The 57,431-nt window shown below is 39.2% G+C and overlaps 3 protein-coding genes across 3 annotated transcripts in view; all 3 read left to right on the top strand.

The window, feature by feature from the left end:
* The window catches only part of LOC145484738 (uncharacterized), a 12,806-nt gene extending 9,930 nt beyond the window's left edge, over nucleotides 1-2,876 (top strand). Inside the window, exons 6-7 of the mRNA XM_081463371.1 lie at nucleotides 948-1,460; nucleotides 1,581-2,876. Coding sequence (XP_081319497.1) covers nucleotides 948-1,460; nucleotides 1,581-1,751 — 684 coding nt within the window. The 3' untranslated portion in view covers nucleotides 1,752-2,876. The remainder of the gene's footprint in view (nucleotides 1-947; nucleotides 1,461-1,580) is intronic.
* Nucleotides 2,877-19,649: 16,773 nt separating this feature from the next.
* LOC145484785 (uncharacterized) lies at nucleotides 19,650-35,344 on the top strand. Its single transcript, XM_081463421.1, has 4 exons — nucleotides 19,650-26,415; nucleotides 30,659-30,768; nucleotides 32,098-32,421; nucleotides 33,746-35,344. Exons 1-4 carry the CDS (start codon nucleotides 26,025-26,027, stop codon nucleotides 33,920-33,922), a joined length of 1,002 nt encoding a protein of 333 aa, XP_081319547.1. The 5' UTR covers nucleotides 19,650-26,024; the 3' UTR covers nucleotides 33,923-35,344.
* Nucleotides 35,345-44,914: 9,570 nt separating this feature from the next.
* On the top strand, nucleotides 44,915-57,099 carry LOC145484759 (uncharacterized). Its single transcript, XM_081463395.1, has 5 exons — nucleotides 44,915-45,515; nucleotides 46,138-46,394; nucleotides 47,127-47,213; nucleotides 55,095-55,391; nucleotides 56,360-57,099. Exons 1-5 carry the CDS (start codon nucleotides 45,125-45,127, stop codon nucleotides 56,537-56,539), a joined length of 1,212 nt encoding a protein of 403 aa, XP_081319521.1. The 5' UTR covers nucleotides 44,915-45,124; the 3' UTR covers nucleotides 56,540-57,099.
* Nucleotides 57,100-57,431: the final 332 nt, after the last annotated feature.

Raw genomic sequence — 57,431 nt, 5'->3', positions numbered from 1 at the left:
CCTCACTACTCATTGTCACTGTACATATACTAGATTTTTATTTCGGCACAATTTTTTCGAAGAACGCCTTTTAAGGCATTTTTTTAATTAATCTCTGATCGGAGACTTGAAAACGACTTAGAATTAATTTGTGGAAGACGTCGTAACAGTCGCTCCGCCCTTATTCTTAAATGTTACCTAGTTATAGTTGTTGTTTTAAGACATCGCGTAATAATCTTTAAGGTTTTTTGCATAATTTTATTGATTAATTCAATTTTATCAGGTTAAAATGATCTTTGCAAGTTTTATTGCTTGCGTACGGTTGCTTTGATCAAACCGTGACCAAGAAATAATGGTGCAAGCTTGGAAAGAAAACAGTTTCCACAGTGCTTCCATGGTAAAAAGAAAATATGCAAATTAATAAATTATGCGCAATTGTACCGTCAATTCATATGAACTGCGCAAATCCTTACATTAAATTATTAGAGAGCGTTACTTTGATATTTGATTGATGGTTCGTGAGCAAGATCAGAGAAATAAATTGTAGGAGAGTTGAATTGTAATCTGTGTTATCGTGTGTTCAAAAATAAATCAGCTGGACGGGAAGTGAGCCAGGGGTCAATTTCACAGAGTGTTGTGGTGACAGCTAATTCCCCTAGAGGTTGCCTCAACGCTGTGTGTATTTTAGTGTTTTCTTACTTGTTTACTTTTTTGCTTGCTTTCTCTTGTACCTTCCTTATTTGATTACGTTCTGCAAGGCTTGTTTGCTTGTTTGTTTGCTTTCCGGCTTGTTTTCTAGATTTGCTTCCTAGCTTGCTTCGAGTGCTTGTCTACTTTGCACGTTCGCCTGCTTTACCAACTGGATAATCGTCTTAATCCTTGATTACCTAGTGACAGTCAGGGACGAGAGGCGGCCGTAGCCTCTCTGCTCTGCGAGTGCCACTAACAAATTTCTTTGTATCATCCAGGTTATCAATGCAACTAAGATTCCAGGTCCCAAAGGACCGCCTGGATTCAATGGTACCCAGGGTCCTCCTGGAGCTCCTGGACCACCAGGATACAATGGTACTCAGGGCCTTCCTGGACCTCCTGGACCTCCAGGATACAACGGTAATCAGGGCCTTCCTGGACTACCAGGATACAATGGTACCCAGGGCCTTCCTGGAGCTCCTGGACCACCAGGATACAATGGCAACCAGGGTCCTCCTGGACCACCAGGATACAGTGGTACCCAGGGCCTTCCTGGACCTCCAGGACCACCAGGATACAATGGCAACCAGGGTCCTCCTGGACCTCCAGGACCACCAGGATACAATGGTACCCAGGGCCTTCCAGGATCTCCTGGATCACCAGGTACCCAGGGACCTCCCGGACCACCTGGCTCTAGCAATCTGACACTTTGTTCTTACGTAAAAGGATCCAGCGCTGGCAAAACCCCGGATACATATGCAACTGCAGTCGTCGAAAAAACTGAACCAAATGTAGGTTTAAAAGTAATTATAGTAAAGTCTGACTTTTTCCCTATGAAACATGAAATTATGTAATATGTTAAATAAATTCCCTTTTTATTAACTTCATCGACTATATTTTATATGTTGCAGGGTAAGAAGTTTCTTGGTGTTAACTGTGACTCGAATGACGCAAAATTTGCCACACTTTCGAGCAGCATATCTGGTGGAAAAAGAAAATACACGTGTAAATGTAAAGGTACTCTGGTTAGTGGGGACTCCCAAATGTATTGTTACATTCACTACTGGGAGTGTCCAACATAACTAATCGTGAACTGACAGAGGAAACAATTCAATCCTGGCGCGGTGGTAGCAACTTCTCTTGATAATTACCTCTTAAGTGACGAGCCACTGCAATGTGTTACACATAGTGGTAGCATTTGTAAAACCATAATTTATCCGAAACTGACAATCCCGATCATTACGTGTGTACTAATGCCTTTCTTATTAGATATACCCTGGTTCAATTTAGCTCTTGGGAGATGCTAGGTGCAATCTGGTCTTTTTCTAATACAAGCAAGGGTACCCTGGCTAAAGGGGACTCCCGTATGTATTGTTACATTCACTACTGGGATTGTCCAACCTAAAACAGAGGAGAAATATGAATCATAATGTTGGACTCGTTCATTGACAAAGACTTAAAAAGGCCAACTTGAAATCACTAGTGGCACAGTGACTACCTCTCCCACTGTGTAGGTTGCAAAATGAATACGTCATTGAATGATTGCATCTGTAACGTTTATAGAGCACTTTTCAATTGAGTGTCCAAAGTAATTAGGCAGTTACTTTGGTTTTGGTTTAACTAAGCTTTGAGATATGTTGAGTAGTCTAATTGGAAAGTAATTGGCTTGGGTTTGGTTTCAATAGCCCTTTTCACGGTTAACTTTTCTCATTTGCTTTGCAACATAATCTGGCATGCGTGTAAGGCAATTTAGGGGTTTTTGTATTTTCACCTCGACATTGCGGCCTCGCATTCACATTGGATTCCATTTTAATGCAAATGAGAAAACCTAACCGTGAAAAGGGTTATTGAAAACCGCTCTATCTGAAAATTTTCAATCTGCAACATGATACGCAACTTTTATCACATCCAGCCAATAATTACTTTACCTTGTTTAACAGACCTTCCAGGGGTTAAAAAAATATCACTTAATATCATTAAATAAAGTGAGCGAACGAGGCTAAAAATTTAAATCATATATACTAACGACTGAGATGGCCTCTGCCGTAAGCCTGGTTGTTTTCTAGCTCTCCACGCCCTATCAAAGTATTTTACTGTCCAATGAAATTTTATTGATTGGCAAATGATTAAAAATGATGATGAAGACTACAATGATGATGACGATGACCACAATGATGATGATGATGATGACGACGATAACATTACGATGACGGTGGTGGTTTTGGTGGTGGTGGTGGTGGTGGGGGGGGGGGTATTTTAATGGAATGCTTTTAAAATATTGGTTTTGGAAAACGCTTAGAGCTATGATATATAGACTTACGTAGCAATGTAATGAAGCTGTAGAAATAAACTGGTTACGACAACAACCGGTGACATGCTTTGAGTTATTGAATAACGTTAAGAGAGGAAATGAAGAACAGCGGGGAGGGCTGTTTAAAAGTTCACTAACAGATGGTTTGAAACATTTTGATTGCGAAATAGCGGTCAGTGAGTACCTCGAACTTTACACTCAATTTCTCACTCAATGCCAATGTCCAAAAGCAGATATTGTCAGATATGACTCCTGCAGTATGCATTGTGGCCCAGGCGTAGACTGTATGAAACTGTGAATTTCATGCGTAAACACGAATTGAGATGGAAAGTAAGCATGTTAATTTACTCTTCTCATGCTAAACCTAACTGGAGTTTAGTAAGTCACCATCCTTATTAGAATTTGTAAGAGCCAGTGCCCATAATTATGGACCAAACAACGGCACAAGTCGAAAAATCGATTTTGCTCATTTTTTGCCCATAGATTAGCCCTAGCTAGTAAACAAACGGACCATAGTTAGTTTCTGCTAATGCAGCTTTTTTGGGGAGAGATTTGCGAAAAACGATTTTTTTCCGATTAGGCTCAAAATCTACTTCCGGTTTTGCTGAATTTTCCGAATATTTGTTTGCTTCGCGCTCCGCAGAACAGCTACTTGAGAATCTTTCAATGGTCTTTACATTCAGCTCAGGTCTTCATGGTATGACTGAGCGAAAAATAAAATAAATCGAGGCTTCTTTTCAGCCTGAAACGAGATCGAACACGAACGGAAAATATTACGATGTGTTTCAAACGAATTATAGCACTAAAATATCGCCATATTTTTCTATGGGCTATAACTTTAAATGCCATAAAAACACTTTATACGGGTTAACTGTACACCCACCTGTTTGAAAATCAAAAAATATCTCTGGGCAAATGGTTTTAAGTCGCCCGCCTTGGCCTGTGCTTCTCATGAATTTTTCCCTGAACCGCCGTGAGAATGTAAACAATTGCGTGACTCTGGCGGTCACCCTGAATACATAATTCGTTTCCAACAAACCGCAAATGGCTATCTTAGAACATTTGGGTGAAAAAAGAAAAACATAATGGACCACTTTTAACTTTTATATTTTGAAAGTCATCGCTTTGGAAATTTCGTTAATTAAAAACGCCAATTAAAAGCAATTTACTCGGAGTTCGGGTGTTACTGCTATGTCGTTTTAGGCTGTCGTTCTTTCTCTGATCATTTTAATTGCAAGAACGAGTTCTAGAAAGAAAATCGTTCTAAGTTCATTTGTTAAGCGTAATGAAAAGTTGATATTGTTGGTTTGTAGCCTTACGTGATCTGAAGGAACGCTACAGTGATTAAATTTGCATTTGTTGATTTCGACGGATCGATTTTCGGTTAAACCTTTTTATTTGTGTCAGCACATTTAGTGCTTTTTCTCCTGCTAAAAAGTCGGAAAAAGTAAAGTAAACAAATCCTAAAAGTCATAAATAAGAGGCATCGACAGTGCGAGTGTCTCGGTAAGCTGTTAATTTGAACAATTACTGTGCTGGACGGATTGCTTTCCTGGTTACCTACGTACTATACATAGTTCATTGTGCGCGAATGTTTCTGTTTCAAACAACTGAAATGCTCAGTGCTTTTTCCTTTTTTTCTTCAGTCTTAAAACTTAAGGTTAAAGTTAGGCTAAACCCTAAACTGTTTTGGCGGCCAACCTATTTTTGGCTAATTGCTTAATCAAATTATATATATATTTCATTGAAATTCGCTCCTCTGTGACCGACTTCCGCGAACAAAACAAGATGGATGTTCGCTGTTCATTTAAGACTACAATCCTGGTCAAAAGTGTTGGGACAGTTACGGCAGATGACTTCACAGGCAGCCTCTCTTAAGACCAAAACCGCGCAAGCCCGCCTACCCCCTCCCCCTGTCAATGTTGATAAAAATCTTGAAGAAAAAAAATCCTTGACAATAGCCTCAGAATAGCCTCGTTTCAAGAGTTGTTCGCCTCCTAGAACAGTATTCTCGAACAAAAGAGACGATAAGATAGATATTCACGTCTTATTCCAATAATAGCGATTTTTCAGCAATCGCGTTTGGTTCCAACACAACTGTCTAACCACTTTCTATTGTCCCTTTTTCCTTTTTTCCCACATCCAATCTACTCTTCAGAATAGCTTCATTTTCATGCAACATTGCTAGGGGAGAGGGGGGGTCAATTGTACTTGCTTCCATTCATCTTTTGTTCTAAAACGTTAAGGACGTAGTTGAAATCGTGGGTTTCAGCGCGCAAAAATGGGAGGTGTCCCAACAACTTATGGCCAGGATTGCAGGTTTACACTAGAGGAAATTGTTCCGGATTCGTGATGAATCCAGAATGTTTTAGTGCCGGATTGATTTTGCCATTTACACAAAAGTGGACGAAATCGAAATAAAAACCCCCCGGTTTGGTCGTGTCTCCGGAGATTTTGAATCCGGAATTTAAAGTGGGAACTTTGAATCCGAAAACTTTTGAATCCGGAGAGTTTTGTCGTGTGAACGATTTCTCTCGAATCCAGATATTTTTCCGCCTGTGATCTTTTGAGTTTGCGGTGGAACGAAAATGGCGGATTACATGATCAAGTCGTAGTCGAGTCGTAGGCGCATTGATGGCCATTTGATGGCGGTCGCTGGGTGATTACCTCGTGCTGTTTCAGGTGTAGGTAATCACTTTTATAATGGGTAATGCCATACTCGTCAGAAACCGTGCCCAATTTATACTTTACTGCGCAGATGACGACCATGACACGATCGAAAACCTCGTCGGTTTTCGACCCTAAACCCTAAGTAAATACCTGGAGGAACCTGGCATGATGGACAACAGTACCGTGGTCAGCGAGTTGAAAGAAAACTTCAGACTGTCTCAACCTACCCCTAGCCTTATTTTCGGAGGCATTTTGTTTCTCGTTGTCGAGGCAACAAACTGCTTGTTAACCATTCCATCATGAATGTTCCCGGAGTTATCGTCATGTATAAACGATTAAGAATCCGAATATCCTTTCACTGTAAACCCCTACTAATCCGAATACTCTAAAATTGATGAATTCGGGAACTCCTTTATTGTAAACCTAGTCCTAGATCGACCACTGTAATGTTTATTTGTCTACCAGTGTTTTGATCTGCAAATTTCAGTTAATTGATCAAACAACCAAAGTAGAAAAGATGGATTTTTTTCCCAGTATGATTGAAACTTAAACGCAATTTCTTCCTCGGCTAATTCAATTCAAGAAATTCCGGGTTTTCTAGCTGAGTTTGAGCATATCGTGTAGGTACAAATTTTCTACACAGCTAGAAGAGCTGAGATGCCGTCACGCAGTTAGTAGTCTATAGAAATTATGGTATTTCCACTTGACTTTATTTGTCAGTCAATGATTCAGTTACCATAAATCATAGAGGATTGGTTAAGTGTATCTCTGAAACTGCTACTGTGTTGTAAGTTATCAGTGAAATCAATAAAATAAACAAGTGTTAAAATCATTTCCCGGAGTACTGTAGTAACGTTCTTTATCATGGATGTCGTGGGTGTCGCAATGCAAATGAAAAAACATATATATTTACACTAAGTTAAACAAAAAAAACAAAAACAAAAAACAACAAAAAAAAACATTTTCCATTATTTTATCCACACAACGTTTCAAAAATTGCTTTCATCGGATTGCTGGAAACGAATATTTTACTCGAGAGTGGCTATCCGCGTCACGCAATTGCTTACATTCCAACGGCGGATTTTGGGCAAAATCTATGAGAAACACAGGCCAAGGCGGACGACTTGAAACCATTTGCCCAGAGATATTTTTTGATATCCTAACAGGTGGGTGTATATTTAACCCGTAGAAAGTGTTTTTATGGTATTTAAAGTTATAGCCCATAGAAAAATATGGCGATGTTTTTAAGCAATAATTCTCTTGCGACATACTGTAAAATTTTGCGTTTCAGTTTTACCTCTTTTCGGGCTCAAAACTAACTTTGATTTATTTTATGTTTCGCTCAGTCATACTACCAAGACCTGAACTGAATATAAAATCCATTGAAAGATTCTCAAGTAGTTGTTCTGCGGAGCGCGAAGCAATCAAATATTCGGAAAATTCAGCAAAACCGGAAGTAGATTTTGAGCCCAGTCGGGTCGAAATCGTTTTTGGCGTATTTCTACCAAAAAAAGCTGTATTAGCAGAAACTAACTATGGTCCGTTTCTATTCTTACTAGGACCTATCTATGGACAAAATACAAGCGAAATCAATATTTCGACCTGTGCCATTGATAGGCGATTTAGGTCCATTATTATAGGCATTCACTCGTAAGTAGTTATGATCGTTATGGACTAACAATTAACCCAAAAGCCAAGCCTTGTTTTTGCCAATTCCGTTATAAAAAATTATTGCAGGTTGAATAATGTTATACGGCAGGCAAAACTTTTCGGTGCAACGGCGGTTGTTACAATGCCTGGAACATTCTGTATGTGATTAACTAACGGAACGTTTAGTCTGGGGAAAATTGTCCTGTGGCAAGCTTGACTATTTAGCCTAAACTATGCGTTCTATACGAATGTTGCGATCGCTACAAAAAAAATAAGGGTTCAGCAATTATTGCGATCATATGGAAACCACTCTCCTGCCACAATGATCGGTGAGGTAGACTTAGGGTGTGCCTCTTTCAGAAAATCTTAGATTGGATTCCTAAATCAGAAAACGGATTTTGCGTTTCTTTATTAAAGAGTTCCATCCAAGGTCACTCGGATCGTGGTGCATCAAAGGAACCAAAGAATTCTTGCCCAGAGTGGAATCCAATCTTAGATTTGCTTAAAGAAACGCACTCTTAGTTCTATTTCGACTGTAGCTGTCGTGGCGATCGTATAAGAAACCGGGGGTTCGCAAGGATCGCTTACTTTTTTTTCTGTAGTGATCGCAATGGTGATACAGAAACAGGCTTTAAAAGCAGTTAAATTCATGTTTCAATCAAGTTTTTATTTCTGTAGAGCTGTTTTCACTTAGTTGTAAGTAATTCACATTCCCTTCATGATTTTGCATTTCAACGCTAAGCAATTGACAAGGAATTCGCGCCGCTCTGTCATCCAATATGAGCCAGTTGTTCAAAGGGTGGATAACACTATCCACTGGACAAATCGAAATTCAGTGGACAAGTGTTGACAAAACGAACTACGCCATCTGCTAAGTAGCGTGCTACCTAGTGGATAACATTGTCCTCTCCTGAGCTATCAAGCCAACTGGGAGATGGTCACTTCGTGAGTTCGTTGTATACCCGTCGAAGGTAAAGAATACAGGAGAATATATGAAAGATCATATATTTGAACTGCGGAGAATGAAATAAAGATATAATAGATCATCGCAGCTACACACTACTTGAGCAGTTGTGAAAATATAGCCTGAAAAAATAAGTTTAGGCCTGAACGGGATACGAGCCCATGACCTCTGCGATGCCGGTGCAGTGCTCTACTGAGCTATCATGCCAACTGGAGGTGGGCTAGGGTTAGGGCTATAATAAATCACTAGGCTTTATTCAGATAAATCCTTAAAATGATTTATTCATCTATATGAACTCTAAGTGATATTCTAACTTCCAACTAATCCCCCGAAAAATCCTATGTATGGATAAATTAATTTAAACCTCATTTCAACCAGCCAGGTAAACTGCTTCATGACAGAACATATCACGAAATGAAGCTCCTCACTAACATTTAAAGTCTTCAGTTTTGACCGGATTACAGAAGCGTAGAGGACATCACACCCACTCCCCGCGAGCACAAAATATAAAATGCAAAGCAATCAACATTTGTGTTATGCAAAAGAGCCACTCCATTGCAGCAGTGAAAACGAAAATGTAATTTCTTACCGATTGAGTGTCAGCGAATTAGTCAGAAATCACTATTCTATCCCATCATCCTCAGTGTAGGGATCCCATGAGATTGCACCATCCAATCCCAGAATTCAATGTACGTCCTTTCCCGCTTAGAGTAAAAACGTGTACGAATTTAACTCTTCAAAATATTAGCAAAAATTGGAAATTTTTGCTCAACGGACACTTAGAAAGCATAAAATCTGACCTCGGCTATCACAGGGTTCACAGAAAACCACGGTTTCCTCCTGTTTTCCTTCGTTCGACGACAAACACACGGTGTTTTGTACGGCTCCACGCCGAGGGTTCAAAATGGCAGATGAGAACGAAGACAACGTTTCTCGTTAATAATAAAAATAATAATAACGAATCTTTAGACAGGATTAACCCATCAGTACTATACAGTACTGTTATCAAAGGGGTCCTGTAAGATTTAAAAATTTAAAAATTTAAAAAAGGTAATAGGTTAAAAAGGCAAAACTAGTACATTGGGAAACATATAAAAACTCGCGATTAAAAGTTACAAATAAAAATGTTCGTTGGCCTTTTGCCTAAATAAAAGCCTAGAGTTCAGAGTTCTTATGTCCGCCGGTAAACTGTTAAAAATTGAAGCCCCTAAAAACGAAAAACTCCGACGGCCAAACTCCAAGTTCATTTTCGGCAGTTCGATCGAGGAAAATCTATTTCTTGTGTTGACATTGTGACTTACCCTTGTAAAATAGTTCTTAAAAGGCGTGCATACATTTCCAATCAGACAATCAAAAACATACAGACAGACTTTTCTTTTCAAATAACTGTCAACTGATGGAATACGAATGTCAGTCTTGTTTTGCAGACCTGAGGAAATGCAGCTTAGTCCACGATGTTCGAGGTTGCCAATTAGTTGCCTGCGCGTATTTGAATAGCTTAGTGTGATTAGACTACAATAGGTAAAAACAGGCATAATCACAGCCCTGTAAATGCTTTCTGCAGCTGCACAAGTAATGGAAGAACGAATTTTCCGCAGTAGAGTGACTCTCCCGGCCGCTTTCTTGTAGGTTTTGTTGAAATAGGTTTCAAAACTCAATGTAGGATCTAAATGAACACCCAAGTACTTGTAGGTTGTTGTGCTGTTTATAGGTAATCCATTTACCGTCAGATTGAGCTGTTTACCTTGGAGACGACTCAACCTTTGTGCAGTTCCGAAGATCATCGCCTCTGACTTCCCTTTTTTGAGATTTATGATGAGTTCATTCTTGCGAAACCAGGTAGCCAGATTGTTGATGTCATCATTTAGATTCCTTTCGATAACATCAAAATTGCTTGAAGAAGTAAAGATTACCGTGTCGTCGGCATACGTGATGATTCTGGATGATTGAAGAGGTTTGTGAACATCAGCCAAATATATATTGAACAGCAGCGGCCCAAGAATGCTTCCTTGTGGAACCCCAGTAAAAACGGGATTGGGTTCTGAAAGAACACCGTTGTATTGCACAGTCTGCTTTCGTAAAAACAGGTAATCTGTGAACCACTTCAGCTCATTGTCACAAATCCCATAAAAGGGCAGTTTGTTTAGTAGGCCTGAATGACTAATGGTATCAAAAGCTTTAGACAGATCAATAAAAACTGCTCCCGATACCTTGCCATTATCAGCTTCTTTACTTATTATGTCTGTGAAGTATGTAACAGCCAGTTCAGTAGAGCGTTTAGAACGAAAACCAAATTGATTATCAGGAAGGAGGTTATTACTTTCTAGATAGGACACCAGTTGACTATACACCACTTTCTCTAGGATCTTTGATAGGATGGGAAGAAGTGATATTGGTCTGTAATTGCCTATCTCAGATGAGGAGCCAGACTTAAAGAGTGGTAATACTTTGGCTTCTTTCCATTCAGCCGGAACAGTTCTAGATCTAAGTGATAAATTGATAATGTAGGTCAGCGGCTTTGCTATCACTGAAGCAGCATCTTTCAGCAAGCCAGACGGAAAGTTATCTAAGCCAGTAGCTTTTTTCCTTTGAGATTTCTCAGCTCTTTGTAGATTTGCGATTCGTGAACCTCCTTGAACAAAAAGTTTGTTTTCACTGGCTGTAGGTAATTTTGTTGCGTAGGACGGCTCCAGATAAAGTCACGAAGCAAGAAGGAACGTGACTTTAGTAATCGAGCCACATTTGTGAAATAATTGCAGAAGGTGTTAGCAATAAGCTTTTTATCTGTTATTTTTGTTCCATTTACTAACAACGCTGAGCCTAGCTCTGAGGGTGATTTCGTGGGATACAATTCTTTAATTGCCGACCAGAACTTATGTGGGGAATCCACATTGTTGTTTAAAAGTTCTCGATGATATCTCTTCTTAGCATTCTTGATTAAGCCAGTCACCCGATTCCGTTGCCGTTTGTAAGATGACCAATCAACCTCACAGCTTGTTCTTCGAGCTTTCCTGAGCATTTTGTCTCTTAAGTTCATTTCTCTTTTAATGTACGGAGTCAGCCATGGACACAACCTTCCTTTAACCTTTTTCTCGATGAGGGGTGCATGTTTGTCAATGTATTGTTGAAGAGAATTTTTCAGGAAAGACCATGCCTTGTTTACACAGGAAGATGCGAAAACATTTCCAAAGTCTTTGGATCTTAAATCGTCACAGAATAGTTGAGGGTTATAGTTTGCATAGTTCCGACATGTAATAACCCTAGGTTGATATTTCACGTTGTGGAGTTTGCGTGCACAACCAATTAATTCGTGGTCGCTCAAACCAGCAGGGATTACTTTCGTACAACAGATGTGGTGTGGCTCATTGCTACAAATAATATCAATTAGCGTCTGAGATTCTGGCGTACTTCTCGTGGGGGTTCTAATGAGCTGATTTAAGCCAAAAGATGCCAGAATTGATTTGAGTTCTTTGTGATCCGAATTCGCCAGAAAATTGCAGTTTATATCACCTATCAAAATGCATTCTTTGTTTTCTGATGACACAGTTGACAGCATTGAATCGAATTTGCAATTAAAATCTGGACAGAGATGTTTGGACGAATCTGGAGGGCGATAAATAATTCCAATAAGAAGACCTTTGGTTTTTGGAAATAGAATTTCGAGCCATATGCACTCAATGTCTTCTTGCTCGAGATCCAGTCTCCTGTGGAAGGGTACAGCGGATGATATATAGGCGCCCACACCTCCGCCTTGTCCTGATGCTCTAGATTTGCCAATAAACGTAAAACCGTCAATTTGTGCCTGAGCCTTGTCATCAGTAGACAAATGCGTTTCGCTAACAGAAAAAATACCGATATTTTTGAAAGCATCCAAAATATGGCAGATTCTCGATTTCTTTCCTAACAAGCCTCTGATGTTTTGATGTAAAATTTTAAGGCCCTTCTTTGACAACAACTCCCTTAGTTCGGGAATGACGTATTGTTGAAAGTCCTCCGTAGTTTGTGTCTGTTCTTGTTCGCATTCTTGTCCAGTTTCGTTGTATTGACTACAAAAACAACAGGACGCCTCTTCAGTGGAACCAAAACATCTCAGATGAAAATATTTCTGACAGAGGGGACACGATATTCGGCTTTGACTTTTCTTCACGGATTTATTGCACGAGCCACATCTTACTGCTGGTCCAGGACAGGTTTCGACATCGCCGCACAGTAAGAGCAATATTTGGCAGAGTGATTCCCTCGTTGCGCGAAGCCGAATTCCATTTCTTTGGCGAGAAGACCAAAGCGACGAATAAATGAAGGTTTCATGCCGGTCTTTGATGTCTTCCTCATGGTATAGTGCACTGGGGCTATAGAAAGCCTGCTTCTTAATATAAAAAATTGCTAAAATAGACAGAGCGATGTAGCACACAACCACGTGCATCGACGCCATCTTGTGTCTTGAAGAAGACACAAGATGTCTTGTCTTGTGTGTTCGGAAGATTTGGAGGATTTAACCTCTGCTGAATCGCTTGACCCACTGGGTGAGCTGCAGAGGGAAAAAACTGTACCCAAACCACAGGTTTCAAAAGGGAGCAGTTCCAAACGAAAGGCCACGTTGCCGAACGTTTCTGCTACAAGCAAACCACGTGCTCATTCGCACACTCAACATGAGGCGGTCATGGAAGGCCTTAAAACACTCCAAGAACAACAAACAGCATCTCTAGCCACGTTAGGGACAGCGATTACCGATATGGTATCGACTGTGAAAGAATTTATGCACTCCTCTGGGAGCGGTACATCCTGAAAGAGGAAAAGAGATGAGCTCACCGAATCAGACTGCTGATGAGCACGAGATTGATGACGAGATCGAGTCAGTTGACGTGGACGAGGTGTACGAAAAGCTTGTCAGTGAGGGCAAGACGCCAGAAAAACCAGCAGAAGATGAGGACAATGTTCTCGCTGCACTGTCAAAGATTTGTGACTCGGAAGGAGCTGTGAGTGATCCAGTTAGTTCACAGTTAGCAAATCTTGTTGACATAACGGTCAAAACGATGTTGTCCGAGGACAACGCTAAAGAAAAGCTGGGAAAATACAACAGACCTCAGAATTGTGAAAACTTAGTAAGTACAAGAGTCGACCCTGAAATTTGGGCTAAAATGAGATCCAGCTCAAAATCAAGAGATTTAAAAATGCAAAAGATCGAAACTAGCATGCTCAAGAGCATGCATCCGATCATTAGTTTGACCGACAAACTCTCGGCTTTGAAAAGTAAACCTCAAAATATCAGCAAAGAAGATGTATCATGTTTCCTCCGGTCTGTTCATGAAGCCAACCTTACCAGACGGGAGCTGATCAGACCAGATCTTAATGAACACTATAAACAACTTTGCAGCTCTCAAACTCCAATATCAAAATTTGTATTTGGAGATGACCTGCCCAAAGCAGTCAAGGAAATAAGCGAAACCAACAAGGTCAGCCAGCGAGTATCTTATTCAAAGCATGGCACATTTTCCAAACATGGATCTAATAATTTTAAGAGACAAGGATCATATCCGAATCGTCAAAATCATTTTTTGTTCCAAGGCCAAGGACAACGGAGGAAACCACCTTCAAAATTCAAAGCACACAAAGGAGTCCGTGTGGAACACACAACGTAGCTCCTGATCAATTGGGAAGCCAGGCGAGCATTCCACTCTATACATTCAATCCATGCACGGCAGGTAGATTGAAAAATGTTCCTTCCAAATGGTAAACCATCACCTCAGATCAAAGGATCCTCAGTTCTATTAGAGGGGTCACAATTGACTTTAATGAGCAACCCACTCAGTTTTTTATACCCAGCCAGTACAATTTCAATCCATTGGAGGTAGATATCATTGATTAACAAATTGAATGTTTTCTTGAAAGGGGGATTATTGACAAAACCACACACTCAACTGGAGAGTACATTTCTAATGTTTTCGTACGCCCAAAGAAAGATGGCTCTCATCGCCTTATTCTGAATCTCAAACAACTGAATCAATCAGCAGAATATCACCATTTTAAAATGGAGAATCTTAAGAATGCTATCACTCTAATGACCCCAAATTGCTTTATGGCTACCATTGACTTAAAAGATGCTTATTATTCAGTGCCAGTCAACGTAAATCACCGGAAATATCTGAGATTTATTTGGAAAAACCAACTTTTCCAATATACCTGCCTTCCAAATGGTTTAAGTAGTGCACCTAGGATATTTACCTAAATACTTAAACCTGTTTATGCTACGCTAAGATCCCAAGGATTTGAAAATGTGGGTTACATTGATGACTCATACATTCAAGGAGGCACCTTTCCAGATTGTGACACTATTGTTACTGCCACCACCAACCTTTTTTGAGATCTTGGGTTCATTTTGAACCAAGAGTAATCTGTTTTTGAACCAAGACAGATAATCACTGTCCTGGGTTTTGTTTTGAATTCAGTTGCCATGACCGTTGCCTTGACACCAGGCAAGGCTACAGAATTAGTCACAAAAGCTAAACAATGCTTGGCAAACAATTACCCTCAATTAGGGAAGTGTCTAAACTGATTGGCTTAATGGTCTCCAGTTTTCCAGGTGTCATGCATGGTCCACTATTTTATAGACAGTCAGAGCTTGACAAAACAATGGCCTTAAAAGCCAACAATGGTAATTTTGATGCTATCATGACTCTTTCAGACACATCAAAGTCTGATATAAACTGGTGGATAACACGCACACGTACCACTTTCAATCGGGTATCCCACGGCAGCTCCAGTGTCACTATTTACTCTGATGCATCCTTGACTGGCTGGGCTGGGGTCATGAATGATGCGTCTACTGGAGGTCTTTTTTCAGAGGAAGAACAGACAAACCACATTACTTATCTTGAGATTTTGGCATGTTTTTTTCACACTTAAAACTTTCTGTCCTAGTCTAAGAAATTGTCATATCAAGGCAATGATTGGCAATACAACCGCAGTTTCTTACATTAATAACATGGGCGGAAGAACTATTTCATGCAATCGGCTAACAAGAAATTTGTGGCTGTGGTGTATTGAAAGAAACCTGTGGATTACCGCAGCCCATATCCCGGGAAAACTTAATGCCATAGCTGATAGTGAATCAAGGAAAACCTACCAAGACATTGAATGGAAACTTGACCCACTTGTTTTTAACAAGATTTCTTCTTTCTGGGGTAAACCCTCAATAGACCTTTTTGCATCAAGACTCAATTTTCAGTTTAGACCTTTTGTCTCATGGAAACCAGACCCAGAAGCCTTTGCAATTGATGCTTTTTCAATTACCTGGAAGGAGCAAATTTTTTATGCGTTTCCTCCTTTTGCCGTAATCAGCAGGGTACTACAGAAAGCAGAGCAGTATCAATTACACGGTACAATCATTGTCCCACTTTGGACCACTCAGATCTGGTTTCCTCGTCTGCTGCGGATGTTAGTAGATCATCCAGTTCTTCTACCATGTTCCCCTCATTTACTGACATTTCCAACAAATCGTCATCTGAGACACCCACTCCACAACAAGCTAAAACTAATGGTGCAGGTTGTCCGGGATTCTTTGCTAACAAGAGGAGTTTCAGAGAAAGCTTCAGCAGTTATCCTCAACTCCTGGAGAGGAACCACTCAAAAACAATACCAGGTCTACTTTAAAAAGTGGTACAGTTTTTGCAGTAAAAGGGGTTTTGATCCCTGCTCAGTTTCTTCCGTAAAGGCTCTGGATTTCTTGGCTGAATTGTTTGAACAGGGCTTAGGCTACAGTGCGCTCAACATTGTCAGATCTGCATTATCGCAAGTATTACCTCCTCAAGCTGAAGTTCCTTTTGCATATTTTTGAATACGCAACTTTTTCTTTCCGGATTCAAAAATTTCCCCGTCTACACGTAGCAAAAATATCCGGATTCGCTGCCGAATTCGCCGGACGCATGTGGACGGAAGCCGTATCCGGAAAGAAAAAGCTGCGGATTCAAAAATATCTCGATGTGGGGACGGGGCCTAAATGTAGTACACGAAGGACAGAGGGCAGCAAATACGGATGCTTTAAGCAATTTAAAACTTCTCCAATGATCACCCAAATAGCAAGCAGAGATTTCTGATCCCAGGTTAAGTTTACACACCTTCCCTTTTCTTGAAAATTGATCTGTATACTTGGACAGAAATTATGACCTTGAAAGACATTGAGGTACAGCACGTGGCCGGGGAGTGATTGTGCAAAAATTGCAATGACGCAGACGTCATTGCAACACAAAGTCCACAGGAAACACATCAAAACCAGTTTGACCTTACATTTGCGTGTTTCCTATGATTAAGTTGCGTCTATATTTTCCCCCTCAACGGCGAATCATTGTTTACAATATTTTCAACATAAGCCGCCTTAACATTCTCATCAAACTAGAAACAAAACTGGCTCTGAATGTTGAATGGCACGGCAACATTGACTATCCAAGAAGAGTGCATGTGTTCATCATTTTACAAATGTTACATCCAAACAGCTGGAAGATATCTTAAATTACTACTTTTCGAAATCTTTTTTGATGTTTGTATCTAACGTGATACATTTTCTGTGTGAGTCGTACTATAATAATGCAACTGAAATGTAAACAATAACGCAGCCGGTTAAGATTCCCCATGTACTTCGCGTGCCCTGTACCACCGGCACTTTATTAAGGTGTCAAACCACGTAGCCTGGGAGACACCCATACTAATAAGGGAACACGGACTAATACAAAATACAAAACTGGTAAGACTAAAATATCTTCACTAAAATATGAATAATACAAAATGCAATCTGTATGTAAACTTCTCACTCCTCTTCGTAAGAGCTCATTTTCTAGCAACCTTGAATCTCACAGACGTTGGATTGTTTTTAAGAACATACTAAAACAAACCCAGCGCTAAAATTTGAGAAATTGCGACCTTTTTCCGGTATATTTTGGAAATGGCAAACCAGGAACCAACTCTGTCATCACCTGACAGTGACATGGAAGTATACAAGCATCGTTTGAACGCCTCGAAGAGTAATTTACCACAAGACCGTGACCTTGTTTTTAAAAATTCAGGCTCAAGTCATCTGAAACTGTAGAATGCTCAGACCCCGAGAGCGAAGATGGACGTTCTCGCGACAAAAAGAGAGTGTACTTCACGCACTCTTGAAAATTGGTCTCAATCGGCTTGCACAGAGACGATGGCCTTGGAACCCGGGGGGTCACTGCCATATATGAGCTATATAGGTATGTGCTGCTGTGAAGGTATGGTTTTCAAGCAGTTTACTCTAGGATAGGGTATATAAATCAGAGCGTTTGGGTCTAGAATAGGGTATAATTTTTTCACAAAACTGACAAGTTGGTTGAAGATTTTATCTAGACTAAGGAAACCAGGAATTGCCACTCACAAATGTAAAAAAAAAAATCAAATCAGCAAGTTTAAATTTACACAAATCAGCCTCAACAGTGTCGATAGATGGGGGGATTTGGGGAGTTTACTCTAGTATAGGGTAGCAAAATTCAGCTGAACTAGCTCTGGTATAGGCTAAGGGTTCCAGGGTGCCAGCGGCACATCCCCACCCAGAAATTCCCAAAGTACCCTCCCGGGCCTTGGAAGCATTGAGGTACGATCGGCTAGGTTATAAATCTGCACGAGAATTTTTGCAATGTCAAATTAAAATCAGAGCGAGATTAAAAGAAATCTCAAGAAAGATAATGAAAGCTGATGAAAATGCGTTATTCTTTATCACAGTAGCTCCATTTCAGACAAAATAGACGAAAATGTTCCTAAATCGAAAAATATCTTAACATTACTGTGTACTTACAGAGAATAACGTTAACGGTTATTAGTAAACCAGAAACGAACTACGAGTTTGGGTTCTTAATTCGTCTGCGGCAGGTTTGCCTGCTTTCCCGTTCGCCCATAAAGAATCTAAGAGAGGCTACTGGCGGATATGAAATCCCCTTCACTTTCTATTTTTATTCCCTTAGTTCTACTTCTGATAAATTATAAATAGGTTTGTTGTTTAGTAAATTTCTAGCTGGCCGGCTGCCTTTGCAGAATGGCAGCCGGAAAATAATATCGACAAGACTGAAGGCTTTTTAAGGCATCAGAGAAAGTAATGTTACCGATTACCTGGACGTTATTACCTATTATTTTGCGTGGTGATAAAGTTCATAATTACTAGGTTTTAACTCACTGTTTCCTGTTGTCAGTGGCAATCAAAGGTTTAAGCAGGAGTCAAGATAGCAGGTGTCAATTTAAGTCAAGCTAGGACCTCACACATTGCTGAAGTTAACAAGAGGCTTGAGATAATAGATTCAGCATACAGTAGCGGAGTCCGTATTACTATATTCAAGTAAAACGAAGCAAAATGCTTGTCAGCTTGAGATGATATGATGAAATTCCGGATTTGAGAAACGGTTTCCATTCTTGTTCGCGCTCCTCGCGGTAACATAAATATATATAAATATATATGACAAGAGAATATGCGTTGCATATGGTTATGCAAAGAATAAAACAAATTGTGCATGGTAACCGTAGTAGCCCAGGGCTTTTAAGCTGGTTACCAGCGTGTTAAGGTAAATGCGGAGAACAAAAATGTATTATGTAGGAATACATAACTGAAAATACTTTACAGAAACACAAGTGACTATTATTAACTCTATTATAAGCATTTAAGAGGTGATGCTTATACCGCTTCTTAAAGGAATTATATCTTACGTTTTTTAGGCTAAGAGGAACTGAAAGCGACGGAAAGCGAACCCTAAGCCCCTAGCCTTGAAATGGTTATTTTTTGGGACCTGCGTGTACTTGCGAGGAAACTTGCGGGTCCCTTTGGCCACCCAACGTCAGGTATCCACACAAGTTCAATTTGCAACTACTGGCGAGTCGGTTTGCTTGCTGAAAGAGGACCGACATGAACTAGTACTAGTCATTCTGACGAAGGATTTGAATATATGATATGTACAATCCAACTTTCAGTCTTGATTGCATTTAATTTCTGATTGAAAATGTCATACGATAGGTCAATTCCAAGTAGAAGAATGTGGTTTAAAGACCTTTAAAAGTATAAACATTTAACGGTCCGGCAAAAAATTGCCTGCGTGGCAAAATTAGCTCTTAAATGTGACTACAAGAAGCTTCATTCATTAGAAAGCAGAATTATGGTTTTAAACTAGTTTCTGATGTAACAGAAATTCCAAAGTCAAAGTCGGAGGACATCGAGATGTTATTGGAATTTCCGTCAGCCTTCAGGCAAACATGATAACTTGATAATCCTCTAGAAGAGATGAACTCCCTTAACTTACAAATATCTAAGGAATTCCTAGGTTTGCCGGCCCACTGTTGTAACAATGCCTAGTATGTGGCACATGATGGCTCAATAAGCACCAGACCAGCTGGTACAATTTTCTGTAAATTAAGTGTGAGCTATAATAAGCGCGCAGTTGGCAGTGGGGAAGGATCTCTATGAAAGGCTCGATTGTGTAGAGCGCCAGTGATGCATACGCCTTTGGTATTGATTCTGGTATTCAGTTGAAGACAAGCTGATGTCTGCACACAAGTCAACGATCTGCAAACTTTGATATGTAGATCCAGGAGTTGCTTGTAAATATGCCTGTAAACTGTAAACAAGAAGTTTCCTTAGAGCAGAACGTAGGACTATTTCATTTAAAAGCTAACCGCAGCCAATCTTAAGGTCGTGTGGGTCACTAGAGTCCAATACAAAGAGAGAACTAATCTCCCAAAGTCTAAAAGTCTTAAGCTATACTGTGTTAACAGATCATGCAACTGAACATTCAAAGAGCTTCAAATGTTCTCTTTTGATAGTCGTCTGAGTGATGTTTTCTCTTTTTAAACCCCATCATTAGAATAAGGCACTTACCAACGCCTCTGTAGCATTTTTTGATTTTTCTTTGTTGAGTTTGTATCCTTGAAATCGGTTACATAAGATTATATATACGAAGTAACACAGAAGTTGAGCCTTTGCATTCCTAAAGCCTTTGAGGCACCACACCTGCAATTCCGAGATTTGCACTTAGACATGTTTCAGTTCAATCAATTAAACGACTTCGTAATTTATTAGCTAAATAAATACATAAATAAATGCGCTTTATCTTTGTAACATTTATAAAAAATTAAAAAATTAAAAAATAAAAAACTACAATAATTGCAAAGCTATTTTGCAAAGTTATATATAATTATTAAAACACCGGGCAGCAGAGGAGGCATATAATTATAGCCGAATGTGGAGCAAAGTTGACAGAGACTGAACTAAAAAAGTACACTATTCTAATTAGAAACAAGTAAGTAAGATGGGCCAATGCCCATTTTGCCTAAGATGAAACCCGTGGTTTTGAGATAAAAATAAATAATCAAATCTCTGGGATCTGAAATGTCGACTTGAAGACGTAAACTGCTTTCCTTGTGAAACAATCATTTTCGGGCACTTTTTAATGCCTAGATAAGGCCGGGATAACTTACATATTCTACTACCGGCCACTTCTTTAATAAACTAATTATCGCTCACGAGTAAGTCGAGTAAGCACTTATCTATACAGGCAGATTGCACCCTAATGACGTGTTCTCAGTTTTATTCGCAGCGGCCATCGTCAAGATCTGCTACTGCCTTTGACATACGTCGCCTTAGAGCAAGCCACACAACAGCAACCACCGCTGTGATACAAGTAAATCTCAGATAACTGGATCCAATCTGCTGACATACTGTTTAACCGCAGTGTCCACGGTTATTATTTAAGAAGCTGTTTGCACAGAATGGATCATACCACCCTACTGAGTATTATTTTTGTTATCCACATATTCGCATCAAGGGAAGCCTGAAAATAAAGTTGACATTGCAATGGTGAAAAAAGGTTTGATATTACAAAAGGAACAAGGAGTGTTATGGTTGACATGGATTACAACTGGCAAACTTTAAAATTACAGGCTAAATTTCAATCTGCGTCATCCATTATATCTTAAGGCTTGCAGATACCGAGGGAGAATTCTCTGGGACAAGTCCCTTAAAGATTTCTCACAAGGGGACTCATTGCACAGGGAAATATCAAAAAATCCACAGGCAAAAGAGGTTATTTGAGGTTACTATTTTAATTTAGTCCAACAAACTGTTCACCCGAAGAGTCTGAATTTCGTGGAGAAGTAGCACTAAAATTAGCTTACGACCTCACAACTGACGGTTTGACATAACAAGATTTGCAGCTGTTTATTTTCCTAGCTGTGCTAACGGAAGAGCCCAATGCTTAAAGGTCGTCTGGCTTCTTCAACAGCACTTTTAAAGGTCATGTTTCAGTTTTCCTAAAGATGCGAAGAGCCAAACACTTCATAGTTATGTAGGTTCACCATCATGTGGAAAGAAACGGCAATCCGGCATTGTCTTAATGTATATATGCTTATAGAACAAATTCTGCGTTGAAAACTTACTTTATTTTGAAAAAAATTCCACCTCTTTTACTCTTCTTCCTGTGAACCATGCCTAATGATGAGGCGGTTAGCAGTCGACAAATGTCAGTGGCTCTGCTTACTTCTGATTTTGCTAACATTTCATAACAATTGCCACAGTGCTTACACGATCAGAATTTTCATTCCAGTAAAGTTCAAGCCTCTCCAGAGACTGACCTTTCGTGAAAAGGACTGAAATCCGCCATAGGGGTTCTTCAACTTGTACTGTTTGTTAAATAAACATAGGTTATTCTGGAGTGAACTTCAAGAAAGGCAGTTGCTTTTGCTGAGTAACATCGAGAAGAGGAAGGTTAAACCTTTTTTCAGTAATTAGCTCAACGTTGTTACTTGCGTGTTGAATGTTTGTAATCATAAAGTTGTAATTTCTAGTCGCCTGTTGTCATACGTAATCAAAAAGTTCGCAATAACGGATGTTAACTAAGTTCAAGGGACCTCACAAGTTGCGGGAGTTGACAAACATTTTGTGGTGAGGGCCTATCCGCACTAGCAGACAAAATGAGAATTGTCAGTAGAGTCTGTAGTTGGGTTTTCAACGCAAAAACAATGGCTTTTCAGCTGTGGATGATCAGCACTGAGATTCGAGAAGCGGTTCCTTCCATTCCCACCCCTCGCTATCTCAAATAATAGTCATATATCTTTCTTTCATATTATTTTGACAGCAAGTTGGTCCGGCATGTAAGACATGAACTCTTCTTTTCAAAATAGTATTAAGAGCTAAGAGCTCTATGTTATCTGATTCAAGGATGGTTTTAGTTCGACGATTTGAATATATGCAATGTATACAGTAAATCAACTACTAAACTTACTTTTATTTATTTCTTTGATGACTGAAATCATGGCTAAAAAAAAACACTAAATTTTTCGCGCTCTATCTATATTTACGCGCAAAACTTGGTTTCGTGAGGTGTTTTATAACAAACTAGTCAAGCGCGTAATTCTGACGTAAAAGGATATGCGAAGCCAAAGTTAAAAATCGATTGGAATTTCCTTTTATTGATAACCTTTAAGCGAACACGAGAACTGGATCATTCCAGTCTTAATAAGATATACATGAGGTGTAATTGCTCTAACATGGATGAATCCAAGGAATTCGAAATTTTACTTTATATGTTGTTAGAAACACCATTCATATCCTCTTCATTGGGAGTATGTGGCCAACAAAACCTTAAGAAGCACCATGGCCATGCACTTGTCCATGTTAGGGTTATGAACCGCAAAAATCTGAAACTTGCCGAGACACCGAGACACCGTTTGAAAATCCAAGACTGGGACTTCAGATTTTTGACTCTGAGAAAGAGACAGACAGAACTAAAATTTCCGAATCCCACGGTTTTCTTGGTATTATTCAACACCCTTGTTGAATTCTTGTGTACCAAGCGTATGGATCTGTTGTCTGCAGCGTTAAACCTAGCTGTCAGCAAGTTTGATTCGAGTGTCTGAAGTCGGTATTGCTTCATCTGTTATCTCAGACTAGACGGCAAATTGATGTCCATTGGATGCAAATTATTTTTACTACGACATAAGAATAACTGACCCAAATCTGTTACCTCAAATAGTTTCTATGAAACAAAGTTTACAGCGATAGTATTCTGAGCCAATAGGCACTGCATGATAGTGCATTTTATTTTTGTTTGTCTGAGCCCGATAAATCCGTCGAAAGTTTTTTCTGTTGTCCGTTGTAGTCTACTTTATTTTAACGATTGTCAGCACTCCAATTGGTGATAACAGAGAAAGTCTAAAGGCGTTGGGTAATATTATTAAAATCTATTTCAGTGTAGATCAAGGGAAAGCGTTCGTGAGAGAGTCCCCTGAGATAGAACGCCAGGGCCGTAGCATGAAAAACTTATGACTGAGACAACGTCCATGGTTAAATTATCTTCCTAGGTATTTAGTTTTATTTCCCCCTTCAAAAAAAAAAAGAAAAAAATGACTGAGGCAAGTGCCTCGGTTTGCCTCATACTGGCTACGGTCCTGAACTCCAAAGCGAAAACGCCGTTCAGAAGAGTATCAAACGATCTTTGAATATTCAGTTGCGTGATAAATAAACAGAGGGTATATATATCTAAAGATTTTTTAATTGCCGGATATCGGCTCTTTCTCCGAATTAGACCCATGACCTCGACATAATTGGCTGATTTTCTTACACTGGCTAATTAGCTCTGATTGGAATCCGTTGGTGGTAAATCAGATGCAGTCAGGGTTTAATTTGCTAAAACGAAACCACTATCAATGGATGAACACAGGTTAGCGTGAGGCAAGTTTGCAATACATGTATTGGTTGCATTTCAAGATGTTTGTGAACAACGTAGACACCGTATATCTCCAAAATTAAAAGAACTCCGATTATGATCGTTTCAGGGGCCCGTTTCTCGAAGGTCTCAAAAAAGCTTTCGCACCCGGGAAAGCCATAGCAAACAGTCTCGGACCATATGATTACGAAGCTGTTTTATTCACGTATTCTTAATATGAACACAGGTTCCCTTCATACAAGAAGTTTCAGACGTGTACACCTCTCCGTTTTTAGGTACAGATGAACTAAAAATGGCTTTACGGGCCCGAAAAGTTGCCGGGGTGTTCGAGAAACGGGCCCCAAGCCCGGGCTTTCAGGTCTTTCAAGCTTGAACCCGTTAAATATTACAGTAATCCGATACGAGGCTTACAGAAATAACCAATCTTTGAGGGTTCCGACTGTCATTCTAAATCACGTGGGTTAAGAGAAGGATGTTTGTGGTTAGTAGTAAAAGCAAAAATGTTTGAGAGTTTTCGTGTTTTTAAAGCAAACGTCCTTATTTTGTACTATAAAATCAATTGAAATTCCCGGTAGTTGAATAGTTGTTGGATAAATTGAGTCCTGCGTGCTTTATTGCAACGATTCCTATTACAAGGATTATACAATAAAAGAGCTGACATCTGTCCAGTACTTTAGTCAACTATTGCCTATCTTATCTTCTTTCATTGTGCATATGGCAGTTACTTTATACGCGTCTGCCCCCAAACTGCCTGAAACAATATGATTTAGCTTCAACAGATAGTAGGCAGAGCGACCTAGGTATGGAAAAACGTGTGATTTTGAATTAAACAGAAGCTGAGGTTTTGAGAGCCATCAGTCAGTGTACTCGCTTCTATTTTCAAGGAGTCGCCCGGGTTCGTGACTCAGCAGCTAAATAGATAACAACACTTTATTATTATGGGGCGCTATAATTACAAAGCTATTTTTGTGTGGCTTCACAAAAACATAACCCGTAAACAATACATTTGAAACGGTGTTCAAAAACGATTAGCCACAGAAAAATTCTTCGATATCGCTGTAATAATACGCCTTTCCAACTCCCAAAACCTAAGTGACCACTTCTTTAGCCAGTATAGATCTTGCCAGGCGAAATTCTTTACTACGTAGCCTTGATCTGACCTTGACCAAAACAAGTTATGCCAGACGATCAGGGATTGACATATCTGATAAATTCCAACTTAAATGAAATTATTTTATTTTCTTTCTGAAGGATATTTTCGCGCAAAAGATAATTTCTCGCTTTCAGAGAGGGAAACTTCAGCGCATTTTGTTTGCAACACTCTTAACTTATCTTACTTATCCCTCTTTATCTTACTACACCGTAAAACAACACCGTCTCGATTAAAACACACAAATAACGTTAAACTGGTACACCTTTGACTTCAAAACCACTTAGAGCTTCCTTCTATTGCCTTTTGCACTCAAGACGTGCTTTATAAATTGTTCGTTTTTCGTGAAGAGTTCCAGGATTAGTCAGGGCTCTTACGTTTTGGGGGTCTAAAATCATATTCAAATAAAAATTGCACCTTGATAAATCTTCCGGTTCAATATTTAAACTGAAAACAGTCAAAGAAGCCCTAGCGGCGAAAACGGAATAGGGTAGAAAAATACGTCACTAACTTACTGCGGTGCAATAACACCAGCTTACTTACAAAGGGCCACAAATTAGGACAAAGATAATCGTGCTAAAACAATTTCTAAGTAATTTTCGTACTTCAAATTACTTCTTCTACGTGCGGCCAATGAAGACGATATAAGGAAGAGATACAAGGTACACATCCGGAATTCTGCACGTGTGTAACTCGTGACAGCCAAGGAATGCTTAAAATCCTGTCATTCAGCGTTTCACCGCAAGCCACGTTAAATGATCTTTAAATGATCTAAAAATTTAAGGGCGGGAAATTTCCACAGCAGGGTAACAATAATAGATAGCGCCTCCACGCTTTGTGCTCCAGATTACAAACTTAGTCAAGCAATCCGGTAACGCGTCTCCGTTGAAAAGTGTAAACATGTTTATAGAAAGGGCTAAAAATGACTACGGTCCTCGGAAGAGTCTTACTCCGGCTCCGGAAAATTACTACTCCTCTATCGCGAGGTCTGCAAGAGGAAACGAAGCTCTAAATATTGCCTCCTTGGCCATGAATGGTAGCGTTTATGCCAATCCTGATCAAGTCAAGCCAGGACAGAGAGACATGCATTTAGAACCAATGTATATCGACGTCGTCGAGAGATCCAAACCAAGAAAGAAATCTCGAAAGATGAAATGCCTTGTCGCCTGGCTGGTGATTTTGACCTTGACGTCGCTCGCTTCTTTAGCGTTCACGATCATCATCTTCTACAGCACGAGTGCGGGCGCTGTGAAAGCAAAGCTAGGCGGAAACTCCGATTCACCAAAAGATGGTAAGGGCGTACGAAATGTAATCAAAGAGGAGAGATCCCGAAAAACTCTTTATCGTATAGATATGTTCAACGTTTATTAAGGTGCTGAACTTGATTATTATAACCCCAGTTAATGAGCTTATTTCCTTGAGCGGGGAAAGAGCACTGGTACTGTTTGACTTTCAAGAAACTTTTGTTTTACGTTTCAAAATCTGACCATCGTTTTGCTGCTTCCATTCCGTAATCTTAGTTTCTACGAGTCAATTTTTCTCTTTTCTACTCAATTGAGAGCACCCAGCCTCAAAAGAAATTAATACAACGTAGTATTTCCAGTTTTTCTTGTTGTCAAAGGGTAATACGAGAACAGCAGGAAGAAGAAGAATGTTAAAACATGTGTGGTTATGCAATTGTGCTTTGCTTCGTCACGCTACCTAACAATGTATATGTATGTTTAAAACATTATTTTAAGTGAGTATCTATTCCAAGGTGATTTTCACCAGATAGGAAGCTTATTTACAAAGAAAAAAAGTTTACCGCTCTTTAGCATGGTATTATTCTTGTTAGTCCAACATACTTGAGCAATTCCAACATTTTGCACTTTGTTCCCAAAGTCGTGGAACAGTTGCACTTTGTATTTGTGTTTTTGTTCTAACTGCGGGGGATATCCTGCACTCCTAGTTTCACACGGAGCAGCGCCAAAACATCCGTGAACTGTAATGTCTGTGTTTGTTTTCCATGTCAAAACGTTGAAAACTCTTCTATTTTTGTAAAAACGACCTACCGACCAACCGCGTGTAAATTTATGTTAAAATTGGTGCGTTCTTACATGAGCTTTGTGTCGTAGTTTAAAGAAACTCAGAAACTTTTCAAAACCTGATCTTGTTTCTTTTTCGAAAACGCCTTGAAAAAGTACTCGCTAAATGCCAGACTTTTATAACTCTATATAAAGAAAACTAGCACCAGGTGCCGACGTAATAGTGCGGGTAAATTGAAGTTACATTTTGATTTCGAAATAAACAATTGATTCTCCCCTCCTTTTCAAGTAGTATTATTTAAAGAATGGAAGATATATTCTCTGTGTCTCTATTCAGTTATAGAACCACTTTTGAAACTTTAGGAGAACTCGAAAAAGCTAAAGAAACAGTCGCCTTCGGCTCGTGCTCGAACATCATCGATCAGACTTTCTTCCAAACTTCCACAGGGGTCTCTATTAAACAATTAGATTATGAGCTCGAGATTTCGGGCCGGCGATAGTACACGAGAGCGCAGCCCGAGTCAACTATCACGCATAGAAATCGAGAGCGAATATTCTCATTGTTTTAGTGTAAGCTGATCTACTAGTCGTTCAAAACTTTATCTAAATCCTCTTCGCATGCAGACACTTCCAAAACGCCAAGAAGCGACTGTCATTTTGTTAACAAGGGCACACTGCTACGTTATTCACTATCTATCACAGAACAGATAGTGAGTAGCGTAGCCAATCAGAGAATGGCATTCGTGATAGAACGCTAGTAAGTCTTTACTAAAACTCGATAAAAACCGCGAAGGATTTGTCAGTTTTTAAAAAATTAACCTTACGAATTACAGTATTATTTTACTGCAAACTTCCAATTTTTGCACGTATCATGCTTTCAAAGCTCATTCCAAACTGTCATCTGCGTATAAATCTGTCAATTTTCTTCGGTGGTGCAATTCAGCAAGTAGACTTTATTTTCAAGTGGAAACATTTTGTTGCTTATTGAAGGTCGGTGCTGAGACACTTCAGTATTCATAGGCATCAGCGCGTTTTGGCTTGTATCTTAAAAAAACAATAATGCTAAAAGAAAAAGGATGTTTATGTCTTAGTAATGAAGAGCTCAGTAGCGCTTAATGTTACGTGTTTAGGCCCCTCCATTCTTGCCATATGGTTCTCCTATAAATTCCGAGACAATCGAGCACTGACACCCATATGGCTAGATGACCGCTCCTATACTCTGTAATCTTCAATATTAGTTTCAGTTCGGATTCCTCTAAACATCACTTTTAAATTGTCATCATGTGCGAATATTAGAAATAAGTCGATATAAATATTTTCACGCAATTTGAGAAACACTCAGAGCAAAGAACAGCAGAAGCTTCACAAAACAACAGAAGAAACAGGAAAATCTATAAGAAGGGTCACCTTTCTTGCTTCGGACAAAAATTTAAAACGTGAGGGGGATATTTTTTATCAAAGTTAAATCCTTATTAATTTGTCCCAAATGAAGATCTTAGGATACTTACTGTTTGCAGTAAGCAACGTTCAGAAGAAAATTAGAGGGCCTAGATGTCTATATACATTTTTTCGTCAATATTATCTTAAAACCACTGTCTTGTCTTTTCCTACGATAAAACAGGATCACCCTGAGCAACGAAATATGACATTATCACTTTTCAAGAGAAATTCAAGAGAAATCGCAAATGTTACAGTAGCTCAGTTATGACGTAAAACTAATGCAGCAATCTAGTCGCCTTTTAAGCTTTTAAGTGTACACCTGGTTAAACTAATTCAGATTAAAGGTGTTAGTACTCCGGACGAACAAACGCCTAAAGAACCGGACTTTGTCTGTTCGATTAAACAAAAAAATCGTTCAAAACGAACACCAAGTACACGACATATGGATACAGTTGTGCAAAGCTTTGACGGGTTTTTTGCGGAACATAAATGGCATTTTTGTGTCCTTTTACGCCAAGAAAATAATTTTATTTTTTCGCCACAAATACGTGGGATTTAATTGTTATATTAATAAGGCAATGAATTTAAGAAGAATAACGACCTAATAGCCATCGTTCAAAGAAACCAAGGTCAATATTGCAGTTGGGAAACAGGAGCAAATACATGGAATGTGTTTTGATGGAGAATACTTGTGTCTGTGCACGAAGAGCGAAGCCGCTTTTAAAATACCGGTGTTGTATACTGTATATTATATACTGCTACGCACGGGCATTCCCTGTAGTCTGATTGGTTCTCTAGTCCAGGTATTATTACACGTCATACAATCACTTATTATGCTGAAATGAAGTTTATTTTAGGTAGTATAAAATTTCGAAACTTGCAAAACTAGCTTTTAATACTTTTTTAGTGGCAGTTCGTGTTTTAGGCGGGCAGGATAGAGGCGGTTTCAACCACGTGCCTATCACGTGGGGAACACGATGAAACAGCAGGTATTAGGGAAAATGCACCGTAAGAGCTAAACATGTAGTGAGCATAAGGTTTTCCTCACGACGGTTTGCATCGTGAATTGAACCGGTTGATCAGGCAGTGTTTATAATAGTAAGCTAATCCCATCTGTTTTGTAGAGTCGAGTGACACCTTAAGGTGATTCCTTAGTATTGTATTGCGCAGCCCTACTGCGCACGATTTTGGCGTCATTAGCGCGCGCATATGAGCGCGTGCGCGTACAAAAGGTGAGAGATTTCCCTGAAATTGAGCTCGATAGCGAAATAAATGCTCCTTTTCTCTTAAACGAGCACGGTGACCCCCACTTTTTATTTCATAATTTCAATGAGAACAATATCCGCAATAACTGAGAGAAAAATTAGCAGAAATCTATGGCTACTTTTTTGGCTAATGAAATGAATACTATAGAGGAAGACATAACGGGCCCAACAGCGCATGTCCAAATTATGTTTCCTTTAAAGGATAAAAAATGCAGGGTATTTGAAGACATTTTTTCTCGGACGTAGATAAATAAATAATCAAAGAAAGTCAAACTCTGTGTGATATACCACGCTGCATTGAAAAATAATCGAGCTTATTTTTCGCGCGCGGATATTACCAAAAGTCGCCTAAATGACCGTATTTGTCAGCTTTGTGGCGTGAAAACAAGCACGGTGACCCCTCTTTTTACTACGTTTATAATATCTCCTTGTCCTGTAACAACAGCATACGAAGTTTCATCGGAAATTTATGGCGGGTTCTTCTACTAGGGAATCACCTTAATACTTGGGTATGCCCTCTTGGTACTATTTGTGAATTTCATACCCGAAGTCATATTCACTTACTTTGATGATTCCTGTTGTGGCTAGATACGCTTCAGTATTTGACGAAGTAATGATTAATAACATATTTGTAGGCAATTTTGAAAAACCAATGACCTACAAAGGTAAATCCTCTATGTTTTATGTATTTTAAGGCGGTGAGTACCCAGGGTGCCACAGGGATTTCCGCGAGAGCGACGATAACTTTCAGTAATGGTTGACGACGTTTTGTTGAGAATTTCAAAATTCTATTGTTGTTTTGCAGATGAGAGTCCTTCACTGGAAGTAAAATCCTCAGGTTATCCTTTACGAGAAGGCTTACTCGACAGAATGGACCAGATATCCAAGAATTTGACGTTTCTACAAAAGAAAGTGGTAAGACGAATTCCAATAAAATATTAGATATAATTGATTACTCTTCTACCTGTGATTTAACATCTATCTTAATCAAAGTTCATAATTATGTGTGAGTCTTTATCCTTGTACCGGTCCTAAAATGACCAAGATGTAGTCGTCACGAACATTTTAACTTTCTGAAAAAAATCTCTTTGGCAACCATATGTGGCAAACGAAAAACCGAAAAAAAATGCCTTGGAAGGTTAACAAATACTAGAAATCAGGCCCTTTTAAGATTATCCTTGGAATCTTAGTGTTTTCGATAACGTTAATTAAGGTGGCTTACTCTAGTTATTCTGAGACTCGCTAGCGCGTACTACGATTGCCTGCCAGACTCAGTAATATTCACGCGTGCACAAATGGCGCAAGTAACGCTAATTAAGAAAAAACCAAAACAACTTCAGTACTTGAAACGCGTTAAAAACCTTTGGTATACATAGCGATAGTTTTAAATTGCTTTAAAACCAGTGTTCAAGCCTAGCACGAATAAAATATGACAAAAAAGAAATAAAAAAAAAACTGGTAAAGGAGTTCTTATTTACTCTTGCTTTCTCGCACGCGATATATGGCGTCACATGAGCACGCGCTTAAATGAAAGGTATACGCGGGTCAGTTCCCGCGCAAAGCTGTAAAAACCTGTCAGTGATCCATGATTACTCAACGACGTACCAGACAACCCGTGATGAAATTTTCTCAATTGATTTGCAGTAGTGAATCGTGTTCAAAACCACCTTCTAAAATAACTCTGTAAGGCAGTTTTTGAGCTATTTTTGAAATAGGCAAAATTTCACATTTTTCTTTAATATCCATGGATGTTTAACCAGATTTCGAATACCTGAAACTTTGAGGTGGGGTAATACGGATAGATTTTGAGAAAAACGGGATTAAAATTTCTATAGTCCAATCTCTCCTGGGCACTGGGTCGTTTATTTTGGCCATTTATTACAATAACGTTTTAATTGTTCAAGTATCACATAACGTGGTAAAAGACTTCACAAGACGGTAATTACAGCAAGGATTAAAATCTAAGAAATTTTCCGAAAGAGTTAAAAGCTTAACGGGAAGAACAAGAGGAAGACATCACGTCTTATAGCCACATCCGACGCACTAAAAATCATTTTAAAAATGAACAGTAAATGTATAAAAACTGTGTAAAAAATCGCGGTAATTCTCAAATTACCCAGACTAGTTAAACGCTTGGCTTTTATAATCCATCAGTCTGTGGTAAGATACCTTTAACACGGCTCAGCATGATGGCTGAGAATTGGAGAAATACAAGATTTTAAGAGTTTATTATTTCTATTTTAGGCAAACGTTACCAAAATGCCCGGACCAGGGGGGCCACGAGGATTCACTGGCTCTGCGGGAAGGCAGGGCCCTCGTGGCTATAACGGTAGCAACGGCACACCTGGAGCACCCGGAGAACGCGGGGATCGTGGAATCCAGGGACCAGTGGGACCCCCGGGGCCCCCAGGAGTTAATGGCACTAGAGGTGAAAGAGGCGCTATGGGACCTCAAGGACTAGTAGGTCCGAAGGGTACGGGAAACTTAAGCTCTTGTACTCACCACAAGAAAGAAAGCGGTGGAGCGAACAAGGGATCACATAATGACGTGCACGTTAATGAAGGGACGGTAAGCACATGTTTTTTTTTACGTTATTAACGTTGCTTCTAGAATTCTGACTTTCACTTTCTAAAAATCTTTTTACGAAAAAAAAAAAGCACTAAACTATTGGTATAAAAAAGACAGTTATCTCAGAAAACAGATGATATTCCTTGTGACGTCGTGTAATCGTGTAATGTCACCTTTGCTGGGATTATACTTTAAATGTTTTTACTTATGAGACCTATCATGACTGTTATGAAAGTAAACGGCCACACAAACGGCAAAAGAAATCCCCAAATAGGGTTATCTTGTTTTATTACCAGCAAACAGAGCTCATCCAAAGCAACAAGTAAACTTTATAAATCATTAGTGATAAAGGAGTAAAGATGCATCAAGTACGTCACGGAGCGCGCCCATCTATTAGCTGTTGACAAGAGAAAATCAAGGTTAAAGCGGAGTTAATCCCCCATATTGGCCTTATACGCAAGGTGATCCCTCTTCAGTTATTTTTGGTCGTGGTACTAAATTCCTTCCACGGATTTTTCTCGCGGGCGGTGCGTGGACAGCTCAAGCGGCTTCACGCGCAAGCATTTGTTTATATTATGTGTAAAAAGAGAAGGAAACCTTCCAACGCTGTGGGGAGGTCTTCTTTAATATTAAAACAAAGGAGCTGTGGCAATCCCTCGGTTTTAAAACATTTCGGAACCTTAATAGGAGTTTAAATAAGAAACAGATGTTCTCGCCGAAACAATGAGAACTGAATGAACGGCAGAGAAATGAACAGCCATACGAGCGCAAAGCAAACAAACGCCCAAACACAATGCAACCGAACTAACAGATGGTCGAGAGTGTAGCATTGTACGTCTGTTTTCCTATGCAAAAGACAGTCGCTGTGAACTTCTTGTTTCATATTAGTATTATAATCAATTTAATCTGCCGACGTGGAAGTAACTTTAGCTTGAACTTTCTCAAACTTAAGTATTATAACCAATAAAACCTCTCTCGTTCTCGGTAGAACTACCCCACGAACCAAAGTTTTTCATCTGCCTTGATTGTGAGCTTGAAACTTCAAACGTTAAGGAGATGTTTGTTTTGAGGACTCGCTGTCCACCATTTTTGGTCCAATTGCATCCTCCACGTCTCCTCCAAGGAAACATCCACTTAGGGGGCTGATAACATCCTTGGAAGAACAGGGCACCATATAATCTAAAAGTAACTTAAGAGGTATAAGTCCAATATGGGGAGTAAATGTTTTTCCTTGATCTTCTCTTGCTATTGAATGTTTCATCCGATGCCACAAGGAATCCAGTATAATTTCGTTGTGTGAGCACGTTGTTGTTCATTTTTGCAGAAAAAGAAGATTATAAGTGCGACGTGTTATTCAAACGATGCCATCAGCTATGATCTTACAAGCGAGGAACTACCATCGGGAGGGTATAGATACAAGTGCACGTGCAATGGAACACGCAACAACCCACAAGCGAAAAGGATGTTTTGCATCATAAACTACTGGCAGTGTGAACTTTGAACTCATCCATGAAATGGGTGTACTTTAAAGGGGATCCTAAGGTGGTAAATCAATGTGATATCCATAATTATCAATGACATTTGCCACTCATTTACAATGTAGTGATCAGGTAACACTGTGGGGACTATTCGCCTCAAGAGGGTTCCTCTGTTGCAAAGAAAAGGCACAGTTTATGACTGAATTTCCCACCCCTACACCGTCCAAATAAGCAATTCAACTCAACTGCAAGGTTACTTTCCAAAAAGGCAGGTCAGCTCGAATAAGCACGTCCACTCCTTCAGGTGTTCTTCGTTTAGACCTTTGTCATGCGCAATTGACGATGTGTCATGAAGGAAAATATATTGCTTCAGTGTACAGATATCAACAAATGCGTAAAGGTTATTTAGTTGATAGCTCCTTGGGAATCACGTTCTTCTAACTACGTTTCTCATTTTGACAATGTTTTATCAAACTCCGTTTCGAAAATTTGAATACAAAAAGAAATGCGCTACAAGTACTGTTTCTTTTTGTTTGCAATTTTGGCATAAGCCAGTTGGGTCAATTTTTTTGAATAGGTATTGTTCGGAGAAAAAACATTTGTTATGACCACTGGAACCACTTTCATAATGCTACAAGTTAAGAAAAACCAAGACGAACTCTCCCGGGAGTAATAATCATGATTATAAATATATTATAAATTAACGAATATCGCATAAAAATATTTAATCTAAATAATCAATTTTTGCTCATCAAACACAATTGGTTGGACGGCTTTAATTGAGAAGACTAGTTAGTCACTGTATATTTCATGAAGACCAATTATATTTTTCTGTAAAAATTATCTTCAGATTTTCCATTTTACTGAAGTTTTGTTTTAGGCAATTAACCACGTAAATGACAGACTATTGTAGGTAGGCTCACATTTGTGGGATAGTATTTGTAAATAAGCAGAAATTGACATATAAGCAATCCACCGTAGGAAAAAAAATGGCGGTTGTACATTTCACCATATACCTTGAGAACCTAACACAGCCTATATGGCAAAATGCTAGCCACATTTGTACAATATTTGTTCCTGTAATAAGGACATTGTGTAGCCTAGGTTTGAAGATTTTATAACTTTTCTGTACGTTTTTACGAACGTGGTTACGGTTTTCTTGCGCTAAGAACTATGGGTAAATGTACCAGTCGCCATCTCTTTTCCTACGGGGGATTGAAATAGGACATTTTTTCAGTCTGAATATTGTGAAAGCTTCAGAAGCTATAATAAGACGCACTTTTAAAAGGGAAGTGTTTTAGATACAGAGTTTTCGCTATTGTTGAATTATATGTAAAAAAAATCTTAATGTATGTATAGTTACTTCAAATTATTTAATTTTAACAAAGATTGTACAAATTATATTTAAAGTTTTCTTGACAAAGTGAAATATTAAATGATGTGAATTGTAGTAAGGTGTATTTGTTATGTTTTTATTTAGTGTGGAAGTACAGTGTTTTAAAAGTGTTTTCTCTCTGTAAGTATTCCGTGGTTTCGGATTTAATTTCTGGGATACTTTTGCATTTGCCATGGAAAATCAACTTTTCAGCTTCAAAATCTCTCAAAATGTCAGGAAATGGTTCCCAAATTTCTGTTTGTTTGCCTTTCTGAAAGCTTCTGTCGACATTTTCACCCGAATTGTTCCAACATTTCATTAACCACAGAGAAAGTTATTACTATAACATGTTTGTGTTCATTTGGCAACAACGGGGCCCTTATGGGCCTTATAGGCCCTTATAGGCCCTACTGCCAAAGTCATTCTCAAGTTAATTTCACCGATGGTACTCAAGTCTTTTTCTAATGCTATCGCGCGTGTTACGTACATGGAGGCGTGAATAGTCTGTCCACGTGAGCAAATTCCTGTGTGAAGAATTTTGCTCTATTTCTGGAGCCTCCTGGATTTTCAAAATCGGGAATGATCCACAAATAGCTTTAGAGAAATTGCCATGGAAAAGGGCCCATTTGGAGATTAACTCTCCTATAACCTTTCCTCCCGCCTTGGATCTATTGGGTACACCGTGTTACAACAACAACAACAAAAGCAACAATCTTTAGTTGTACTCTTTTCACTCCAGGTTTCCTCTTTACTTTGCTTGAAAGTGTAATGTTACGCTGTTTACATAGCCCCAAGCCTAAAAAAACTGGTTAACCACATTTGCTAATCCCATAATAACTACACTGGAAAAAGAAAATAACATGTATGGAAATTCCACATCCTACTGACAGATACGTATACCCATCTGAAGAAATGCCGATTATTTAAAGTATAAAAACTCAGAGCTAATATTATGGTAATTATTAGCAGGCTACCGTAGCCAGGCTACAGTTAATGGCTACTGGCCTTTCCTCCCACTTAACATTTTAGATCACTTTCGCGTATAAGTGTATTAAATAGCAAAGAACGTTCTACTTTAAATAGCCGTTTGTAAGAAATACAGCCATGGAGACTTTGTTGCATGTTACTTGTTCTTCGAAGCACTTCTAAATTTATGAATGAATACCTTCAATCGTACGTAAAATGCTTCAAAAGCACATAAATAAAGATATTAGGTAAGTGTTTTTTTTTTAGTAACACTGGGAAATGTTTTTAACCTTCATTATTAAATTTATTATTAGATTGCTAGTGAATATTACCTGGATTATGCCGTTTCCGAGTTACTTTTTGCCTCCGTCAACGAGTCTTAGTGCAAAACCTTTTAAATGAAAATGAGTTGATTTGCCTGAAAATGAAGTTGTAGGCGGAGCTCATTTCCATATGAATGGTTTCGCTCAAAGACTCGTTTTGACACAGACTCAGAGGCAAAAGGTAACTCGGAAATGGCCTACTGGGCCACCAGCAAAACCACTATTCTTAGTCGTCATTTCAGTATCTTCTCTTAAATGGGACAATTGGAGCAATGAACTTTTCAATAACAAGGTTCACAGTTTAAGCTGTCTCAATTGTGCAACTAGCAATAATAAAAAAAGAGTTACAGCTCGAGATAGCTATTGTATGCGTTATGCAGGACATTAAATCATTGTATCGTTATGATGCGCGTAAAAGCTCGATGGAAGCTATAGTAGCGTTCCCTCAAACCCATTTTATTCCCCAAACCCATCGGTTTAAGTATCGAATATCGACTTACTAATATTCGAATAGTTTTGACTTTTCTGAATTTCATAGGACACAGGTAATCTCATAAGATGTCTGTATTTGGAGGTTAATATTGGCGGCTACTTTGGAGACCTTCACTGAGATTCATTGAGTGAAATTTTTTTTTTAGAATTTATGGCTCAAAAGTCGAAAAGATTTAAATGACGCGCCACCAACTGAAACGGAAAATATTTTTGCGTGTACAATTCCTCGGCGTACTTTAAAGTAATGTGTATTTTTCGTTACGATAATATATTTCCTCCCAACTAGCAGGCAATATTAACCTCTTACCAACCGAGTGCATGCGAGGGCCGTATTGGACAATATTGACCGAAGTCGAGGCGCGGTACGGACCGAGCGCAGCGTGGTCCGTACAAAAACGGCCGGAGGTCAATATTTCTCCAGTACGGCTGGAGCAAGCTAGGTTAGTGAGTGGTTTAGTAAGTGAATTTATCGGTTTTCGAAAGCCAAAAAAATACAGGGCTAATGACCGTTTCCATGAGAACGGTTCGTAAGGCAACATCTCGACCAATTGAGAGCCAATCAGAACGCTAGGATCTACCTCTAGAAGCTTCAAGACCACCTTGCCTTATGGTTAAATGTAGTACCGCATTTACCTTATAATAAAAATTCCAGGAGTTTTTCAGCAGACGACAAGCAATCTCTATTTTGCTCGAAGATCCGCTAGGGAAGAACGTTCTTCCCCGCGGACTTTTGAACAAAAGAGAGACTGTGTTCGCAGTCTATTTCTTTGGTGTTCGTGCTTTTATGAGTTTGGTAGTAACAATTGCTTTTTAAGCCAATGTTTGAAAGGATTTTAATTCAAGTTAATTGCAGGTAGATGTTATAAAGATTCAATTTAAAACCAAAATACTATTTAGTCAAGTTTGTGGACTTACTGAGTCGATCCTCCACTAATGGCCACCTCTCTACAACGGCTACAAGTGGACGGTCGAGATGTTCAATCTTATTTAACCTCTCTGCAACGGCCATCTCTCCACAACGGAAACGGCCACTGAAAACTCGTCCCCAACTACCAAAATAACCTCTCGACAACGGCCAGTTAACCAACCAGTGACTAACGATGTATACAAAAACCCATGTTTTGTTGTAAAAGGTCACAAAACTGACTTGATCTGTACCACTCGTCGTTGGTCTCTGTTTCTGTTTTATTCCAATTTTATTTATCTATTTTGATTGTTTTACGCATTTGTATGCTACAGTAAGCATTTTTTTTTAGAAACAGAAATGTTGCACTAGCGAAAAATATATCTAGTGTTATATTACTTCACTACCTACCCATTACGGCCACCTCTCTACCGTCCTACTGTCCCTAAGGTGGCCATTGTGGAGCGAGTGTGACTGTAGTTTTCAATGACATTTTGAATTAGTTTTGTTATTTTGGACATTCGACACATTGAAACGTCTCTCGCATGTTCTCGAAAATGCTCTCGTAAGGTCAGGTGGAAGATCCCGACCCCACATTTCCAAACATATTCCCTAATCATGATAATGAAATTATGTGGTCTCGTGTAAAATCTCGCATGACATGAATATACTGCTTGGTACCTCAGATCGTGGTAAAAGGCATCTCATTTGGGACTTTCACCTTTTTCATGATACGTTCGATTTCCTGTTGGATTGACCATGGTGAAGCTCAACGTTGAACTAAAATCCGATCGAGCCGCCCTAAAGTAATTATAGCTCTTAGTTTTGTGTCTTTTTTTGTACAATATCTTTAAGGGGTGAAATAAAGCGTAACCCACGCCCAGCTTGGTCCCCTTGAGAAGGCAAAACAGACGCAGACTGCATGTCGCAGGCTGAAGTTTGTTTCAATTGAGGCTAAATGACCGGCAGCCGGTCAAGGTTTTAAAATCACTAAATGATCGCCAGTCTGATATTTTTCTCAAATTTAAGGAATCGAAGGAACCCATCCAATTCAAACTACCATATGTCGATTAAGAACTGCCAAGCGATCCAGAAGAGCAGCATAGATCGCAAGTCTAACACTTGGTTTACGCTCGGCTCATGGTTTGTGACACTCACGATTTTTCTGGGTCGACTGCCGGTCGCGGTTTTCAAATCACTAAATGACAGGCAGTCCGATATTTTTCTCAAATTTAAGGAATCGAAGGTACCCATCCCAACCCAAGCGATTCAGAAGAGCTTTATAGATCACAAGTCTAATAAACGCTTGGTTTACGCTCGGCTCAGAGAACTAGACCATGGTTTGTGACACTTTAATTTCTTTTATAACAAAGTTTCCATATAACGCGCGCTCTGATTGGCTGAAACAGCGTGCTTTATCAGAGAACAGAGCACGGGTTGATGACGGTAAGTTGGCTTCCAAGTTTTTGCTTCGGAATTTTGACGAATTTGACCCAAATTAAACATCCCCTGTGACTCAGACAAACGCAGTGGAAACGAGCTATTTGTCTGCAGTAAATATGGCTCACAGAGACCATTGTTAGCAACAGTAGTGTTAAAACTGTACTAAAATAACAAGTTTTGCTAGATTCCCGCCGACAAAACACATAGCGAAATAAACAAATTCTCAACCTAAACAGTGCTTCGATAAGGACATTATATTTGTTACGAAGGCAGAAATTATACTTAAGAAGTAAAACAACGACAGAAAACAACAATTGAACTGTCTCTGTTTATGATGAGAAGCTTTATTTTTGTAAAAATGCTCAATTGCTTAAACAACACTTACATGCAGTGTAGTAACGCTCGTTCTCCGGTCATCTCAGCGAAGTGAACCGACGAGTGGTTAATGCAAAGCTTGCTCTGATATTCTCTTCTGTGCTCGGAGTAGAACCAGTGGGAACCGTTTAGTCTTTCTAATTTTTACGCTAGTTCGGGCAATCTTGCTGCATGCGGCTACAAGCCGTAAATAATTGCAGCTCCTTTCAAATTAAACTCGGCATTTCGCATTTTCATCCGCAAGCTTTGAGCTCCGCGTTTCGTAATTTCCACTGGAAAGGTGCTCGTTTTCATGGGCCACAATACGACCGGATTCCTCTGGACTATAAACCTTTACCTGCCCTTAGATCCGTATTTAAAAATTAACTTAAAAGCGAACTTTGAAGGCATCGTTCTTCTCTCGAAAGCCGCTCAAACTTCTCGAAACTGAAAGCTTAGCTGAAGTCCAGTTTGTGATTGACAGCTGTCGCTTCGTTAGCCAATCAAATTATTTGAACAATTCTAAAAAGGATTGTGATTGGCTTATTTTAGCGTGCTTTATCAGAGAACAGTGCATCGCTGACGCCACTTTTGCTCGTTTGGAAAATAAAGTTTGGTTTGAAAATTCAGCTGAATGCGTGGAGAAATTATCGGATTCTTTATCATAAAACAAATAAAGAAGCCTCGGCTGTGCTCTGTTCTGTTGTAAAGCACTTAGGAAGCGGTAGAGCACTCAAGAAGTAGGGAAAAACACTCGACTACGTCTCGTGTTTTCCCCTACACTTCTTTCGTGCTCTACCGCTTCCTGCGTGCTTTACAACAGAACAGAGCACAGTCGAGGCTTCTTTATTTGTTAATTAGGTCGACTGCCGATCACGGTTTTCAAATTACTAAATGACCGGTAGTCCGAGTTTAATGAATCGCGGGAACCGATCATGTCCATCTTACAATATGTCGACTGAGAAGTTTCAAGCGATCCAAAAAATTTTTTCTACATTATAAGTATGAGAATAGATGGGTTCCTTCGATTCCTTAAATTTGAGAAAAATGTCAGACTGCCGGTCATTTAGTGATTTGAAAACCGTGACCGGCAGTCAATCTAAATAAATCCTAAGTATCACAAACCATGGTCTCGCTCTCTGAGCCGAGCGTAAACCAAGCGTTAGACTTACGATCTATACAACTCTTCTAGATCGCCTGGCAGTTCTTAATCGACATGTGATAGTTTGAACTGGATGGGTTCCTTCGATTCCTTAAAATTTGAGAAAAATATCAGACTGCCGGTCATTTAGTGATTTTAAAACCTTGACCGGCTTCCGGTCATTTAGCCACAGCAACTTCAGTCCCCAGGCGGTGTTGGACACGACTCGCAAAGCATGTCGGGAGAAATTTTCCCTGGAGCTCATTTTCATCTGATCGCTGAACGGCAAACATCTCCACGCGCTGATGGTGACGTGGAAATATGACTTATAGGAGGTTCGTTCGCATCCGATGCTGAAAGAAATCTGGAATGACATCCACATGAAATGTTCCGCACGCCAAGTAATAGCTGTAGATGACTTGGGCCACTCCTATTCTTGATATACATCAATGACATAAGTGCTTCCTCAAATTTGTTTTCCTTCACATTATTTGCTGACGACACCAACATATTTTACAAAAATAAAAGTCTAAACCAGTTACCTACAAAAGCAAATGGTGAGTTAACTAAACTTTCTCTATGGTTCAAAGCAAATAAATTATCTTTAAATATTTCTAAAACAACTTACATGATATTTTCAAACAAGAAAAACATGAATGAGACTATAAATTTAATGATAGACGAGAACATCATTGACAGAGTTAGGGAATGTAAGTTTCTTGGCACAGTTATAGATGAAAACCTAACATGGAAACCTCATATTAGCTTGGTAACAAGTAAAATATCAAAAAGTATTGGAATTATGTTTAAAGTACGGCAATTTTCAACCAAAGAAACGACCAAAACCTTATATTACACTCTTGTTTACCCTTACATACATTACTGTAATGTCATATGGGCCAACAATTATCCTACTAGACTATCTAGAATAGTAATACTTCAGAAAAGAGCAGTCAGGGCTATAGCTAAAATACAGTATAGAGAGAGTACAGAAAATGTCTTGAAGGAGCTAAAAATGTTAAAAGTACAGGAGATAATTTAATCATTTTTTATGATAAGTTTTACAATAATCAACTTCCAAAAAATTTGTCAAACATCTTTTCAGCAAATTATCAAATACATAGTTATGGTACACGACATGCAGATGATTGTCATCTCCCTCGTAAATCAACTACACTTGGCCAATACTCCTTGGCCTTTCAAGGTCCAAAAATATGGAATAGTATAGACATCAAAACACGAAAAATCAAATCTTTCAATATAATTAAGAATAACATAAAAAGATCTATAATAGACAAAGATAGCAGCAGTGGCAAAATACCCCTTTTATAAAATAAGCTTTTGATACTTATTGCTTCGTTGATCCTTTCATAAGATATTTTGAGTTGTTTCAAGTTTGATAATTATTATCAGTTAGTTGAAAAATGTCAAATTAGGAATATATAATTTCAAGCATTTTTTTGGCTTTTCTATAGACTCCCTCATCACTTGTTTTGTATCATCAAAATAGTAATATTAGGCGATTTATAGTATATACTGTAATAGGTGATGGAAGCAATATAAAGTTGAAAGTTGAAAGTTGACTTCTGCTCGATTTACAAAGCAACCATTTTCAGTGCTAAACAGATGATTTTAGTAGGAATCGAAGCTTCGCGGTTCGTCGAATCTCTACGGTTGAAAAATAAATTATTTCCGTTTCTGATCTCTTCGAATTCGATCCTAACTTGCCGGAATTGAACCTACCTTCGGCACTTTCCTTCTCAGATAGCTCGACTTGTGTGTGAAGTGTATCAGTGTATCGCTGGCCAACAACATGGTTGTTGACAGATATCATGTTTTCGTTCGACGATAAGAGAGCTGAAAAGTAAAACCTACGAAGAAAAGGGTTGAATAATTCGAAATCAAAGCCATGTTTTGTCCTTGAAAACTTGTGCAAAGCTTGATTAATCGAGTTTCGCCCGCTGTATTTCCTTATTAACCAAAAGGAATCTTAAACAACTTGCTAATGAGCTATGGCTCTTTCAAAATGACAAAAACAATTTGCAATAAATGGAATTAAAAAACTAGAAGCTTAATGGGAGAAGTAGGGTATGTTTTGCTTCAATGTAAGTGGTAAAAAATAATTGTATTTGTCCCCTATACCAGGTCACACTTCCGGCAAATCCTTGTTCAACTTACAAATCCAAGATTAAATATGTACTGTGTGGATCTATTTTGTAGACAATGGGATAACACGACTTTTGTCTTGTTCAACTTCCTTGAATGTATTTAAAGTAAAAGGGTCTACAAATGACTTTGCCTCAGACATTGCCACTGGCAATATCAATGTTCAAAATGATGAGAGTTTGAGATTTCTCTTCGCCTAGTGCTTAGGTGTTGGATGTAACTTGTATCTGCTCCAAGTGTCCATTCCTGGGTTCTCAGTACATGTGAGGCCATGTAAAAGGGAAATCAGGCTCAATGGGAAGAAGGCTTGGTTGAGTTACATGAAATGAATGCTTTGGACAAATAATATACTTCATGCTATTTAAAGTGGTTGCAACTAAAATTGCAGATGGGAGATGTGAAAAAAAAAAAAGACTTACATTTACTTGCAAATAATAATTCAATTCCAAAGTATGCTTTTTAAACTGAATGTTTGCAAAGCACTGACAAGCACACCAAAAAAACCAGCAAAATAGCACAAAAACCATATTCTGGAAACAGCAGCCAACATTAAGTTCACTTATAAATTAATAAACTGGAAGACTGTGAATGATAGGCACGGTCAATTAGCAATGACTGAATTGCTCATGGTCCTGTGCCTTCATTGCATGTCCTCATATCACAACTCTGCTAAAGTTTAAGGTTCAATGTAACTTGTGTAAACTAAAGGGAGCTCCTTACCCAGAAGAGTGCTATGCAGGTCATTTGAAATATCTATCAGTTTAAAATTTATTATTTACTGCAAGTCCTGTGGTCAACAACACAGTGATCATGTACCGATATTAACATTTCCTACGTTTGCTGTTAAATATTCTGCTAAAAACAGTCTCCACAGCACTTCCTCATGTTGACTCGTAATGACTATGACCAACTGAATTCAGAATAATCTAGCATGTAACTGTATCCTAGATCATCTATAGTGAGATATTTTGACTGAGATAACTAAATTGCAACAACATTTGAAAATACAAGCAGATGCACTGTACTGAACACTTGCAGTAGGTCTTAAAACTTGGGATTGCCATGCAGCTTTCTAAAATTATCAGCCATAGACGACTGAACAATAACATCCGATCCAAGAGTAGTAAATTTCTGTTAGAGATAACAGTTCAAGACAGGCAGCGATCATGATAGTGAAAATTCACTGTAAATGAGATGATATCTTTAATAGACTAGAATCCAAAGCAGGATCCAAAAATCTTGAACATCGGCCAAACAAACGGATGGCATACTTACTACAAAAACAAACAAACAAACAAGAAAACATTAAGATGTAAAGGGAACAAGCCGAGCCACAAAATAACAAGGGTAGAAATCACACAATCACTCCCGCGAAATACCGCGAACATCTGACAAATCAAGGAAAATGCCCCAACTTCAAGCCCGATTTTGACCGTTGAAACGACGGGGCCCGCCTGGGCCCGCCGAACTTTCCTAAAAGTTCAACTCTCGAACTAAAGTTTCACGAAAAAATAATTCACAATACTGATCCCTGTTACCCCACAAACGACTAAAAGAATACCCATGTCAAGCGCGTGTGGTAAACAAACGTTTTCAACATAGCATGATTTCCATTGACCAGTTCTGATGCAAAAATTGCTTACCAAAGCTTGAGGCTTGGCAAATAACTGGTCTAGATATTACAATAGCGGCACCTAGAAAAGGTTCGTTTGAATCTCATGATGAATGCAGAAATCGGTCGAGAAACGACAACCTACTCTCCATTCGCAACCAAAAATGTGTCCGCCATTGCTCCGGCTGAGACGACATATGATTGGTCGAATACTGTCACGTGAACCGTGTCCAACGCCGCCTGCTCAGTCCCGGGGGACCCAAGTATTCTCCACTAAGTAAAGTCGTAGATGTGTTTACTTTTAATTGAATTGTTATACCAGTGATGACAAAGCACGATTGAATCTTCAGACTGGGTGTCAACTTAAACCACGTGGTCTCATTAATAGAGTCAGGACCACAGGGCCATATCCATCGCATGATAAGACTTGTGTAAAAAGTCTCCACTCAATGTTTCAAGAGCCAATGGCGTTTCGAAGTAAAAAAGTCAAAGTGCAGCCAATTGAAACGTTCAGCTCAGAAAAACCTGATGAAGAAATCGTTCAGAGTGAAGACAGCTTCCAACTTGAGTTACAAAACGACAAGCATTCACGTCGCAATTTACACTCCATTCCAGAGGAAAGCTTCAAAGGAACACCTGAAAGTTCCAAGAGCTTATTGAAAGATGATTTGACGCAGAATTCTGTCAGCATCGAAAGAATTCGAAAGGAGGTTTATTCTCTCCGAGTCCTGGTTGCAGTCTTACTGGTCACCTCCACTGTTTCACTTGTCTTAAACATTTGGATCATCAGCAGGGACCGTGGACAGAACGATGATTGCGGTGTTAATCGATTACCCAGAGGTATTTGAATAGCCTTATTTGACGATTTTGTGTTCACTGGTTTTTTCTATTATTATTATTATTATTATTATTATTTTTAACTGAATGATATTGAGCTATTCTGTTTCATAATTTTACCATTATATCAGTTGGTTTCAGTCAGTAGAATCCCTTTCTACCATTTTGTACACACGGATATATTTCAAGCTGAGGCCTTCTCTCACCCTACCCGAACAATTTAACCCCTTGTTCCTGAAACGTTTCGATAAGGTCTAATTCACATATTTTAAAGCTTATTTCTGTAGCAGGTCAAATATTTAAAGAATTTTGAAAAAGAGTTCACCTGCAGGGCAATACATCGACAGAATAGCAACCGTATTTACCCACCGCATAGCATAACGCGGAATTAATTAACCTGTTTTCAAGTCAAGTTTATACTGATACTGAGCTGTTGGTAAAATTAAATTTAGCCTAAGTTTTCTGTTAGTCACCTTAGCTAATCTAATCTCGTACACAGCAGATATGCATCGATTCACCGTTTGGTTTACAGATTCCGTTATTTCGTCATTAACAGGGCGTGTTTGATGTGTTTTAAATTGAGGAGATTTACGGAACGCAATGTATCTGTTTTCGCACTCAACAGGAAAATCTGTCGGCGACACAGAGAAACTCTGGGGAAGTCTGAATGAAACCAAACAAGAAATTAGAGAAATACAAGCCAAGAAAAACAAACTTGCTGCCGGAGGAAATACGTCCTTGGACGACGATAACACCTCCGGAAATCCTGAGAGCTTTTTTAATTCAACAAACAAAAGATTGGAAAGGCTGGAAAACGAGTCACGAAATTTGATCGAAGACATCGAAAAGGCGGCAAAAAATCTCTCACGCACAGAGTTAGAGGTGAGGGCACGTAAAAATTAAACTCAAGCTAAGAAGGTGTTTGTCGAAAGAAGAAAGATTAAAACTGCTTCGAGTCTGTTTGTCTATCCTGAAAGTCAAGCATCCCAGTGAAACCGTTTGTTTGCCTTTTATCAGTTGACTAACATCTACACGTGTACAACCTATTATTAGAAACTTTATCCCATAGGCAGTTTCTAATGGAACTTTCCGGAAACATAATAGCACTGAATATTATACCCACAACAAAGATATGACATATTCACTGCTTATGAAGAAATAGTTTGAAGTAACAGAGAGTTAATAAGACCTGCACTAAATGTTGCTTACAAGTGAGAATGAATTAACACAGCATTACTTTCTCTCGAGCCGCACCCTGCATTATGAGCTTTCAGTCATCGGATTATTTATGAATCCTTACGTATTTCTTGAACATTTTTTGTCGTGGTTTGTATTACTATATTTATGATAGGAGAACAGTCAAGAAGAATTTAGCAACGCTTTATACTCAGTTTATATGCTTAATGGTCAGTCTAAAATGCAAGCTCAAATTGTTTTAACTGTGGCAGTTCTTTCTAGTCGACATAGTTCCGATATTATTGGAATTACATTAAAAAAATGAAAATAAATGGTCACCGACACCAATGAATTGACATATACTGACAACTGCGGTCGGAAATGTAATGGTAATTCTGATACGCTAATCTTTGCATTTTCTTGTATTAATCAATTCAGATATCGATGGTAAAGGAGGAGCTACAGATTGAACTTGGTACGTTGCAGAAGCACATTATGCTTTTGAACACGTCTCTTTTAGACAAGGTAAATACATAACATTTAAATTCACTTTGTTTTAAAAAGATTACTTGAGCGTCTTGTTTTCACTGCTTCTCCAGATTTGTCCTTTTCCTCTGCTATTGGAGAATAACGGTCATTATTAAGAATAATTGCCACTAAAAATCAAAGAAATCGTGGCCACGGTCGAAAAATCGATTTTGCTCATACTTTGCCAGTTTGAAGGCCTAGGTAAGTAACTGACGGAAATCAAGTTAGTTTTTTGAAATATCCAATATAACGGCAGAAATTCACGAAAAACGGTTATCGCACCGAAAGCTTAGATTTCACTTCGCGGTAACCCGAAATTTTACACTTTTCAGCTTTTTGCTACACAGTCGTTTACATCGCTGTCAAACGTTCTCAACTTTAAATGTATACATTGATTCTTCCTTAATCAAAAGATAGAGATTGGTTTTATTTCTTGTGTTTTCTGGCCGAACTGAGCCCCGATTAAGTAGACATACTTTTCCAATTAAAACAAAACTCAAACGTTATGCAAATTCAGTGAGGAAAAACGCTGACCGGTAGTGCTTCAAATCGTCTGATATTCTAGCAAAAGACAGTTCAGTCGATGCATTTTGGCTTACGGGTTCATTTTTGTGGGATCTACCAGCAATTTTGCATGAACGCCGATCAAAAATCGAGAAAATTGCAATTCAGCCCCTTTGAAATTTGCAATGTAACGCAACACGCTAGAATAAGTAAAAATCTTTTGTTGGCTTGAGACAGGACAATCAAAGCTTATTAATGTCTTTAACGGTTGAAACGCTTTAGAAATAATATTTAACTTAGAAATTGCCTGTAATAGCTAAAAAACACGAGTAGAGCCAAACTTAATCGCTCCCTAACTCTCCCTGTTTTGTGTCACGCATGATACACTTGGCCGATGCTACAATCTTGGAAATGACAATCTGTGGCGAAGGTCAAGTAATTTATGCAGCTTCGGGATAAGTGACGGAGTGTTTGAAGCGTTCAAAGTATTTCCCCACCAGTTGCTCTTAGATTCCCTTTGCGTTTAGATAACTCCTCCCAGAAACAATTCAAATCTGCAGGAGCAAGGATATTCGGGACGGCTAAAACGCACTGTTCAGTTTTCTCAAATAACAACGCGTACTAGAGCTTTACACTGCAATCCACGGTGCTACTATGCAGCGAGTACGTGACGGACTTGGAAGATGCGTTAAATCTGTAGAAGATGATGGAGCTTTCTCCAGAACTCAACCTTCAATCGCTTTTTCAAATTATGCGATATTCAGATATCAGTTTGCTTTCCTTTGAAGCTTCGTCCAGTACAAAAAGCCTACCTTTGCATTCAGCTCATTGATCGGGGTGGAAAAAGAGACGCCAGTATCAGTTTCATGATCTACTTGCAGGGCGAGGCAGGAAGAGAAAAGAGTTGAATTGCATTGATAACGCTGGGGTGGGGATGAGAGAAAACTCCTGATAAAAATTGCCTTGTTTACAAACCAAATTTGTGACGCCACGGTTGGTTTTCATTGCTATTTAGCACTGAAGCATGAAGCATTTTTGTAGCCAATGACATGTCGGTATATCTTTAAGCTACGTTGTGGTTTACACTTCTGAAAAAATTAGTGCTACCTACTCTTTATCATGCTTTATCATGTAGTCTTGTGGATCGTTTTATACCACCAACTACTGCCTCATTCAGTTGACGAGCCTTTCTTCGACCCTGGTTTAACAAGCTTTTCAGTTCAAATAATTAACAAGAAATAATTCGAAAACACAAGTATCCTGTAAGATGTTGGATGTTGCAACAAGGTGGCCAAACGTAATTAAGCAAATTGCGTGTGTGCAACATTGGTGACATTCTTGCGCGCGTCAATTTTTTTTCCCTTGCTTCTAGTCCAGTTCTGGCCCTTTCTCTGTCACGAAACGTCGGGAGAGAGCCGAGAGAGAGGGACCCTCCCTCTCGACGTTGCTTGACAAGGAGAGGGCCAGAAGAGGACTACCTTGCTTCTGGATAGTCATTGAGGGTGTGACCGTTAAAACTACGGAAATTATTTATTTATTATTCCTAAAGTATTTGCCTACCTCGACTTCCTTCAATGATGAAAACTTTTAGCACAAGGACTGGCGTGTTGCTTTTTATCAGGTCAGACTGATTTTAAAGTACAAGCCAGCAGGTGCAAGTCAAGGAGGAATATGTGTTGTTATCATTGAGGAGAGTTTCTGGTTCTCTGTTCATCAAAGACTTCAGTCGTTACTGGCGCGCCTGAGCCCACAGGGAAGAACTGTTCTGAATCTTCTATTATAATAAAGTTTCCATATAACGCGCGCTCTGATTGGTTGAAACAGTGTGCTTTATCAGAGAACAGAGCACGGGTTGATGACGGTAAGTTGGCTTCCAAATTTTTGCTTCGGAATTTTGACAAATTTGACCCAAATTAAACATCCCCTGTGACTCAGACAAACGCACTGGAAGCGAGCTATTTTTCTGCAGTAAATATGGCTCACAGAGACCATTGTTAGCAACAGTAGTGTTAAAACTGTACTAAAATAACAAGTTTTGCTAGATTCCCGCCGACAAAACATGTATAGCTGTATGCTCATTTGCTCAAACAACACTTACATGCAGTGTAGTAACGCTCGTTCTCCGGTCATCTCAGCGAAGTAAACCGACGAGTGGTCAGTGCAAAACTTGCTCTGATGTTCTCTTCTGTGCTCGAAGTAGAACCAGTGGGAGCCGTTAAGTCTTTCTAACTTTTACGCTAGTTCGGGCAATCTTGCTGCATGCGGCTACAAGCCGTAAATAACTGTAGCTCCTTTCAAATTCAACCCGGCATTTCGCATTTTCATCCACAAGCTTTGAGCTCCGCGTTTCGTAATTTCCACTGGAAAAGTGCTCGTTTTCATGGGCCACAATACGACCGGATTCCTCTGGACTATAAACCTTTACCTGCCTTGAGATCCGTATTTAAAAATTAACTTAAAAGCGAACTTTGAAGGCATCGTTCTTCTCTCGAAAGCCGCTCAAACTTCTCGAAACTGAAAGCTTAGCTGAAGTCCAGTTTGTGATTGACAGCTGTCGCTTCGTTAGCCAATCAAATTATTTGAACAATTCTAGCAAGGATTTTGATTGGCTTATTTTAGCGTGCTTTATCAGAGAACAGTGCACGGCTGACGCCACTTTTGCTCGTTTGGAAAATAAAGTTTGGTTTGAAAATTCAGCTGAATGTGTAGGGAAATTATCTGATTCTTTATCATAAAACAAATAAAGAAGCCTCGACTGTGCTCTGTTCTGTTGTAAAGCACTTAGGAAGCGGTAGAGCACTCAAGAAGCAGGGAAAAACACTCGACTACGTCTCGTGTTTTCCCCTACACTTCTTTCGTGCTCTACCGCTTCCTGCGTGCTTTACAACAGAACAGAGCACAGTCGGGGCTTCTTTATTTGTTAAGTAAATTCACGGACTTGAAAAAATTTCCATTTGCTGTGTGTGTAATTTCCACAGATCCTTGAGTGACATGAATCAACTTCTGGACCTGTACCTAATCAGGAGCCGGTCATGGGCTCCTGGCCTAATCAATGAGATTGTTGATTCCAAGAAGTTTCTCGGTTTCTCAAAACGCACACATTCGCCAAAAATATTCTTCACGTATGTCTCAATGCGATAAAATCTGAAGGACTTTTAGTGGCTTTTGATATCCTTGTTACACTGTATGAGCGGTATGACCGTAACTGCGTGCCGGCACAAATTCCACCGTATTGAAGAACGAACTCGTGCGGGGCGTCTTTAATTCATCCAGCTTACTTCGATTCTTCTTTGATAAGTGCGTTGTTTGCTTGGTTATCGATACAACATTAACTTTTCGTGGGAATAGATGGCCTCCTACTAGCTGGCGACGGCATAAAGCTTGTAATCCCTAACATCGTTCCAATATGTATATACTATTGGGACCTTTTTTACTTCGTTCAGCGGGTTAACTGGGCAATCTTCTCTTATTAATGCATGATTTCGCAAAGATCTTGTTATTAAAATTTGACTCATTTTGAACGGTGAAAAAATGGTTTCAAATTCCCCTTGAAAAATCGCTCGAACGTGACACTGGGCAGCGAGAAGATGGAGAGTGCGATTTAAAAGTTTGGTGTTTCTTTTTCGCTTTTTTTTAAACTCTTGTCGGCGATTTTTTTTGTAAATAAAATACTAATTTTAAAGCTTTTCAAATGTAAAAGACATTAGTAGGCTTTGATTGTCCTGTCTCAAGCCAACAAAAATGGTCTTACCTATTTTAGCGTATTGCGTTACATTGCAAATTTCAAAGGGGCTGAATTGCAATTTTCTCGATTTTTGATCGGCGTTCATGCAAAATTGCAAGTAGATCCCACAAAAATGAAACTGTAGGCCTACAATTCATTGGCTGAACTGTCTTCTGCTAGAATATCAGACAATTTGAAGCACTACCGGTCAGCGTTTTTCCTCACTGAATTTGCATAACTTTTGAGTTTTGTTTTAATTAGAAAAGTATGTCTACTTAATTGGGGCTCAGTTCGGCCAGAAAACACAAGAAATAAAACCAATCTCTATCTTTTGATTAAGGAAGAATCAATGTATACATTTAAAGTTGAGAACGTTTCACAGCGATGTAAACGACTGTGTAGCAAGAAGCTGAAAAGTGTAAAATTTCGGATTATCGCGAAGTGAAATCTGAGCTTTCGGTGCGATAACCGTTTTTCGGGAATTTCTGCCGTTATATTGGATATTTCAAAAAACTAACTTGATTTCCGTCAGTTACTTACCTAGGCCTTCAAACTGGCAAAGTATGAGCAAAATCGATTTTTCGACCGTGGCCACATTTTTAGAATTTTCTTTGATTTTTACTGACATTTACTCTTAAATTCTCAGCTTCGGATAATACAATTCTAGCTTTCTGATAGGTTCACTGGATCTCGGTTACCAACCATTATACCTGCGTTTGACCTTATATGGAGATGAAAGCGGCAAATGTCGCTCGGCATGAGCTTTTTCGCATGAAGCGAAGTTTCGTCGACAAAAAAAATGGATGAAAAAAAACACATTCGGTGAGCTATCTACACGGGAAATACAGGAAATTATGGACAATGCCGTTCCAGTAACAACAAAAAAGCCACAAAGTTCGAGATAAGATTATTTAACGGTACGTATAGTTGCAAAATTAAAATATGACCGACGAGATTTTACGCATTCATGAAGATTATGTAACAAAAACAAATTTTACCTTAACAGAATGGCTTGCTAGTGGCACCAAATTTTCAAAACTGATATAAGAAATGTCAAAAGAAGAACTGAATGTTCAGTTGAAGAGTTTTTACTCGTCTGCGAGGAAGAAAGGAGACACTTATTGCAAAAGTTCATTGATTAAATCCATTAAAGCCGCCAGTTGGTCATTTCCTTCGCACGCCGCCGCCCAACAAACTGTTTTCCATTATCTCTGACCAGGCAAACAAATTATTAGAGCATATGCATTTGTAAAAGGCCGCAGGAAGACAGGCATAATTGCCGGCGTAGTCCAAAAGAAACCAGTTTCCAATGAGCAGATGAGGAAACTGTTCGACTAAGCAAGCTCGGATCGGCCGAGAGCAAGAATTCCGCACAGCTACAGAGGACGACCTAGTTTCATCTCAGTCTCTTTTTGGCCGACGACGACGAGAGAATCAACGATAGCTAGCGCCAACAATTCTGTCCTTGCGAAAAACACCTTAAGGAGTTGAGTGTTTTGAGCTGAACCGAAGTAAGCCCGGTGCTTTACCAGCCACGAAAAACCACCAGGGTGGCCTTGGAGATTCTGAAGATGAACCTGACGCTAAGATAGTTTCTGTCCTTGACTCTAAAACTGACCAACAATGAGCTCCACACATACAGCTCGAAATGCCAAGGCTTTCAAAGCAAGGGAATCCTGAGAGAGATCTTGTCGAGAATGATTTTGGCACAACGTCTGTGTCACATGGCGATCAAAGTTTTCCGCAGCATTATTACAATGGCAATGTGCAAGTGCACAATTATTTGGCTCTTCTCCATGACTCGAACTTGAACGCTCTTCAAACTTTCTGACCAAGGTTATATCTCCTTCATTTGATAGACGTTTCTTGAATTCTACTTGATTGCAATTTCATTCAGCAAATTCTCTTGCTTCGCTCTCAAATTTTTCATTCAAGTAATTTTACAAACGGCGCGCATGTCGTGTGATTTCCCACTTGTTGTTGTTTTTGTCACATCGACTTCCGGTCGTTTTGTAAAATTAAAATCCAATAAAATTAAGCTATATCTCCAAGAACACAAACGCACCGAATTTAATAAAACAATTATTCCATTCGCGCTTGTTGGATATGAGATTGGTTATAGCCAACTCGGCCCTACGGGCCTCGTCGGCTATTTACCATCTCATATCCAACGCGCGCTCATGGAATAATTGTTAAATAACGCCCATTATTTTGATTGTCAGTCCAGATATGTGCTTGACAGTGACTTTAGTCATTCTCGAAAACTGAACTACCAGGGCACTCTCTCCTTTTCGACAATTCCCCCCCTCCCCCCCTCCCCCCCCCCCTCCCCCCACGTACTATCATTATTGTAATTTTTAAGTTGGTAACTTTCTTCTAAATGGAAGGAGATAATGCAGAAGTGTAAAAAAAGGAAAGAAAAGGGGTAACACGAGAGCGCCTGAGGCTCACAATATTCAATATTACCAACTTCACTCCTTAGGGGAGCTTAGCGCTTCCACCGCTGTTCTCCACTGCACTCTATTTGGCGCGATTTTCGAAGGCGGTCCTAGGGTTGTTTTCTCTAAGTTTTCTTATGAGATGCCCAGTCCACTTCCTGCTCTTGATAGCGTCCTCTTGGTGGCTTTGACTACTTTTCTTCTGGAGCTGGCATTCAAGGTTACCGTATACCTTTAGAGGTATCTCTCTTCGAAGCGATGCAGCGCGTTCGGTTTAAACTGTAGATACCTAAACCCCATATCAAATTAAAGCTTATAGAGCTGGATATCAAACTGTACCAAGAATTTTGAAATAACATGAATTGTCGAATTTTTTACGACCTCTCAATTGCGATCGTCCGAATCACTTTTTAAAAGCTAAAAGTCAAAGCGAATCTCGTTTTACGCTTACTTCATTTGTTCCTCAGTTTCCGGACCCAAAGTGCTAGAAAACGTATCTGCGATTCGCCGTATTCAATTTCATTGAAAAGTCACAGAACATTTTCGAAATAGGATAAAAAAATATTCAGTGATCGTAGAAAAATCGCTCTCAGAGAAAAAAATATTTAGAAATGAAAAATTTGCAACTGAGTTTTCCTGTTTCTATGTCAAACTAGCTACTGTCCAAATTTGAGAGCAAACGAACAAATTCCCTTTGCCTTGTAGCTTTCTAAAGGGACCCAAAAGATGATTCGGACGCTCACAATTAGAGGTCGTGACAAATTCGGCAATTCATTTTATTTCGGAAAGTTCTTGGTATAGTGTGATAGCCAGCTCTGTAAACTTTAATTTGATATAGGGTTTAGGTATCTACAGTTTAAACCGAACGCGCTACATCGCTTGGACGCCACTCTAAAGGTGCTCTTAAGGTATTCGGTAACCTAAAAATGATTGCATCTTTGCTATGAAACTTAACAATCTCATTATGTGGTCCTATGTGGATCTGTGCAAGCACATTATGGTCCTCATGTGGGTTCTAATCTTAGCTTAACTTTCCCATAAAAATATCATCAACACTTTGTAAGTCATAAAACCGAATCAAGAAGAGTTTTTATTTAAATGATCTCTACGTTAAGAACGGGTTTTATTGCAACTGTGTGATTAATTTAAAGAAGAAACAAGTAATAGGGAAGTAAGGGAGAATTGATAACAGGATTTTCGTCCAATTGTTAGATCAACGATGTTAGTAAGAAGACTGGCCCAGTTGGACCGCCAGGCCCTCCTGGAAATTCAGGCATCAATGGAACTCGAGGTCCCACTGGTGCCATTGGTGAAAGAGGCTTCAATGGCTCTGCAGGGTCCCAGGGCCCTGTCGGACCCCGCGGAAGTGATGGTTCTCAAGGCCTTCCGGGCAGTCCAGGTCCACCAGGCCCTGGAAACCTGAGTTATTGTCATTACAAAATGGAGAGTTCTACCGGTGTCAATAGTGGTTCAGATGCAAACGTTGACGTTGTTCTGAAAGAATTGAAAGTAAGTTTGTATGCAATTCGTGTTATTACGCATTAGCGACTACTTCTCGAAAGCGACCTCCTCCTTTCGGGCACGCGTCCCATCTTGCTGGATCTTGTTTCTGTTACCGGAGTATTTCTTCTCCCTGTCGGGTGGGATGCTGGTCCATCGCAGGGTTAATCCCAGAATTAATTGCCATGGCTTTTTCTAATACACCGGAAGGGCTGGTATGTTTATCAGGAATTTCCGCAACTGAGGGTAGCTCTTTAACGACGCGGTGATAGATCAAGACTTATGAACTGATTGTGGATGTTTAGAACTCCATTCTCTGTCTCGGTTTGGGTGCTTAACCAAGATACATAGCCTGTCGTCACCTGTCTAACTGGATACTAGCGAATATGGTGTTGAAGAAACTTGAAAAATAGTGGCAGAAGAACTTGGGATAACTTCAGCCTACGTAGCATCCTATCCAGACGAAGAAACAATACTCGGAGAAGTACCAGTTTTGAAAATCCAATGCTGTCATTTGGTTTTTTTTGGTAGCATATAGTGTTTTGGAACAACGTAGAGAAAATTCGGTCTAACGCATCATAAATTTGATTAAATGTATGGCATGAATAAGGGGATGAAGAGAACTTAACTTTGGAAACTAATGAGATCTTTTATGTGCAGAGTAGCTTTACGGTCGCATCAAAATTTTAGTATGGATTGTTTAAGCAAAAATGCATGAATTCCTCCAGCATTTTTAATTTATGGTCTCTAGTATTGTTTTGGAAGCTCTCAAATTGCATTATATAGTCTTAAGACTTGTGGTTATAACTCGCGACACATACGAGCAATTCATACGATTTCCTATAGCGACATTACGTAGGTTCTTCTTCGAACATACATTTGAAGACCTGGACTATTAGCTGCTATTGAGTGCCCTTGTTATTTCTGCATTTCAATTCATTGGTGTCTTCGTTGTTATTCTTTCTACCATTCCGCAGGATGTAAAGATTATTGGAGTGACCTGTTCATCGAATGACGCACAGATGCACACCTTATCCAGCATTGTCGACCAAGGATTTCGATACTACAGTTGCCGCTGTCGTGGAACCATGGGCCTTGGTGCTAGAAACAAAATGGTCTGCTACATTCATTACTGGGAGTGTCGTTTACTCACATGAAGGGAATTACTTGGTCCTGGGAAATGCATTATCATTTGATCTGTGATTGTTTAAGTATTCTTTGTGTACTCCATGTGGGTATTTTGCCTTCAGAGAACCCGTTAATTTGTGAGCGACTGATCATTGTCCAGTCCGCGACTTACGTCCAGTTGTAACTTATTGACTGTAGGATAGCGTGGCAACCTTTTAACACTTCTTGTTTTACTTGCATCATACGAAGTAATGTAATGATATTCGATACCCTGAAAGACATACATGTAACATTTGATTTCACTTTCTTGTTAACTGATAAAATAATAAACTGACGATGACAGAAGTTACTGTCGAAACATGTATTTGAATCTCAAAAGCGTTGTCTTTTAAAAAAAATGTTCCTAAACTGATACTAACGACCGCATTCACCCTTTAAGCCCCAGTTACGCATATACGCGTAATTAATGGTCGTGCTCTTTGTACCACTTGTGACGTCATTAATTTAAATGTCACCAGATATTCTTGATAAGCAGATAGTAGAGCTAAGATGAACCTTTCGGTACAACGGTCGATTTTGGATATCGACGGCATTCGGACGTGACAAATTGAAAAACAATGTTATCAGTTTTGGTGCAAAAATGGTGGTAAAATGGTCCACTATGCCTATAACTGATCAAGGTCCACTTCTCATAATTGCTCATAATTAAGTCCAAATTTTGGCTTATGCGCATGCACCGAATTGAAATACTGCACAATTTTGTACCTAATCTTCGGGAAATCTATCTTTTTGGTAAAACATAGCTTTTTTAAGCAAGACTTAATTAGGCCCATTTAGCGTCACGGCAGCCAAAAAAGCTGATTAAACGGTATTTTTTGGTGAAAATCTGGTCCCAAAAGGGTTAAGTCGTTTAGCGTTTCA

The sequence above is a fragment of the Orbicella franksi genome, chromosome 4, assembly GCF_964199315.1.
Source record: "Orbicella franksi chromosome 4, jaOrbFran1.1, whole genome shotgun sequence".
Classification (NCBI taxonomy): Eukaryota; Metazoa; Cnidaria; class Anthozoa; order Scleractinia; family Merulinidae; genus Orbicella; species Orbicella franksi.
The sequence above is the reverse complement of the archived record's forward strand: the minus strand, read 5'-3'. Positions and strand labels throughout refer to the sequence as shown.

Excerpts from the sequence above, each read along its gene's own strand:
- LOC145484785 (XM_081463421.1), top strand. The coding sequence starts at position 26,025 with ATGTTTATAGAAAGGGCTAAAAATGACTACGGTCCTCGGAAGAGTCTT. Across the intron at positions 26,416-30,658 it reads CTCCGATTCACCAAAAGATG|ATGAGAGTCCTTCACTGGAA; the intron begins GTAAGGGCGTAC and ends GTTGTTTTGCAG. Across the intron at positions 32,422-33,745 it reads TGCACGTTAATGAAGGGACG|AAAAAGAAGATTATAAGTGC; the intron begins GTAAGCACATGT and ends TCATTTTTGCAG.
- LOC145484759 (XM_081463395.1), top strand. The coding sequence starts at position 45,125 with ATGTTTCAAGAGCCAATGGCGTTTCGAAGTAAAAAAGTCAAAGTGCAG. Across the intron at positions 46,395-47,126 it reads TCTCACGCACAGAGTTAGAG|ATATCGATGGTAAAGGAGGA; the intron begins GTGAGGGCACGT and ends TAATCAATTCAG. Across the intron at positions 55,392-56,359 it reads TTGTTCTGAAAGAATTGAAA|GATGTAAAGATTATTGGAGT; the intron begins GTAAGTTTGTAT and ends ACCATTCCGCAG.